At 45.6% G+C, this 51,422-nt stretch overlaps 4 protein-coding genes across 7 annotated transcripts; 2 read left to right on the forward strand and 2 right to left on the reverse strand.

The window, feature by feature from the left end:
- The first annotated feature begins 24,734 nt into the window (after positions 1-24,734).
- Positions 24,735-28,996, forward strand: LOC119295148 (eukaryotic translation initiation factor 3 subunit B-like). Its single transcript, XM_037573485.1, has 11 exons — positions 24,735-25,044; positions 25,167-25,407; positions 25,885-26,031; positions 26,134-26,262; positions 26,393-26,521; positions 26,593-26,676; positions 26,751-26,875; positions 26,975-27,173; positions 27,259-27,794; positions 28,256-28,364; positions 28,446-28,996. The coding sequence occupies exons 1-11, from the start codon at positions 24,923-24,925 to the stop codon at positions 28,788-28,790; spliced, it is 2,166 nt and encodes a 721-aa protein (XP_037429382.1). The 5' UTR covers positions 24,735-24,922; the 3' UTR covers positions 28,791-28,996.
- Positions 28,997-30,619: 1,623 nt separating this feature from the next.
- Positions 30,620-37,944, forward strand: LOC119295150 (endonuclease III homolog 1, chloroplastic-like). 4 transcript variants are annotated; one of them, XM_037573489.1, is made up of 13 exons: positions 30,620-30,877; positions 31,851-31,975; positions 32,250-32,358; positions 33,080-33,204; positions 33,459-33,534; positions 33,830-33,877; positions 34,792-34,904; positions 35,357-35,423; positions 36,443-36,534; positions 36,892-37,029; positions 37,107-37,211; positions 37,297-37,380; positions 37,555-37,944. In XM_037573489.1, the coding sequence occupies exons 1-13, from the start codon at positions 30,751-30,753 to the stop codon at positions 37,693-37,695; spliced, it is 1,350 nt and encodes a 449-aa protein (XP_037429386.1). In that variant the 5' UTR covers positions 30,620-30,750; the 3' UTR covers positions 37,696-37,944. The 4 variants fall into 4 exon arrangements, with proteins under 4 accessions (XP_037429386.1, XP_037429384.1, XP_037429387.1 ...); XM_037573487.1 differs by having other exon boundaries at positions 30,621-30,877; positions 34,786-34,904; XM_037573490.1 differs by lacking the exons at positions 33,080-33,204; positions 33,459-33,534 and having other exon boundaries at positions 30,621-30,877; positions 34,786-34,904.
- Positions 37,945-38,051: 107 nt separating this feature from the next.
- LOC119295149 (chaperone protein ClpC1, chloroplastic-like) lies at positions 38,052-42,511 on the reverse strand. The gene is made up of 9 exons (XM_037573486.1): positions 42,055-42,511; positions 41,053-41,168; positions 40,823-40,951; positions 40,542-40,727; positions 40,105-40,320; positions 39,799-40,016; positions 39,590-39,665; positions 39,403-39,492; positions 38,052-39,319 (listed from the first exon to the last, which is right to left on the reverse strand). Exons 1-9 carry the CDS (start codon positions 42,509-42,511, stop codon positions 38,138-38,140), a joined length of 2,670 nt encoding a protein of 889 aa, XP_037429383.1. The 3' UTR covers positions 38,052-38,137.
- Positions 42,512-44,415: 1,904 nt separating this feature from the next.
- Positions 44,416-47,442, reverse strand: LOC119292532 (chaperone protein ClpC3, chloroplastic-like). The gene is made up of 8 exons (XM_037571342.1): positions 47,140-47,442; positions 46,913-47,041; positions 46,638-46,823; positions 46,250-46,465; positions 45,938-46,155; positions 45,771-45,846; positions 45,571-45,660; positions 44,416-45,459 (listed from the first exon to the last, which is right to left on the reverse strand). Exons 1-8 carry the CDS (start codon positions 47,440-47,442, stop codon positions 44,416-44,418), a joined length of 2,262 nt encoding a protein of 753 aa, XP_037427239.1.
- Between the last annotated feature and the right edge of the window lie 3,980 nt (positions 47,443-51,422).

Consider the following 51,422-nt stretch of genomic DNA (forward strand, 5'->3'; position numbering starts at 1 on the left):
CCCTTCTCCTACTCCTACTAGGAAAGAAGGAGTCCTACTTCCGGTGGGAGTAGGACTCCCCCCTTGGCGCCCCCTCCTCCTAGCCGGCCGCCTCCCCCTAGCTCCTTTATATACGGGGGCAGGGGGCATCCCAAGACACACAAGTTGATCATTGATCTTTTAGCCGTGTGCGGTGCCCCCTCCACCATAATCCACCTCGGTCATATCGTAGTGGTGCTTAGGCGAAGCCCTGCGTCGGTCGCTTCATCAACACCATCATCACGCTGTCGTGCTGACGGAACTCTCCCTCGATGCTCTACTGGATCGTGAGTTCGTGGGGCGTCACCGAGCTGAACATGTGCAGATCGCGGAGGTGTCGTACGTTCAGTATTAGGATCGGTCGATCGTGAAGATGTAAGACTACATCAACCGTGTTGTCATAACGCTTTCGCTTACGGTCTACAAGGATACATGGACGACACTCTCCCCTCCCATTGCTATGCATCACCATGATCTTGCGTGTGCGTAGGATTTTTTTTGAAATTACTACGTTCCCCAACAGTGGTATCAGAGCCAGGTTTATGCGTAGATGTTATATGCACGAGTAGAACACAAGTGAGTTGTGGGCGATACAAGTCATACTGCTTACCAGCATGTAATACTTTGATTCGGCGGTATTGTTGGATGAAGCGGCCCGGACCAACATTACGGTACGCTTACGCGAGACTGGTTTTACCGACGTGCTTCGCACACAGGTGGCTGGCGGGTGTCAGTTTCTCCAACTTTAGTTGAATCGGGTGTGGCTACGCCCGGTCCTTGTTGAAGGTTAAAACAACACTAACTTGACGAAATATCGGTGTGGTTTTGATGCGTAGGTAAGAACGGTTCTTGCTCAGCTCGTAGCAGCCACATAAAACTTGCAACAACAAAGTAGAGGACGTCTAACTTGTTTTTGCAGGGCATGTTTTGATGTGATATGGTTAAGACATGATGCTAAATTTTATTGTATGAGATGATCATGTTTTGTAACAGAGTTATAGGCAAGTGGTAGGAGCCATATGGTTGTCGCTTTATTGTATGCAATGAAATCGCCCTGTAATTGTTTTTACTTTATCACTAAGCGGTAGCGATAGTCGTAGAAACAATAGTTGGCGAGACGGCAACGATGCTATGATGGAGATCAAGGTGTCGTGCCGGTGATGATGGTGATCATGACGGTGCTTTGGAGATGGAGATCAAAGGCACAAGATGATGATGGCCATATCATATCACTTATATTGATTGCATATGATATTTATCTTTTACGCATCTTATTTTTCTTTGATTGACGGTAGCATTATAAGATGATCTCTCACTAAATTTCAAGGTATAAGTGTTCTCACTGAGTATGCACCGTTGCCAAAGTTCGTCGTGCCGAGACACCATGTGATGATCGGGTGTGATAAGCTCAACGTTCACCTACAATGGGTGCAAGCCAGTTTTGCACACGTAGAAATACTCAGGTTAAACTTGACGAGCCTAGCATATGCAGATATGGCCTCGAAACACTGAGACCAAAAGGTCGAGCGTGAATCATATAGTAGATATGATCAACATAGTGATGTTCACCATTGAAAACTACTCCATTTCACGTGATGATCGAAATTGGTTTAGTTCATTTGGATCACATAATCACTTAGATGGTTAGAGGGATGTCTGTCTAAGCGAGAGTTCTTAAGTAATATGATTAATTGAACTTTAATTTATCATGAACTTAGTCCTGATAGTATTTTGCAAATAATGTTGTAGATCAATAGCTCGTGTTGTTGCTTCCCTATGTTTTTATATGTGTTCCTAGAGAAAACTAAGTTGAAAGATGATAGTAGCAATGATGCGGATTGTGTTCGTGGTCTGAGGTTTATCCTCATTGTTGCACAGAAGAATTATGTCCTTGATGCACTGCTAGGTGATAGACCTATTGCAAGAGCAGACGCAGACGTTATGAACGTTTGGCTAGCTCAAAATGATGACTACTTGATATTTTAGTGCACCATGCTTTACGGCTTAGAATCGGGACTTCAAAGACGTTTTGAACGCCATGGACCATATGAGATGTTCCAGGAATTGAAGTTCATATTTCAAGCAAATACCCGAGTTGAGAGATATGAAGTCTCCAACAAGTTCTATAGCTAAAAAGATGGAGGAGAATTGCTCAACTAGTGAGCATGTGCTCAGAATTTCTGGGTACTACAATCACTTGAATCAAGTGGGAGTTAATCTTCTAGATAAGATAGTGATTGACAGAGTTCTCTAGTCACCATCACTAAGTTACTGGAACTTCGTGATGAACTATAGTATGCAAGGGATGACAAAAACGATTCCCGAGCTCTTCGTGATGTTGAAACCGATGAAGGTAGAAATCAAGAAAGAACATCAAAGTGTTGATGATCGACAAGACCACTAGTTTCAAGAAAAGGGCAAAGGGAAAGAAAGGGAACTTCAAGTAGAATGACAAGCAAGTTGTCACTCCCATGAAGAAGCCCAAAGCTGTACCAAAGCCTAAAACTGAGTGCTTCTACTGCAGAGTAAATGGTCACTGGAAGCGGAAATACCCTGAATATTTGGTGGATAAGAAGGATGGCAAAGTGAACAAGGGTATATTTGATATACAGGTTATTGATGTGTACCTTACTAGTGTTTATAGTAGCCCCTGAGTATTTGATACTTGTTTGGTTGCTAAGATTAGTAACTCGAAACAAGAGTTACAGAATAAATAGAGACTAGTTGAGAGTGAAGTGACGATGTGTGTTGGAAGTGGTTCCAAGATTGATATGATCATCATCGCACACTCCCTATACTTTCGATATTAGTGTTGAACCTAAATAAATGTTATTTGGTGTTTGCGTTGAGCATAAATATGATTAGATCATGTTTATTGCGATACGATTATTCATCTAAGACAAAGAATAAATTGTTATTGTGTTTACATGAATAAAACCTTCTATGGTCATACACCCAAGGTGTATGGTTTATTGAATCTTGATCATAGTGATACACATATTCATAATATTGATGCCAAAAGATGCAAAGTTGATAATGATAGTGCAACATATTTGTGGCACTACCGTTTGGGTCATATCGATGTAAAGCGCATGAAGAAACTCCATAAAGATGGACTTTTGGAATCACTTGATTATGAATCATTTGATGCTTGTGAACCGTGCCTTATGGGCAAGATGACTAAAACTCCGTTCTCCCGAACAATGGAACGAGCTAGTGACTTATTGGAAATAATACATACCGATGAATGCGGTCCGATGAGTGTTGATGCTCGTGGCAGGTATCATTATTTTCTGACCCTCACATATGATTTGAGCAGATATGGGTATATCTACTTAATGAAACTCAAGTCTGAAACATTTGAAAAGTTCAAAGTATTTCAGAGTGAAGTGGAGAATCATCGTAACAAGAAAATAAAGTTTCTACGGTCTGATCGTGGAGGAGAATATTTGAGTTACGAGTTTGGCCTTCATTTAAAACAATGTGGAATAGTTTCACAGCTCACGCCACATGGAACACTACAGCGTAATGGTGTGTCCGAATGTCGTAACGACACTTTATTGGATATGGTGTGATCTATGATGTCTCTTACCGATTTTACCACTATTGTTTTGGGGTTATGCATTAGAGACAGCTGCATTCACTTCAAATAGGGCACCATCAAAATCCGTTGAGACGACGCCTTATGAACTGTGGTTTGGCAAGAAACCAAAGTTGTCATTTCTTAAAAGTTTGGGGTTGCGATGCTTATGTGAAAAAGCTTCAATCTGATAAGCTCGAACCCAAATCGGAAAAATGTGTCTTCATAGGATACCCAAAGGAAACTGTTGGGTACACCTTCTATCACAGATCCGAAGGCAAGATCGTTGCTAAGAATGGATCCTTTCTAGAGAAGGAGTTTCTCTTGAAAGAAGTGAGTGGGAGAAAAGTAGAACTTGATGAGGTAATTGTACCTTCTCCCTTATTGGAAAGTAGTTCATCATAGAAACCAGTTCCAGTGATTCCTACACCAATTAGTGAGGAAGTTGATGATGATGATCATGAAACTTCAGATCAAGTTACTACCAAACCTCGTAGGTCTTCCAGAGTAAGATCCGCACCAGAGTGGTACGGTAATCCTATTCCGGAAGTCATGTTACTAGACCATGATGAACCTACGAACGATGAGGAAGCGATGATGAGCCCAGATTCCGCGAAATGGCTTGAGGCCATAAAATCTGAGATAGGATCCATGTATCAGAACAAAGTATGGACTTTGGTTGACTTGCTCGATGCTCAGCAAGCCATGTTAAATAAATGGATCTTCAAGGGGAAGACAGACACTGATAGTAGTGTTACTATCTACAAAGCTCGACTTGTTGCGAAAGGTTTTCAACAAGTTCAAGGTGTTGAATACGATGAGATTTTCTCACTCGTAATGATGCTTAAGTATGTCCTAATCATGTTAGCAATTGCCACATTTTATGAAATCTGACAAATGGATGTCAAAACTGCATTCCTGAATGGATTTCTAGAAGAAGAGTTGTATATGATGCAACCAGAAGGTTTTGTTGATCCAAAGGGTGCTAACAAAGTGTGCAAGCTCTAGCGATCCATTTATGGACTGGTGCAAGCCTCTCGGAGTTGGAATAAACGCTTTGATAGTGTGATCAAAGCATATGGTTTTATACGGACTTTTGGAGAAGCCTATATTTACAAGAAAGTGAGTGGCAGCTCTGTAGCATTTCTAATACTATATGTGGATGACATATTGTTGATTGGAAATGATATAGAATTTCTGTATAGCATAAAGGGATACTTGAATAAGAGTTTTTCAAGGAAAGACCTCGGTGAAGCTGCTTACATATTGGGCATCAAGATCTACAGATAGATCAAGACGCCTAATAAGATTTTTTTAATGCATACATACCTTGATAAGATTTTGAAAGAGTTCAAAATAGATCAGTCAAAGAAGGAGTTCTTGCTAGTATTACAAGGTGTAAAGTTGAGTAAGACTCAAAGCCCGACCATGGCAGAAGATAGAAAGAGAATGAAAGTCATTCCCTATGCCTCAGGTCATATGTTCTATAAAGTATGCTATGCTGTGTACTAGACCTATTGTGTACCTTGCCATGATTTTGGCAAGCGGGTACAATAGTGATCTAGGAGTAGATCAATAGACAGCGGTCAAAATTATCCTTAGTGTAGGACTAAGGAAATGTTTCTCGGTGATGGGGGTGATAAAGAGTTCATCGTAAAAAGTTACATCGATGCAAGCTTTTACACCGATCCAGATGACTCTAAGTCTCAATCTGGATACATATTGAAAGTGGGATCAACTAGCTAGAGTAGCTCTGTGCAGAGCATTGTAGACATAGAATTTTTTGCAAAATACATACGGCTCTGAAAGTGACAGACCCGTTGACTAAACTTCTCTCATGAGCAAAACATGATCACACCTTAGTACTCTTTGGGTGTTAATCACATAGCAATATGAACTAGATCATTGACTCTAGTAAACCCTTTGGGTGTTGGTCACATGACGATGTGAGCTATGGGTGTTAATCACATACAGATGTGAATATTTGTGTTAAATCACATGGTGATGTGAACTAGATTATTGACTCTAGTGCAAGTAGGAGACTGAAGGAAATATGCCCTAGAGGCAATAATAAAGTTATTATTTATTTCCTTATTTCATGATAAGTGTTTATTATTCATGCTAGAATTGTATTAACCGAAAACTTAGTACATGTGTGAATACATAGACAAATAGTGTCACTAGTATGCCTCTACTTGACTAGCTCGTTGAATCAAAGATGGTTAAGTTTCCTAGCCATAGACATGAGTTGTCATTTGATTAACGGGATCACATCATTTGAGAATGATGTGATTGACTTGACCCATTCCGTTAGCTTAACACTTGATCGTTTAGTATGTTTCTATTGCTTTCTTCATGACTCATACATGTTCCTATGACTATGAGATTATGCAACTCCCGAATACCGGAGGAACACTTTGTGTGCTACCAAACATCACAACGTAACTCGGTGATTACAATGGTGCTCTACAGGTGTCTCTGATGGTACTTGTTGAGTTGGCATAGATCAAGATTAGGATTTGTCACTCCGATTGTCGGAGAGGTATCTCTGGGCCCTCTCGGTAATGCACATCACTATAAGCCTTGCAAGCAATGTGACTAATGAGTTAGTTATGGGATGATGCATTACGAAACAAGTAAAGAGACTTGCCGGTAACGAGATTGAACTAGGTATTGAGATACTGACAATCGAATCTCGGGCAAGTAACATACCGATGACAAAGGGAACAATGTATGTTGTTATGCGGTTTGACCGATAAAGATCTTCATAGAATATGTAGGATCCAATATGAGCATCCAGGTTCCGCTATTGGTTGTTGACCGGAAATGAGTCCTGGTCATGTCTACATAGTTCTCTATTGGAGATATGCCCTAGAGGCAATCATGTATGATGATATTTCCTATGTGTTTATGAATAAAGATAGTCCTTGGACATTATCAATGATGTGTATCAGCAAGTACGTGACTTGTTTGTGGGACTATGCATTGTATGATGTCTGTCCTAAAATGTCCCTAGTCGAAAGGGCTGTGTGTACGCGCAACTGACTAGACTAGCATATGACACGGTCGATGGCTTGGTCTCACTAGCCATGGAGCATTGGATGCTAACCGGATAATATGGACTTGGAAAGGTCTGGTCGGATTCGACGTAGTCGGATCCGAGTCGAGATAAGGTCCGAGTCGGACAGACCCAACTATGAGATGCAGCGATATGTCATCTGTGAGTCTCTAGTACAACATACGTTCTATGTCCTAAGACCTGAGCTGACGCATGTACTTGGGATGGTGACAGACTTGTTTTGGGCCGACCAAACGCTACTCCGTGACTGGGTAGTTACAAAGGTAGGTTTCGGTATGTCCAGTCCCATGCTGCGAGACATGGTCGAGCAAGATGGGATTTGCCCCTCCGATTAGGAGAGATATACTCTGGGCCCCTCGTGTGATCCGACCAGGATAAGCATGGCCATGCGACTAGGATTATGAGATAATCCGGATGGTGGTCGGAATCACTGGAACGATAAAGAGGTCGGGCTAGCACAAGGATGACAGACTCACCTTGAGCCCGACAACATATATCGTGCGGCAAAGGGAACAGAAGTGTGACACGTTGTACAGGTTCGCCTAACTAGCTTCATAGTCTGCTTAGTGGTCGGCATGCCTTGCTAGAGGCCGCTACCAACCGTGCAGTTCGGAGGTGATCCGAACTGTGACCAAGCCGACTAGAACCTAAGGGGTCGCGCGCTTAAGGGAAGGAACCTACGAGGTCGGTTCGTAGGACACTGGTCGGATGTGATCCGAACTAGACTAGGAACGTGACCGAGTAGACTTTGGGCTTTAGGGTCCGTACAAGGCCCAAGTGTTGAGCCTGCAACGGACGCCTATATAAAGTGGAGGTGCGGCACACTCATGCAGTTGATCGCTTCGGCGATGTGACTAGGGTTTGCATGTGTTGCGAATAGCCACCTCCACTTGCCGCCGACTGTGTGATCGGACCTAGCAGTCTGCCGCACGGTGTTCCTCCTGCACGCGCGGATACCGTTAGAGGCGGTGCACTTGCGCCGCTCCGGCGAACTTGTACGTGAGATCAGACGACCGGCTGTTTAAGGGAGATCGAACGAGGAGGAGACGATCCACGCGGACGCGCTGCCTCAACTCTACTCCCGTTGCACGGCACTGCGCGTCTAGTGGTAATGATCTTTGATCCATCTCACGTAGCATGTTCCTGGATGTTCTACGCATAGGAATTTAAATTTGCAGTCGATGCACCCTACCATAGATCCCAACATTCTCGAACCCGTAGGGTCCGCACGCTTAACATTCGATGACGATCAGTATTATGAGTTTATGTGTTTTGATATACCGAAGGTAGTTCGGAGTCCCGGATATGATCACGGACATGACGAGGAGTCTCAAAATGGTCGAGACATAAAGATCAATATATTGGATGACTATGTTTGGACTTCGGAAGTGTTCCGGGCAAGTTCGGGCATATACCGGAGTACCGAGGGGTTACCGGAACCCCCCGGGGAGTGTAATGGGCCTATTGGGCCCCAGTGGAGAAGAGGAGGGGTGGCCAAGGCAGAGTCGCGCACCCCCTTCCCCTCTAGTCCGAATTGGACAAGGAGGGGGGCCTTTCTTTCCCCCCTCTCTCCTCCTTCCCCTTCTCCTACTCCTACTAGGAAAGGAGGAGTCCTACTCCCGGTAGGAGTAGGACTCCTCCCTTGGCGCGCCCTCCTCCTGGCCGGCCGCCTCCCCCCTAGCTCCTTTATATACGGGGGCAGGGGGCACCCCAAGACACACAAGTTGATCACTGATCTTTTAGCCGTGTGCGGTGCCCCCTCCACCATAATCCACCTCGGTCACATCATAGCGGTGCTTAGGCGAATCCCTACGTCAGTTGCTTCATCAACACCATCATCACGCCGTCGTGCTGACGGAACTCTCCCTCAAAGCTCTACTGGATCGTGAGTTCGTGGGACGTCACCGAGCTGAATGTGTGCAGATCGCGGAGGTGCTGTACGTTCGGTACTAGGATCGGTCGGTCGTGAAGACGTATGACTACATCAACCGCGTTGTCATAACGCTTTCGCTTACGGTCTACGAGGGTACGTGGACGACACTCTCCCCTCTCGTTGCTATGCATCACCATGATCTTGTGTGTGTAGGATTTTTTTTGAAATTACTACGTTCCCCAACACCATTTTCGCCCGATCTCTCTCCCTAGCCAATCAAACTTGTTGATTCTCTAGGGATTGGTTGAGAAGGCCTCGATCTACACTTCTACCAAGAGAAATTTGATTCCCCCCACTAATCCCTTGCGGATCTTGTTACTCTTGGGTGTTTGAGCACCCTAGACGGTTGAGGTCACCACGGAGCCATAGTCCATTGTGGTGAAGCTTCGTGGTATCGTTGGGAGCCTCCAATTAAGTTGTGGAGATTGCCCCAACCTTATTTGTAAAGGTTCGGTCACCGCCTCCAAGGGCACCAATAGTGGAACCACGGCATCTCGCATTGTGTGAGGGCATGAGGAGAATACGGTGGCCCTAGTGGCTTCTTGGGGAGCATTGTGTGATGCCCCGAGACCGACGCTCCAGAAGACTTCCGACTACTCCGAGTTTCGTCGTGTGATTTGTTTTGTTTGTTGCATCTTTTGCATTGCATCATGCCATCATGTCATTAATTTTATAACTCTTCTAAATAAATTGTATGGATTTTTTGATCCATTTAAATCGAGGGAATTCACTTGTGATTTCTCTTTATAACATATTAAAGCCTCTCAATATTATTAGGGAGCTATAATAAAATTATTCCATTTATTTGGAATTAACCATAACCCACTTGCAATATATCCCATGCCGTTGTTATCTCAATTATTGGTCTCCAACCTTGTCCATAATTTCTTTCATCATTTTCCGGAGCTCCACCAAAAATCCGAACATTTTGGACCTTCCTTTTATCAAGTCCTAGTTCAAACCCATTTGAATTAAATTCAAATGAGTTTGAATTTAAATCTTTCAATCATGGCCTTTCTATTTTTCTTGGAACGAGCATATTTTTTGCGACTCCGGGAAAATTATCCCCATGCGCAAATCTTTCCCTAACCCTCTCTTTCTTTTCCTCTCTCTATTTCTTTTCTGCTAGAAAATTAGAGGGAGAGAGAAGAGAGCCAGCCCAGGCCGGCCCATCCATCCCCACAGCCCATCTAATCCCTTTAACCCTAGCCCGATCCCCTCTGTTCACTCTCTTCCTCCCCTCGCTCCCTTTGAGCGCCGCCTCGCACCCGCAGCGCCCGATCCCCATCTCCCCAAGCGCCTTCTCCCCTCGTGCTGCCGTTTGCCCGTTCACGGCCGGATCCCGCCAACAGAGCCCCGTTCCCACCTCCGGCGGCCCTTCGTCGCCTGCGCCCATGCCCCTCCTCCGCCTCGCCTCCTCCTCCCGCGCGCCGTGCCTGATTCCCATGGACGCCGCTGCCACGACCGTCGCTCGTCTCCAGCACGCGTGTGCCTCGCGCTGGGTCTCCTCCCTCCAGCGCCGCCCTCCATCTTCCTCCGTCTTCCTCGGCGCCCTATGCCTCATCTCTGCCTCCTACCTCTGCCAAGCGCCGCCGCAGCCAGATGCCCCACGGCGTCAACTGGTTGCCAGGGCCCTGCATCCTCTGCTTCATCCAGGATGAGGCGCCCTGCTCGCCCGCACCTCGCCTCCACGCCGTCCCGTCGCCCTCCTTGCCTTGCTTCGGCCCCTCTACTGGCAGGAACAGAACCCCGGAGACCTCCCGCGACCAGTGTCGGCAAGTGCGACGCCTGCGCCCATCTCTGTTGCATCTCCGTCGGCCTCCTCCTCGTGCTATGGAGCTCCTGCCTGAGCCGTCCCCTCCGGCCAAATCTGCTTCCACCACTGCATTGAGCCCCGTGACCGCTTCCTGCTGCTGTCCACCTCGCATCGCGGTCTTCATCCGCCAGGAATGCCAAGGCCATCTTCAAGATTTTCGCCAAGTACCAGGAGGTCGATGAATGGTTCATCTACGTGCGTGTGCGACCATCTTCGGCAAGGACCCGTGTACGACTACACAACGAACCGTGAAGTTCCTCTCCAAACGTGTACAACTACCGTCGCCATGTACAACTACTTCCACTACTTCCCTCGACGAACTCGTTCCACCCGAAACGCACGCTTCAAAGGTATAACCACCGAGATGACCGACCGTGATCGAATGCTTGAGTGTTGTATGAGATGAACCGTATGTTTGCATCGTGCCCGTTTGTTTTGTGCGCGTTCCTCCTCGTTTGCCATGCCGTCGACCCGTGGGAACCCGGTAACCGGGATCACCCCACCATCTTGCATGACTCGCTCATTGTCACACTTCCTTTTACACCGGTACCTCCATGAGTTATCGGGACCGGAATGTTGCCGTGGCACCATTTCCGTTTCACCGCCGTGGCACCTTTTTCCTTCCGCCATGGCGACAAATGCCTCGTATCATGCTCATGTTAATGTTTTCATAAAAATTGCATAAAACTTGTATATGTCATCCGCATCATGATAACAACATTTAAATGGTTAAAACTGTGTTTGCATTAAATTGCTAAATGACATATGGGGATTTTCCGGAATTGTTGTTTGTTATTTCCGGCCTCATTTAAACTTTCCTAAATAGTTAGCTTACTTATGCTTCACCCCTTGCCATGTTAATTAACATTTAATAATTGTTGAGTATCTTAACTGAGAGTAAACTAAATAATTTGATGTGGTGTTTCGTCAATATGCAACTCGTTGCATATTGAGCTCCACTTAACTTGTAGTATTGTTTGTTGCACTTTGCCATGCCATGCCTCTTTAAACCGGACATGCATCATACTTGATTGTGCATCATGCCATGATTATGTTTGTGTGTTTACCATGTTGTTTGCTTATTTCCGGTTTGCTTCTCTCGTTAGCTTCGGTTTCGCTCCGGAGTTGTGATGATTCGTTCGACTACGTTCGTTTGTCTTCTTCATGGACTCGTTCTTCTTCCTTGCGGGATCTAAGGCAAGATGACCATTACCCTCGATATCACTTCTATCTTTGCTTGCTAGTTGCTTCGTTCTATCGCTATGTTGCGCTACCTATCACTTGTTTACCATGCCTCCCAAGTTGCCATGTCAGCCTCTAACTTTTTCACCCTTCCTAGCAAACCGTTGCTTGGCTATGTTACCGCTTTTGCTCAGCCTCTCTTATAGCATTGTTAGTTGCAGGTGAAGTTGAAGATTGCTCCATGATGGACAGGATTATTTTGGGATATCACAATATCTCTTATTTAATTAATGCATCTATATACTTGGTAAAGGGTGGAAGACTCGGCCTTATGCCTGGTGTTTTGTTCCACTCTTGCCACCCTAGTTTCCGTCATATCGGTGTTATGTTCCCGGATTTTGCGTTCCTTACGCGGTTGGGTGATTTATAGGACCCCCTTGACAGTTCGCTTTGAATAAAACTCCTCCAGCAAGGCCCAACCTTGGTTTTAACATTTGCCACCTAAGCCTTTTTCCCTTGGGTTCTGCAGACTCAAGGGTCATCTGTATTTTAACCCCCCCCCCCCGGGCCAGTGCTCCTTCGAGTGTTGGTCCGAACTGAGTAGACTGCGGGGCCACCTCGGGGAAACTTGAGGGCTGGTTTTACTCGTAGGATGTCTCATCCGGTGTGCCCTGAGAACGAGATAGGTGCAGCTCCTATCGGGATTTGTCGGCACATCGGGCGGCTTTGCTGGTCTTGTTTTACCATTGTCGAAATGTCTTGCGAACCGGGATTCCGAGGCTGATCGGGTCTTCCCGGGAGAAGGTATATCCTTCATTGTCCGTGAGAGCTTGTGATGGGCTAAGTTGGGACACCCCTGCAGGGTATATTATCTTTCGAAAGCCGTGCCCGCGGTTATGAGGCAGATGGGAATTTGTTAATGTTCGGTTGTAGATAACTTGTCACTTGACCTCTTTAAAATACATCAACAACGTATGTAGCCGTGATGGTCTCTTTTCGACGGAGTCCGGGAAGTGAACACGGTTTTGGGTTATGTTTGACGTAAGTAGGAGTTCAGGATCACTTCTTGATCATTGCTAGCTTCACGACCGTTCCATTTGCTCTCTTCTCGCTCTTATTTGCGTATGTTAGCCACCATATATGCTAGTCGCTGCTGCAACCTCTCCACTTTACCCCTTCCTACCCATAAGCTTATATAGTCTTGATCTCGCGGGTTTTGAGATTGCTGAGTCCTCGTGACTCACCAGATTCTATCACAACAGTTGCAGGTGCCGATGATACCAGTGCAGATGATGCAACCGAGCTCAGATGGGAGCTAAATGAAGATCTGGATCGTTGCTATGTTTCGTTTCATGTTGATCAGTAGTGGAGCCCAGTTGGGACGATCGGGGATCTAGCAGTTGGGTTATCTTCTTTTCTTTTGGCTTCGTCCGTAGTCGGACTATATGTGTGTACTCTGAATGATGTATGCTTTATTATATGTTCATTGTGTGAAGTGGCGATTGTAAGCCAACTCTTTATCCCATTCTTGTTCATTACATGGGATTGTGTGAAGATGACCCTTCTTGCGATAAAACCACAATGCGGTTATGCCTCTAAGTCATGCTTCGACACGTGGGAGATATAGCCGCATCGTGGGTGTTACAAGTTGGTAATCAGAGCCATCCCCGACTTAGGAACCCCCTGCTTGATCGATTGCTTGCGTTGTTGAGTCTAGAAAAAAATGTTTTGAGTCTTAGGATTATATATATCGGAGAGTAGGATTCTTTTTACTCCTCAGTCCCTTCGTCGCTCTGGTGAAGTCTCCTGATGTAGATGTTTTGACTTTCCTCTCCTCAAATTTCACTAAAAAAAATTTAGGATCACGCGGGTATCTTGGAATCGTTCCGATGGTTTTGTGACGAGAACATTGTTCTTGGTGCCTCCTGTCTTTTATGTGGCATTGACCCGGGGAGTTGAGCTCCGAGGTGGAGTCGTCACAATTTTATCGTTGCAGTTCTGGAATACCTGAGTTTTGCCGACATCGAAAATCTCTTTTATGCAGTTGTTGGTGAGATAACCTCGACGTCACCCAGTACTGGGGCGGGAGTTCGGGAGTATTGCCGTAACTCGTATAACAGATGCTTTTCGAAGGTTGAGGTACACGATTTCCGAAGGTTTCTTGGTTATGTGTTGACGGATGGATACAGCTTGGATGTAGGGATTGTTAATTTTGGGTGAGATATATATTGCTTCCCTTGTATCCCCAACACCAGATTGCATAACCAGAAAGTTTCGGGAGTTTTATAGGTGGGAATTCAAGTAGCTCCTAGAATATCTTTTCGACAGATGCATGATATGAGTTTGGGGTTTGACGTCTAGTGGTCCGCCTTTCCACGGTCGTTTTTACAGTGGTCTCGTTGTGTCTTAAAGAACCCTTGGCTATGCTGGTTCGGGGACACTTCGTATGTCATGTGCACTGCCTTGTACATGATGGTGTTGTACACTCGAGCTCGTGTGGGCCCCACCACGAAAACTTCGGACGAAATCTCTATCATATGTTTGTTTCTGGCTTATTCTGCAAGCCAAATAATTTGTTTTGTTTTAGTTGTGGTATTCAAGTTGCTTCGAAGTCAAGTGTTGAATCCATACCTTCCCTAAATGGTGTTCTCATATTTCTATGGGAGTGCTAATCCTTCTTGATCATTGAGGTTCTCATGATTAATTCTCTTCCAACCGGCGTGCTTCTCTTCAAGTGGATCCGATCATCTCAACATCCGCAAGATCAATTCTAAGTTTTCTCAACGATATCCATTCCATCTGCCCCAAGTTGCCTTTGTTTTCCCGCCCTCCCACCCTTTTTCTTCAAGGACTCAGGTTTCTTAATCAAGTATCCTTTTATTGATGGGAAGTCTCTCCATTATTTTCCGTCAATGTTCTTATCTAGTGATTCTCAGGAAGATACTAACGGAGCTTTGAGTTCATCATTTTTCATTCTTTTCTTCTCTGGTGGATTCAATTCGAGCTTTGTCGATCATATCCTTTCCTCGTTTCAAATGTTTTATCATACCGATGCACCTCGTAATTGTTCACCTCTCTCTATTCTTATTCGGAGTGCTCAAGATATCTCGGAAGATTCGTGTTTCCATTCTCAATCAGTTCAAGCTATTTAGAGATTATTATCTCATTCAAGTCATTTAATTCAACCGGCGCAATCCCCCCTTTCAATCAATCGTTCAACGATGTTTTCCTTTTGAGTGGGCCCTAACCCACAGGTCTTTTCCAGGATCTTACCTGACTCTTCTAATTTTCCTGGAGCTATTCCCAAATTCATTTTGAAGTTTGATGTAAGAATGAATTCTCATCAGTCATATGTCCTTCTCCAAGATCTTTCAAATTCTTTTCATCATTGGTTCAACCTTTCTAATTTTCATCCCGGAATATCTCAACAATTCATGGTGGTGTTTCTCGTCGTCATTCTCGGATTTTGAAGACCAAAGAAGAATTCCTCTTAAATCCTTACCCGTTCTTCCAAAGATGCGTGGTTCTAGCTTTATACCATCCTCTCATAATTGCTTTCGATTGTGAGAATTCTTTTCACCCGTCCGGAGCATTTCATGAGTTGTTTCCATTTCTTTCCTCCGAAGGCCATCATGTCATAATTACTCATTCTCAGCCTTCAGCTCTTGTTCTCCAAATCTCACCGGTGGATAGTTCAAGTATACCCTCTAATCAGTTCATGATCTATTCGTTCTCATGTATCTAAATCCCCTCAAGTATCTTCATTCGTTTTCCAATTCTTTTCGTTGAATTGTGCCTTCGCTACTTTCATTTTCTATTCTTACGGTGGTTCGTTCAAGATTTCTCTTCCTTCGTTATCGTATCAATTCATTCGTTCTTTTGTTGTTTCAATCCTACCGGTGGTTGTTGAAGACCTTCCTCAAGTTGGCGCTATATCTCTCTTAATTCTTTCTACGAGAATAAGTAGTATGCCAAATCCGTTGCTTGTCATCAATTTAAATTGGTGAAGGATAGGCATGACATAATTCTTATTCTTGTTTCATCCAAGTGATTAATTCCTTCTTCCGGAGATTGTTCATGATGAAGTAATTCTCGGCTCTAGTGCTTCATCTTTTCTTTTCCGGAGTTCTAAGTTCTCTCGGTTATCTCATCGCGAAGCTTCATCTAAATCACCGCAAGGCTTCACCTTGTGTTTTCAACTTCCCTTTCTTTTATCATCCTTTTATTACCGGAGTTCTCCATGGAGGCTCTACATGGTGGTTCATCAAGGATTCTTTTCATTCTTCAATTGTTCTTCAAGATTTCTCTCGAAGTTATGACCCGCCAAGCTATACTCAAAATTAAACATGGTGCTCAACACATGTTTTGTTTTGGGGAGTTCAAGTATTCTTCATCTTGCATTTCGAAGTGCAATTCTTTCTACCTTATCTTTTGAGGTGGTGTTATATCATTCTTGACAATTTCCATTCATGTTTCACGATTCACATGTTGTCAAGAACGAGGTATTTTAAATCCATCAATCTCTTCGTTGGATTTATCTTGTGTCATGTTTCACCTAAAGCCTCCCCTAAGGAATGTTGCTATTATGGTGCTTATCAATGATCCAAGTTTTCTCCTATCCTCTTGGTGAAAGAAGTTTTTCATCGCCTTGGTGCTCTCACTCAAATCAATGGCTTCCTTTAGTGGCCGGTTGTCACCTCATCATTTTGAGATGTTTGCCATAAGCCCACAACAAGCTTATCCTTTCGTTGTTGATAATCCAACAACTCCGTTCTAGCAATTCCTGTTAGCATGCTCTTTCAAGATCAAGTTTTCCTCCGTTCATTCCATTCCATTTTTTCATTTCTTCCGGAGGCATTGTGATGTTGTGCTCTTCACCCATCACGTCATTTTGTCAAGTTTATGTTATTTTCTTGCTTATCCATTTAACCGGAGTGTTGCGTCACCTCTTCAAGTTCTTTTCATCTTATCAAGTCTTGCATCTCTTTTCAACCGGAGTGCTGTCCAAATCTGTTCTTTGTTCCTTGTTTATCTCGTTTCAACCAGAGTGGTTCCGATTCCTTTTTGTCCATTGTACTCGTCATTCATAGCTTTGCAGCCTCCAAGGTTCACATGGTGTTCCTTGTTTCTATTTTCTACCGTAGTGCTCTCAATTGTGTTCAACTCCGTTGTGTTCTTTCAACTTTTCAACCTCTCAAGGTTCGTGGTTTCACTCGTTCGTCAAAGAAGCAACTTAGTTTTACCCCCTCTCTTGCCCTTCCGCTTCCCTCCGGTGCCATCCTAGATCTCAGGACGAGATCCTCTTATAGTGGTGGAGTGTTGTGACGCCCCGAGACTGACGCTCCACAAGACTTCCAGCTACTCCGAGTTTCGTCATGTGATTTGTTTTGCTTGTTGCATCTTTTGCATTGCATCATGCCATCATGTCATTAATTTTATAACTCTTCTAAATAAATTGTATGGATTTTTTGATCCATTTAAATCAAGGGAATTCACTTGTGATTTCTCTGTATAACATATTAAAGCCTCTCAATATTATTAGGGAGCTATAATAAAATTATTCCATTTATTTGGAATTAACCATAACCCACTTGCAATATATCCCATGCCGTTGTTATCTCAATTCTTGGTCTCCAACCTTGTCCATAATTTCTTTCATCATTTTCCGGAGCTCCACCAAAAATCCGAACATTTTGGACCTTCCTTTTATCAAGTCCTAGTTCAAACCCATTTGAATTAAATTCAAATGAGTTTGAATTTAAATCTTTCAATCATGGCCTTTCTATTTTTCTTGGAACGAGCATATTTTTTGCGAGTCCAGGAAAATTATCCCCATGCGCAAATCTTTCCCTAACCCTCTCTTTCTTTTCCTCTCTCTATTTCTTTTCTGCTAGAAAATTAGAGGGAGAGAGAAGAGAGCCAGCCCAGGCCGGCCCATCCATCCCCACAGCCCATCTAATCCCTTTAACCCTAGCCCGATCCCCTCTGTTCACTCTCTTCCTCCCCTCGCTCCCTTTGAGCGCCGCCTCGCACCCGCAGCGCCCGATCCCCATCTCCCCAAGCGCCTTCTCCCCTCGCGCTGCCGTTTGCCCGTTCACGGCCGGATCCCGCCAACAGAGCCCCGTTCCCACCTCTGGCGGCCCTCCGTCGCCTGCGCCCATGCCCCTCCTCTGCCTCGCCTCCTCCTCCCGCACGCCGTGCCTGATTCCCATGGACGCCGCTGCCGCGACCGTCGCTCATCACGCGTGTGCCTCGCGCTGGGTCTCCTCCCTCCAACGCCGCCCTCCATCTTCCTCCGTCTTCCTCGGCGCCCTACGCCTCATCTCTGCCTCCTCCCTCTACCAAGCGCCGCCGAAGCCAGATTCCCCGCGGCGTCGACTGGTTGCTAGGGCCCTGCATCCTCTGCTTCATCCAGGACGAGGCGCCCTGCTCGCCCGCACCTCGCCTCCACGCCGTCCCCGTCGCCCTCCTTGCCTTGCTTCGGCCCCTCTACTGGCAGGAACGGAACCCCGGCGACCTCCCGCGACCAGTGTCGGCAAGTGCGACGCCTGCGCCCATCTCTGTTGCATCTCCGTCGGCCTCCTCCTCGAGCTATGGAGCTCCTGCCTGAGCCGTCCCCTCCGGCCAAATCTGCTTCCACCGCTGCATTGAGCCCCGTGACCGCTTCCTGCCGCTGTCCACCTCGCATCGCGGTCTTCATCCGCCAGGAACGCCAAGGCCATCTTCAAGATTTTCGCCAAGTACCAGGAGGTCCATGAATGGTTCATCTACGTGCGTGTGCGACCATCTTCGGCAAGGACCCGTGTACGACTACACAACGAACCGTGAAGTTCCTCTCCAAACGTGTACAACTACCGTCGCCGTGTACAACTACTTCCACTACTTCCCTCGACGAACTCGTTCCGCCCAAAACGCACGCTTCAAAGGTATAACCACCGAGATGACCGACCGTGATCGAATGCTTGAGTGTTGTATGAGATGAACCATATGTTTGCATCGTGCCCGTTTGTTTCGTGCATGTTCCTCCTCGTTTGCTATGCCGTCGACCCGTGGGAACCCGGTAACCGGGATCACCCCACCATCTTGCATGACTCGCTCACTGTCACACTTCCTTTTGCACCGGTACCTCCATGAGTTATCGGGACCAGAATGTTGCCGTGGCACCATTTCCGTTTCACCGCCGTGGCACCTTTTTCCTTCCGCCATGGCGACAAATGCCTCGTATCATGCTCATGTTAATGTTTTCATAAAAATTGCATAAAACTTGTATATGTCATCCGCATCATGATAACAACATTTAAATGGTTAAAACTGTGTTTGCATTAAATTGCTAAATGACATATGGGGATTTTCCAGAATTGTTGTTTGTTATTTCCGGCCTCATTTAAACTTGCCTAAATAGTTAGTTTAATTATGCTTCACCCCTTGCCATGTTAATTAACATTTAATAATTGTTGAGTATCTTAACCGAGAGTAAACTAAATAATTTGATGTGGTGTTTCGTCAATATGCAACTCGTTGCATATTGAGCTCCACTTAACTTATAGTATTGTTTGTTGCACTTTGCCATGCCATGCCTCTTTAAACCGGACATGCATCATACTTGATTGTGCATCATGCCATGATTATGTTTGTGTGTTTACCATGTTGTTTGCTTATTTCCAGTTTGCTTCTCTCGTTAGCTTCGGTTTCGCTCCGGAGTTGTGATGATTCGTTCGACTACGTTCGTTTGTCTTCTTCATGGACTCGTTCTTCTTCCTTGCGGGATCTAAGGCAAGATGACCATTACCCTCGATATCACTTCTATCTTTGCTTGCTAGTTGCTTCGTTCTATCACTATGCTGCGCTACCTATCACTTGTTTACCATGTCTCCCAAGTTGCCATGTCAGCCTCTAACTTTTTCACCCTTCCTAGCAAACCGTTGCATGGCTATGTTACCGCTTTTGCTCAGCCTCTCTTATAGCGTTGTTAGTTGCAGGTGAAGTTGAAGATTGCTCCATGATGGATAGGATTATTTTGGGATATCACAATATCTCTTATTTAATTAATGCATCTATATACTTGGTAAAGGGTGGAAGACTCGGCCTTATGCCTGGTGTTTTGTTCCACTCTTGCCGCCCTAGTTTCCGTCATACCGGTGTTATGTTCCCGGATTTTGCGTTCCTTACGCGGTTGGGTGATTTATGGGACCCCCTTGACAGTTCGCTTTGAATAAAACTCCTCCAGCAAGGCCCAACCTTGGTTTTAACATTTGCCACCTAAGCATTTTTCCCTTGGGTTCTGCAGACTCAAGGGTCATCTTTATTTTAACCCCTGCCGGGCCAGTGCTCCTTCGAGTGTTGGTCCGAACTGAGTAGACTGCGGGGCCACCTCGGGGAAACTTGAGGGTTGGTTTTACTCGTAGGATGTCTCATCCAGTGTGCCCTGAGAATGAGATGTGTGCAGCTCCTATCGAGATTTGTCGGCACATCGGGCGGCTTTGCTGGTCTTGTTTTAGCATTGTCGAAATGTCTTGCGAACCGGGATTCCGAGGCTGATCGGGTCTTCCCGGGAGAAGGTATATCCTTCGTTGACCGTGAGAGCTTGTGATGGGCTAAGTTGGGACACCCCTGCAGGGTATATTATCTTTTGAAAGCCATGCCCGCGGTTATGAGGCAGATGGGAATTTGTTAATGTCCGGTTGTAGATAACTTGACACTTGACCTCTTTAAAATACATCAACAGCGTGTGTAGCCGTGATGGTCTCTTTTCGGCGGAGTCCGGGAAGTGAACACGGTTTTGGGTTATGTTTGACGTAAGTAGGAGTTCAGGATCACTTCTTGATCATTGCTAGCTACACGACCGTTCCATTTGCTCTCTTCTCGCTCTTATTTGCGTATGTTAGCCACCATATATGCTAGTCGCTGCTGCAACCTCTCCACTTTACCCCTTCCTACCCATAAGCTTATATAGTCTTGATCTCGCGGGTTTTGAGATTGCTGAGTCCTCGTGACTCACCAGATGCTATCACAACAGTTGCAGGTGCCGATGATACCAGTGCAGATGATGCAACCGAGCTCAGATGGGAGCTAAATGAAGATCTGGATCGTTGCTATGTTTCGTTTCATGTTGATCAGTAGTGGAGCCCAGTTGGGATGATCGGGGATCTAGCAGTTGGGTTATCTTCTTTTCTTTTGGCTTCGTCCGTAGTCGGACTATATGTGTGTACTCTGAATGATGTATGCTTTATTATATGTTCATTGTGTGAAGTGGCGATTGTAAGCCAACTCTTTATCCCATTCTTGTTCATTACATGGGATTGTGTGAAGATGACCCTTCTTGCGATAAAACCACAATGCGGTTATGCCTCTAAGTCGTGCTTCGACACGTGGGAGATATAGCCGCATCGTGGGTGTTACACATTGTGCCTCCACACCGCTCTAACGGAGACGTACTTCCCCTTAAAAGGAAGGAACTTCGATAACACATCCTCGTCTCCATCAGTTCCACTTTTGGTTATGTCTCACCTTTACTTGTGCAAGCTATATTGTGTTATATCATTTGCTTGCTTCTGTGCATCTCGTTGTTGCATCATATAGGTTGCTCACCTAGTTGCATATCTAGACAACCTACTTTGATGCAAAGTTTAATTTGGTAAAGAAAAGCAAAAAATTGTTAGTTGCCTATTCACCCCCCTCTAGTCAGCTATATCGATCCTTTCACACTGGTTTAAAAATAATGGGGCGACAGAAAAGTGAAGGGAAAAAGTAAATCGATCTCAGTTTTTTTTAAAAAAGTGCAGAAATTCAAACATCCACTCAGATCTTTGTTTTAAATTTCTATGCACAAAGAACGAGGTTAAAATCCTTAGTGGCATAATAACATTCTAAAATTTTATGTCATATGAGTGTCTTGTAAGGTCTCCTTTGGTTAATGGAAAAGTGAAGGAAGCATATAGGAATAGAAAATTTTCTTATGCTATTATTCGAGCCTTTGGTTGAAGGGAATGTAACAACAGAAAAAATGAAAGAGAATTTCCTTTTATTTCAGTATCAAAGGAAAAGTGTAGGAATTTTACAATCCACTTGGACCTCTTTTTATTTTTTTATGAAAAATAAGACAAGGATCCTTGATGGCATAATAACATGCTAATTACACATTTTTCATGCGATTTGACGTTGTTCATGAGGAATTTATATTTTTCATATTAACATTAAGTCTATAAATTCGTGTGTGTGTTTCGCGCCATGCGGATTGGGTGGGCTCAGGGCCTATTCGTTAACTCTTTGTCTCTCGGCTCCTTCACCTCTATCTGATACGATGGTCACATTATATTATACTTCCTTCGTTTGAAAAAGTTTGTCCCTCAAATGGATGTATCTAGCACTAACTAGATACATCACTTTGAGGGACAAGTTTTTTCGGACGAAGGAAGTACCATGCTTCAAAAAATAAATGTTTCCTATTCTTTTGTATACTGGTACAGTAAAATAATTATTTTTAATTTAATTGATCACATGTTCACAAATACCTCATATTCTTTCTAGTGCTTTACACTGCGCCCTTAACACTGCGGGTTTACTGCTTTCCGTTTGCTTGAAAAAAACCCTACTCCTACAGTATTTGGTGTTACTATTGTGCAGAATTGGACATGTAATCCCTACTAAGAAAGCCAGTCGGGACTTGCAAACCTTGACAAGAACCGATTGTTATGCACTGCGATATTGTAATCCTGCTAACAGATAAGGACATGAATTTGCTATATAGGTGTTATTACGTCACATCATCTGGATGCATGTATGTTTCTCTCAGCTAATGGCATCAACTAATGAAAGCTAACTCGCTTTATTTCCATATATCATATTGTTTTATGAACATAGAAAGTACTTTTGTTGGCAAATTTAATAGAAGAGGAGGCAACTGCAAATCCTTTTCAATGAGGACACACCAACATCTGGATCTCGTGCACTTTTGAGCTGCCCTGATATCCATTTTCATTACAAATTCGATACACGCTGTCTACAAATGCATTGACAAAGAAGAACACTTTTCCCCGAATCACTTATATGTAGCAGTTTATGGAAGAATGAATCTCTTTCATGGTATTGCCTTTTGTCTCCGACATGATATTATTCACAATGAAATAGAACAACCAATACATCTTCACAACATGTCTGCCCTCACAATTTACCGGGCCCAACCATTTACACAGCATGCCATCCCTTTTCCTATGCCACAACCAAACGAGTCCAGCCATAATGGACGATTTTTTTAATGAAGATCCTGACTCTTTGGTTTGGCAGTTACTACTTTAGTGATCTAAAATGTTTTATACTTCCTCCGTTCCTAAATATAATTCTTTGTAGAGATTCCACTATGAATCACATACGGATGTATATAGATGCATTTTAAGTGTAAATTCATTCATTTTGCTCCGTATGTAGTCCACTTACTGAAATCCCTACAAAGACTTATATTTAGGAACGGAGGGAGTATTAGTTTATAGAGGGATCAAAAAACAAGGGGCATTACTCCACCAGCTCCTTGTCCCATGTGATTAGCTTCAGAGGAGTTCAACCAGTTTTTGTCCCTGTTGTGTAAAACCTTAAAGTTCCTTTAAAAAACCATGTCTTCCTTTGGTTGTTCCCCCATGATAAGCTAATGACTAGGGACAATCTTAGGAAGAGACACATAATAAAACCACTAGACTGTTTTTTTTTTGCATGGAAGATGGATCTTTCTCTCATATGTTTTTTGGTTGTGTGGTTGCTACGAATATTTGGTCTTTTATTGGATATTACTTTAAACTCCCTATTGGGAGTGATTTTGAATCTATAACTATATTTTGGACTACAAATAATAAGAAAGTAGCTTTGAATACTATTAGTTCTGGTATAATTTGGTGCTTGCGAAAATATAGGAACTCTATGATTTTTGACAACGCCAAGTGGACATCTGTTACTCATATTTGGAGATTGATCTTAAGAACCATTAGGTTCTGGGCGATCCTATCTCCAAAACAAAGCAGAGTGAGGTTGATGGACTTTTCAGAAACCCTGACAAATTTCATCTGGCAACCTCTGATGATCTCAGGTGGTTGAGTACGCCACCTCAATATTACACTGGATCCTCACCCCTGGTGACCCTTGTAGCAAGTTCAAGATCTCCGACGAGGCCGCCAACTTCATGTTGCCAATCAAGAAGAGAAGCGCTGGGAGCAAGTCCACCATAAACCAGTCCAGTGTCTACGTACCCAGTTGTGTACATACCCATGTTGTGTGTTGGTCTCCTCAGGCGGCATCTGCGCCACACCTTGAAGACCAGAAGATCATGTCATGAGATCATTTATGACGTCACATGAAAGTTGCTTGTAGGGCATGGTGTTGCTTGTCTATCTTTAACTCTCACGTTGCCGTTTATGCTTGTAGGTTTCATAACCGTCTTTTATAGCTGTAGTCGTTTTATCTCTTAAACTGTTCCTCTAAGTGAGTTGTTGTATAACATGTTGGGTTTCATTTGAGTAATGGAGTCGGGGGGAGAGGCCTCCCTATGATTATAAAAAAATATGGACGAAAAATGCGTGGAGGATGTTTTGGCTCCTGGGTGCATTTGCTCTTGTATGAACAGTATTTTTTTTAAATAATTTAAAAATCATGATTTTTTCGTAGATGTTTGTGTTAGTGTCACAGGCATATTTGATAATTTTTATGCGAAACGGAGCAGCATTTTCATCGGTGAAACAACAAAGTTGGGTGTAACATTTGATGTTCATTTTTTTTTTGCACAGGTCAAAATACTTAACATTTTTATCTAACAATTTGCAGGTAACATTTGAATGTGACTATGAACACATCGATTTTAGTTGAGATTGTTTTGAAATTTCAAAAATCATTTTTCGCACGTGGGAGGCGAATTGGATTTCCGAAAAAATGCTCAGTATCGAGCGAATCGATAGCCCCGGGGGTTAGCGGCCGTGGAGCACTCCCGAACGGACCTGGCCATCTGGGCCGGCACGGGCCGACCCACGCTTAAAACGTGGCTGGCACGACACGGCCCACGACGGCACGTGACGTGCCGGTCACGCGTGCTACTGGGCCGGCTCTCCTCACATAGCAGTGCCCCGAACCCCCGGCCGAATCCATCCCCCGAATCCTGAACCCTAGAGCTCTGCAGCGCCTCCGCCACCTCTCGCCTACGCTCCGCCGCTCCCTCGCCCTCGACCTTGCCTGCGCTCCGCCGCTCCCTCGCCCTCGACCTCGCCTGCGCTCCGCGCCCCCCGCGCCCTCGCCTGTGCTCCGCCGCTCACCTGCGGGTGCCCCCAAACTCCGTGGAAGATGGCGTTAGCAATCTCGATGGAAGCCATAGATGCGCGCGCGCGGGAGCTGGGGATCGACCTCGACTCCGTCGACGTCGACTCCATCACCCTCCCGCCCGGCGAGGACTTCAATATCCTCAGGTATCATCCATCATCTTCCCTTCCCAGCCCCGCCACCTCCTTCCTACAAGCGGTCAAAGTAGGTAGGAGTCGCGTATCTGTTGATTTTGTTATTCATGTCGCAATTCAATCATGATTTGCAGCGACGACGAGGATTTACTTCAGAATGAAGACATTCCAGAGCTCGAGATAGGTTTTGCAAACATTATTGTGGTGGACAATCTGCCGGTTGTCCCCCCGGAGAAGTACGAGAAGCTGGAGAATGTTTTGCGCAAGATATATGGTCAGCTTGGTGTGATCAAGGAAGGTGGGCTTTGGATGCCTACAGACCCAGAGACGAAGAAGACCCAGGGCTACTGCTTCATTGAGTTCAATACTCCACAGGTATGTTGCTTCTTGTAAGTTAGGTTTATTTATACATACATATCTGCATGATGGAATGAGGCAATGGCTTGATTCTGTTACCTTTGTAAGTCATGTGCATTCCTACGATGAAAAAGGTCATCCCTATTCCATTTGAACTCACTATCCTGCTTAACTTTTGTACGTGGATCTGAAGAAGATAATCAGCAGAGTGCAAACATGCATGGAAACACCTTTGTTTGGTAGAGTTTGTTCTACTGTGTAATTGTTGGGATTTTTCTTTAGAAAGACGATTGTTCGAAGCAAGACTTTGTACTTTTAGTTTTACTGGATTATTGCTAGTCTGTTATAGTGTTCTACTGTTATGACCAAATTTAATTAAGTGCCCATCCAAATTTAACTCCACTTTTGCTTTCATAAATTATTTTGCATTCTGTTACTGGAATTATTCATGACCCTCTTTGTTGATTGAAAGAGGATTATTTGACAATGTGCCAGGAAGCTGAGTTTGCTATGGAAAAAACATGTGGCTACAAACTGGACAAATCTCACATATTTTCTGTTAATATGTTTGATGACTTTGAGAAGTACATGAAAGTTCCTGATGAGTGGGCGCCTGCTGAAATCAAGCCATACACTCCTGGAGTGCGTATTCTCTACCCCCCACCACCATACACACACTTGTTTGTTTCTTTACATTACTAGAGGTTTTATGTAACTTGAATGTTATATGTGTATGTGTTGCAGGAAAATCTTCTGAAGTGGCTAAGTGATGATAAGGCCAGAGATCAGTTTGTGATCCGTGCTGGTACTTTCACGGAAGTGTACTGGAATGACGCTAGACGGGCAACGCCTGAGCTTGTGTACCAAAAGCAGGTACTTCATTTTCTTATTTACCTTTTGCTTTTAATTTTTTTGGAAAATGGAAACTAAAGGTCATGGAGGCCTATCATATATCCTATAAGAACTAATTTTCATAAATATCCTGTATCTTCTTCTTTGACAGTACTGGACGGATAGCTATATTCAATGGTCCCCTCTTGGAACACACTTGGCGACCGTGCATAGGCAGGGCGCGCAGGTGTGGGGTGGTGATGATAAGTTTGTTCGTCTAATGCGCTTTCTTCATCCACAGGTACTGGTTTGTGCTAACAGTAAATATATGCAATACACAATGTCCTTTTAGCTGACAGCTACCTGTCACAGTTGAAACTCATCGATTTCTCTCCCGGTGAGAAATATTTGATCACTTACAGCAGCCATGAGCCCAGCAACCCCATAGACACACATGTAAGTGAATGTTACAAGACTTCTTTCTGTTCATATCTTGTCTCCTATCTGACTTGCAAATGTTATACTTGTAGAGGGTTGTACTAAATATCTTTGATGTACGGACTGGAAAAGTAAGGCGGGAGTTCAAGGGAAGTGCTGATGATTTCACTACTGGTGGAAATATGGGTGTGTCTGGTATTTCATGGCCTATCTTCAGGTGAACCCACTACTTCTGTGCTTTGAAGTGAATGCACATCTTATTAGGTTGTCATGGCTTGATGCTTAGGATGTTTTTATTTATGTGTTTTTTTTGAAGGTGGGGTGGTGGAAGAGATGATAAGTATTTTGCTAGGCTAGGAAAGAATGTTATATCTGTCTATGATACTGAGACATTCGCTCTTATTGATAAGAAGTCCTTGAAGGTAGAAAATGTGGTTGACTTCAGTTGGTCTCCCACTGATCCTATCATATCACTCTTTGTGCCTGAATTGGGTGGTGGAAATCAGCCTGCCAGGGTAAGTACAAATTGCTACTGCTACCTCTTTTAAGATGTTTATTCAGTTAGCATCGAATGCTAAAATATGTGTTCTGTGTTGAAAGGTGAGTCTTGTGCAAATTCCGGGCAAAGAGGAGATTCGGCAGAAAAACCTTTTCAGTGTGAGCGACTGCAAAATGTACTGGCAAAACAATGGAGAATATCTGGCTGTCCAGGTAGACAGGTACACAAAAACAAAGAAGAGCATTTACACTGGGTTTGAGCTGTTCAGAATCAAGGAACGAGACATCCCAATTGAGGTCTTTGAATTGGACAACAAGAATGACAAGATAATTGCCTTTGCATGGGAGCCTAAAGGTCACCGCTTTGCTGTTATTCATGGTGATGGGCCTAAGCCCGATATAAGTTTCTACACCATGAAAGCAGTCAACAATAATGTTAGTCGTGTGTCCAAGCTCACCACACTCAAGGGCAAGCAAGCCAATGCATTGTTCTGGTCTCCTGCTGGGCGTTTCATTGTTCTGGCAGGGCTGAGGGGTTTCAATGGCCAGCTGGAGTTCTTCAACGTTGATGATCTTGAGACCCTGGCGACAGGAGAACATTTTATGGCGACTGACATCATGTGGGATCCTACTGGAAGGTGAGCCTATCACTTAATTGAAAAATTTCTTCTCGTCGCTATCTGGTGATATTTACAAAGCAAATGTTAAAGCAATATAATAAGCATATACTCCCTCCGTCCGAAAATACTTGTCATCAAAATGGACAAAAAGGGATGTATCTAGAACTAAAATACATCTAGATACATCCCCTTTTATTCATTTTGATGACAAGTATTTCCGGACGGAGGGAGTACTGAATAGGTTACAGGAATTATCACACCCTGAACACTCGAACGTAGATGCTCAGTTGAAATTTTTAATTGTCTTCACCTGTTAAAACAACACTCACCCTCAAATTGCATGGACTTAGTAGTTGAAATTAACCAATAGTAATAATAGTGTGTTTCATTTACTATGATTCCCTTGTAATTCAGTAGAGCCAAAATCTGTTTGGTTTACCACGGATGAACTAAGATGGTTTTGGAACTTGCTTGTTCAGATATCTCGCAACTGCAGTTACCTCGGTTCATGAGATGGAAAATGGTTTCCAAATCTGGTCCTTCAATGGCAAGCATATTTACAAGGTTTTAAAGGATCACTTCTATCAGGTAGAGCTTCCATCCATCCCTCGTTTGTTGTTTGAATCCCTCTGTAGTAATGCTTTGCCCTTTGCATGATGGATGGTACAGTTCCAATGGCGCCCAAGGCCTCCGTCGCTGCTTACTCCCGAGAAGGAGGAGGACATCTCAAAGAACCTCAAGCGGTACAGCAAGAAGTACGAACAAGAGGATCAGGACGTGCACCACCTTTTGGACGAGGAGGAGCGCAAGAGACGGATGCGGCTTCAAGAGGTGTGGGAAGCATGGGTCGCCAAGTGGAAGCAACTGCACGAGGATGAGCGAGCATTCAGGATGCAGCTTAGGGGCGGGGAGGACAGCGACAAGGAAGAAGAGGCGGAATACAAGGAGATTGAGGCGGAGGAGCTGGTTGATGTCACAGAAGAAACCGTTGCCTTTGACCTGGACCAGGAGTGAATGCTGCTGAGTGTTTGTTTTCTGCCTGTCGTGTGGATTGCTGTGGTTTTGCATGGTAGGCTCTCCTTAGATCAAGCGCATAGTTGATCTTTCTAGTAGTGCACTTTTAATAAATTCATTGATCATGTTTATGGGGATCGATTTGCAAATGTGGTTGGAATGCTGGTCATCATAATCCCTGTTTGCAGATGTGGTTACATTTTTTGTGGGCTAGCTGTACTGGAATCACTTCTCTTAGTTCTTTATTATCGTCGGATTTTGCACATCAGGCAGACAGGTAGAGATGAAATTAATCAGATGGTTAAGCAACCAAGCACCCCAATGTTGGAATCATAACAATCATACCACAACGTTGAAATGCATCATCATTTTATAGATATACAATATCTAGAGACAATGTATTATTGTGGTTGTCTAACTAAAAATATAATGTATTGTGGTTGGTTCTAAAAATCTTCCACTACTCCCAACGGACCCGGTCACTAATTTTAGGTCTTTGATTTGACTAGTGAAACCTGTGCAATTTCCAACCCATTGAAACAAGCACAAACAACTATATTTACAACCAAACAGAATTTAACAAGTTCAAACTAAAAGCTAACTAAACTAGGCCAGGTACCTGAAGGTGACTTCCTAAGCATGGCCACCGACATCCCCGTCGTTATTGGCGTTGAAGCATCCTTACCCGGCCACCGTCGTGCGCTCGTGGTGCAGATGCTCTGTCGCATCCTTCACTCCTTTGCATCACTTGTCTTCGGCGACTCGGATGAAGAGGCACGGGCGGACTCCGTCGGACCCACCTTTTACGAGCTGGTCATTGAGTCGGCGTCATTGACGGGCGTCCGTCTAATCGGTGGTCTTGGACCGGTCGATGGCCCAAGCCTCCGCAAGCACCGTGCCAACGCCACCTAGTTCTTCACGAACGCTTCATGCACGCCTTGGCCACGACTTTGGATGAGGAGGCGGACCCACGCCCTCGAGGTAGTAGTAGAGGTGCGGGGGTGTCTTAGACGACGACGGGGAGGGCCGACCACCACCATTGGTTGCCCCGCTGGCAACAACAGTGGCTCCTCCTTCATGTGGCGTTCGATCTGGACGTCGCGATTGAGCGGAGGGGACGACACCTCCTCCTTAACGCGGATGCATCCGTGGATGTCGCGGTTGCAAGGATGGGATGACTGCCATACCTCGGCCGGCCAGGGACCGCCACATCACCTTCTCCATTTGCGTGGTGAACTCATCGCCCGTCACAACGATGAGCAGGGGCGGCCTCTGTCCCTCCTCGTCCAAGGGGAGCACTCCACCTTCAAGGTGGACGAGGACGTGCCCGACGACTGTGGGCGCTGCCGGATCCTTCTTGAGTGTGTGGATACGCTTTGAGGGGACGAGGCCGTCCGACTTTAGACGGAATAGGCTACGCTCATCCCTATGAACGCACCCACGCACACCCTATCCTTATGAACACCTTGAAGAGACTGAGCCGACATATCCTCTTTAGATTTTACGAAGTCACGTCTCCTACCACTGAAAATGTATCGCCGGAAATTCTGAAATAAATTCAGAATAAATGCAAGCAATAGGACTTGAATCTTAGTGGGCTTGGGATACCACTGTCCACCTTTGATGTACTCCCTCCGTCCCAAAATTCTTGTCTTAGATTCGTCTAGATACATGGGAGTAACACTTTATTATTTGTAATTAGTTTAATCACTTAACACGATAGGATTCCAGTCGAAGGCCAACAAACAAGCGATTACGAGAGGCGATGCAGTATCCCACGAGACAAACCTGGCCGCCGCAAAAAGGAAGCCACGCATCGCCGTGGAGCGCCACTCGCCGCAGCCCGCAGGGGAAGACCCCACCCACCAAGACCAAGACAGGGGAAAAGTTGGAACACGACCCCTGTCCCTCCCTCCCGTTGCTCATAAAACCCTAACGCAGTGGCGCGCACCAGCCGCCCATGCGCTTCCAATTCCATCTCCTCCCGCACCGCATTGGCCTCTTCTCGTCGATCTCCTCCATGTCCAGCTCGCGCCCCGCCTCCAGGCTCATCCGCGCATCCCGCCCGGAGCTCAACCCAGTTCAAAGTTCGCCTCCTTTCCCCCCTTTTAAATTCAGTTTTGTGCCTGTGTATTTCCATACCCCATTTGCTGCTAGTATTATGGAAATACTTGTACATTCAGTTGGTTATTTCTTGAAATGCTAGTACTAAAGTTGGAAGCGACCCCACCCGCCCAAAACATTTTTTTTATCACTAAAAGCTTAGCGGCCGGAATTGTTTATTTCGCTTGACAAATTATGTGAAATCAGTGTGCTCTCTTGAAGATTCGGTGATATTCCCGTGGGTCATACACTTTTAGTAATCATGTGCTTGTTTGTTGAATGTAAGGTTCCTTAAAAAAGAATGTAAGGAAGACATTGCGTAGATGAGTTAATTCTGTATTTTCATGTTGCCTGAACCTTTTAATTTGAAGACATAAATACGATCCAAAATATGTTAAAAAGATGCCATACGCTTTTAATTTGTGTAAAATATGTTTGCAAAGTCGCAAAGTTTCAGTCCTTTCTCCCCTGGCATGGCTTTTTCTGGAAATGCTAGAAAAGATGGAAGCAACCCCACCCGGGTACCATTTTATTTTCTTATCACTAAAAGCTTGTTCTTATGCATCATAGTCTTTTAGCTATCATGTGCTTGTTTGTTGAATGTAAGGAAAACAATTTTTCCGATGTGTTGTCTCACTTGTTTATGTATGTCCATGTTGCCTCAAGGCTGAAGCTTTAATTTCAACGCATAAACGCGATCCAAAATTGATTATTTTTTCCTTCCATAAAATGCAAGAAGTTTGCTTGTCATTTATCTTCTTATTGATAAGAAGAAAAGCTCAAGTATGATCACTAACATTTTTTCAGCCTAACTACGCACCAATTCACTTCAACCACGACTCAGTGCTTTCCATTCTTAGTCATATCTACGACTGTTAAAATCTACATGTCTTAATTCCGAAGTTTCTTTGGTATCATTATTCGTTTTCTGTAAAGCATGAATTGATGCATTTTCAGCTGTAAGGGAAGTGAAGTTTGAACCCGGTGTTTCTTTTGACTACTCCAAGTCTGAAATGAATTCTGTCAAGAGGAAAAGGCTGAACCGGGTGCTTGAAGTAAAGGAGGAGCTTCCTAAGAAGCAGGTATCTGCTGACTAACTATAATAACGTTTTTCTTCATATTAAAAAGGAAGCATTGTGCATCTTTCGATTTCTTTCTGGATTTCTCAAATTCTTGGTTTAAATTACTGTCCGCTTGAGTGTTCAATTATTCTGAGATTGTAATTGCACAACTGCAGTTTAACCCTTTCAGTGCATTTGTGCGTTCGTGCTGTCAGTTTAGCAGTGCTTCCTTTTCTACTATTGGTTTTTGGTCCAATTCATGTCCCACTGAAGAAAAATATTTACACATATGCAGGTTAGTATTGTTCCTGACATTGAAGATTTTCGATATGTAAAGACTGAGGCAGAAACGTCAGTAACTGCAAAGAGGGTATCAGCATCATCAAATAAGAACAGTTCACCAGGTAAGTTTTGATGTTTCCTCTAAATGGTTTGATCGATAATCATAGTTCGTCAATCAATTGCTCTACATGTACCATGTGCTTTTATTTTGCATTGCTTAAGGACTATTATGAATGCTAAATTCTATCATAGTTCGTCAATAAATTGCTCTACATGTACCATGCGCTTATATTTTGGCATTGCTCAAGGACTATTATGAATGTTAAGAGTCAGTTGTTGCATGTTTGTGTTTGTTTCTTCAAGCGTGGCTTGTACATTATTCTGTGCAGTAACCCCCTTAAGGAAAACATTTTTTAGATGAGTTATCTCACTTATTTCTGTATGTTCATGTTGCCTGAACCTTCTAATTTCAAGACATAAATACGATCCAAAATATTTTCTTTTTTCCTTTCATAAATAAGATGACCAAAATTTTGTTACGCATCGGTTCACTTCAGCTACGACTCGATACTTTCCATTCAGTCATATCTATGACTGTTAAATTCCGCATTCTTGTTTTCATAGTGTGTTTACTATTACTCCCTCCGTTCCTAAATGTAAGTCTTTGACTCTTTGTAGAGATTTCACTAGGTGGACTACATACGGAGCAAAATGAACGGATCCACACTTAAAATGCATCTATATACATCCGTATGTAGTTTATAGTGAAATCTCTACAAAGACTTATATTTAGGAACGGAGGGAGTACTTGTTTTGTCTAAAGCATGACTGGTGCCTTTTCAGGTGTAAAGGAAGTGAAGTGTGAACCCAGTGTTTCTTTTGACTACTCCAAATCTGAAATGAATTCTGTGGAGAGGAAAAGGCTGAACCGGGTGCTTGAAGTAAAGGAGGAGCATCCTAAGAAGCAGGTATATGCTGACTAACTATAATAATGTTTCTCTTCCTATTAAAAATGAAGCATTGTGCATCACTAATTCTTCTTCCTGGACTTGGTTTAAATTACTGTGCGCTTGACTATTCGGTTATGCTGAGATGTAATTGTACAGCTGCACTTTAACCCTTTCAGTGCATTCGTGCTCTCAGTTTAGCAGTGCTTCCTTTTCTACTATTGGTTTTTTGGTCCAATTCAGGTCCCGCTGAAGAAAATATTACACATATGCAGGTTGGTGCTGTTCTTGACATCGATGATTTTCGATATGTAAAGACCGAGGCAAAAACATCAGTGTTAAATCTAAATGGTAAGTTTCGATGTTTCATCTAAATGGTTTGATCCATAATCATTGTTCGTCAATCAATTGCTCCACATGTACCATGTGCTTAAATTGAGGACTATTATGAATGTTAAGAGTCAATTGTTGCATGTTTGCATTTGTTTCGTCAAGCGTGGCTTGTTATCATTATTCTGTGCAGTAATCCCCCTTTTGGGTTTCCTGCATATGGTTAATCTTGTTGTAAATCTGCATGTGTCATTTTACTGTAGGTGTAAATTTTGCCCTTATGTCCTATGAAAAGCTTACCCTTTCACGTCTTCAGTCAGGTTGGAGAAAAAGATCAGAGTTTCATCTGTTGTGAAAGTGGAAGGTAATTAGACGTCAGAAGATTAACAGGAAAGATAAATTATGTCATATTTGTCCAAATTATATTGATGTTATTCTTTTTTTTGAGATGATGTCGCTGTTATTCTTACTATAGATGATTTCTGTTCTTGCAACCTGATTTTTTTTTGAGGAAGACAGTAGATTTCCTTCCTGCATGTATTTATATTTTAAGTTTAGAAGGATGTACAGGAAACATAAAATAAAATAAAACTAACACAAGGCAGAGCCCTTTACTAGAATGCACCAAGTCAGATGAATGCCTCAACCCAAGGTCGCAGCCCTGAGTATGCTTTCCTTTTAGCTGTGTGAATAAGCAATCTCATTTCCTCCTTAAATCTATTCCTGCATCTGCATAGATTTGGCTGAAGACCTTTAGAAATAAATCATTTCTAGTGTTCCAGATGGCCCATGTTACCAAAATGATGATCTTTAAAATAGACAGACGCAGCTTCTGCTTCAAACATAACCTGATATCAAGTCAAACCTATATAATCAGTATCCACAATATTTCCTCAATTTTTGATAGTGAATTACATAATTTTGTCCATGTAGTGCTTACATTCTTTTGTGGGATCAATTTAACCATACATGTTGCTCGTACATTCTGGCCTTTTGATTCCCGCAGACATCTTTATTGGGATGCCTAATTTTTCACGGAGTTCAAATTCTTTCAACTTAGGCTCTTGAATACATTCGGTCCACTTTTCCTGACTTCAGATCATTACATACGTACCAGTACCACTTGAATAGTTAAATGTTGCACCATGCGAAGCAATTGTGTCAAAACCAGATATTTTGACTACTCTATTAAGAGTTTTTGCTCCTACATGTAAATGTGTTGATCCTCATGTCCATTTGCTGATCAAGAAGCTAACATAGTAATGTGTGTAGTTGCAGCTCCAGAAAATTGGGAAGCAGTTCTTGCAGGTATTAAAAACATTAGGTTATCTGGCCAGGCCCCCGTAGATACAAAGGGCTGTGAAAAGGCTGGTTCTCTTCTTCCACCCAAGGTATTCGTCAGAGAGTTGTTCAGATTCAAAATTGTAGTTTACAAAGTCCATTTACTATGAACAGTACACGAGGATGTGATCCTCTTTGGCTTAATATGTCATACATAGGGAGAGTGTGGGTTTTATGTAATTTGCAAATTCCCCTAATTTTCTTGTGCTATGTTACCATTTGAAATGTTTACTAGCTAGGCAGAAAATGCAGTCTGTACATGGGTTCATGGCTAATGGATTGCAGATTGGCCATGGATTTGGGCCTATTGATCCACTAATTTTCGGTTGATACCGTATTACTGCATATTTGTTGTAAACAAAGTTTTGCACATTGATCTGCTATTTTTTTAGGTGGATCTAATATTTGTTTTCCACTGGCTCCAGTTGCATCGAATGATGCTATGCAACACTATTGATCCTCATTAGTTAACAAACCATAAGCTACATTTCTTCCTGTGCAGGAAAGAAGGTTTGCAGTTCTTATATCAACAATGATGTCAAGCCAGACAAAAGATGAAGTTACGCATGGTATGCCTTAGGATTTTTTTTTTGGCAATTGGTTATTACTATATGTATCTTCCAATTTTGTATGGAACTGAAAGTAACTGAATCAGTGGTTCACTTAGAATCGATTGTTGAAAACGCTCGACAGTTCAAATCACTCAGTTCAGTTTCCACGGCTGTGAAATTATGACCTCAGCATATGCATCTGAGACTTAATTCTCTTGCAATTACTGCTCGGAGTATAGTACATTGTGGAACTTGACTCAACTTATCATTTCATGCTTATTAGTGATGGCCTGTGAATGCTGAAGCTGGTACTAATCCATGTTCTGCTGAAAATCGTTCAAATGTGACGGCGTTCTTACATAGATGTTCAACAGCAAGTCCAAAGCATTGCTGGAATACACACTAGTCTCTTATCCTCTCCCCATCTTTCCAGAAACATGTAATTTCACCCTGTTTTGACAATTGTTAGAAACATGAGTTTGTAAGCAATTAACAGAAAACAATGATTGTATTGTTTGTCTGGTTTGCTCATCCCTTGTTGGTATAAAATACTTGCATGGATCTAACCATTATGGTCCATTAATAAATGTGCTATACTGTTGGATGAAGAGGGGCCCTGTGGAAGATTTGAGCATGCTTAGTTGCTTACACCTGTGAGCTCTTTTATTATTCTATACAAATTTGTTTTTTTTACTGCAATATGAATTTGAATTTAGTAGGAATCTTTTATATGGTGTTAATATAGATTAGTGAATGGCGGTTCAGATTTCCGAACTTGAGGTGGATTTTCAAGTTGTTTGTCCACTGAATTGATTTTTTAACCACTGAACAGTAGGGGAGCCCCCTACGGTATATTTTCTATTAAAGAACCAAAATAAATTACAATATTTACATGACTACATATTCCACTGAATTGAGGTAATCTTGTCATGAAAAAGTCTGACTCTACTTAATTATTTTCCCTAGCTGTAACTGTACTTAGTAGCGTTTCTCTTTCAGACGAATGCTGATTGTATTTTGGACTGAATTGTTATCAGCTGCTGTGGAGCGTCTCGGTGAGAACGGTTTACTTGACCCTGATGCTATCGTCAGAACAGATGAGGCCACACTGGCAAATCTTATCAAACCTGTAAGTTGCCAGCCTTTTGCTTAATTAGGATCAAAAGTAATGGCACCTTCCTGATTTAGTTTAAACGGTAACTGTTACTTTATTAGTATCTGAAGCTATGAACATGAAAATAGAATTTGATCATCTACTTTTATTGTCACATCATTGGCATAATGCCAATAGATAACAGACTAGACCCGTATAACCCTGCTTTAGACTTTGTTACCATCTCGTGTGGGTAATTGCAATTGTTGCTAAATTAGCTAGTCGGAGGCAAGCGCCTTAACGGTTTTGTTAGCTTCTACTGTCATCTTTGCACCGCTTACGTTAAGCTATTGAGGTCAACTATTTATACAGTACTGTGCATAATTTAATCAGGTTGGATTCTATCAGAGGAAGGCCCAATTCATAAAAGAAGCTTCCAGAATTTGCCTTGAGCGATTTGGAGGAGATATTCCAGATACTTTGACTGATCTGCTTGCTCTGAAAGGAGTTGGCCCTAAAATGGCTCATCTGGTAATTTATCTACTAATCATATAATCCATAGTTGGAATTTAAACTTAAGTTTCTTCATAGCTATTTTCACGAAACAGGTGATGAGCATCGCATGGAAGAATACTCAAGGAATCTGTGTGGACACTCATGTGCATCGCATTTCCAACCGTCTTGGATGGGTTTTCCGAGAAGGAACAAAGCAGGTTGTTTGTTAAGTTCGTATTGTCTACTCTTTCTGCTTGGAAACAAGTTATATTTACCATTGGTTTTTTATTTATTTTTTCACAGAAAACTACTACACCAGAACAGACAAGGATGTCTCTTGAGAAGTGGCTGCCCAAGGATGAGTGGGAGCCGATAAACCCGCTACTGGTAATGCTCCACTGAATTGGTTCAACTTTGGTTACAGGGAATGTTTTCTTTCCTATTTCCAAGTAACTACAGGCTCTTCTTTTTTTGGTGGGGATCGAGCAGAACAAGTTTGGATTATACCTTCGTAGTTCCCAGAAATGCTTGTCTTACGTTGGAACTGAAAATCTCATGTAGGTCGGATTTGGTCAGACAATCTGTACTCCGCTGAGGCCCAAATGCGGCAGCTGTGGCATAAACACCATTTGCCCATCAGCTTTTAAGGAAGCGTCAAGTCCCAATCCGAAGCAAAAGAGGCGAGGTCTAGGTCCAACCTAATCGGCGGGTTGCCCTCTGTACCTTCTTAACATGCGTGAGCTACTGATGTGGTGGTATGGAAGGTATATAGTACAGGTACTTTCCTGGGTTCTTTTGGTTGGCCTATATTGTTTGGATAGCCTCCTTTGGCAGTGCCATTGGAGAACTATAGTAGTATCATCATTTTGTATAGAAGTAATATATTATCGACCCTGTCAAGTTGCAATATGATTTTCCGGTGATCGAAGGAAAATCATCGAAGTTTGATCCCATTGTCTTGTATTGCTTGCCAAATGGCCAGTGTTTGCCGAGCATCAGTAATCAGGAGATCTCTCTTTCATTCACCGCTTACCAAAATGGTAAACATGGCCGGCATCTGAAACTTAACTATGCATCTGCTTTATCCCCTATAGTACAAAATATATAAAAACAAAAAATGAACTGCTTGATTAAACTGTACTAGCTAGGCAGGAAACGCCAGCGGCTGGTCCTCCGGCGAGTCGCTGTGCCTGCTAAGGACGGCGATGTTACCCATCGGGTCGGCATCGATGATCACATAGTCTCCCTCCTTGACATCCTCGGCGAGCATCTTGTCCGCGAGCTTGTCCTCGAGCAGCCTCATGATGGCCCTTCTCAGCGGTCGGGCGCCGTAGCTGGGGTCGTAGCCTTCCTCCACGACCAGATCCTTGAAGTTCTCTGTCACCATCAGCTCGATCCCCTTGGCCTTCATCCGGCCGGTCACCTCCGCAAGCATGATGACGGCGATCTCCTTGACCTCCATCTTGGTGAGCTGCCGGAACACGATCATCTCGTCGAGCCGGTTCAGGAACTCTGGCCGGAAGTACTGCTTCATCTCCTCGTCCACCAGGCTCTTGATCCTGCCGTAGCTGCTGCGGGCCTCACCGTCGTTGTGGTCGAAGCCCAGCTGCTTCCCGCCCTTCTCGATCACGCTGCTGCCGACGTTGGAGGTCATGATGATGAGCGTGTTCTTGAAGTCCACCGTCCGCCCCCTGCTGTCTGTGAGCCGGCCGTCCTCCATGATCTGCAGCATCAGGTTGAACACGTCCGGGTGCGCCTTCTCGATCTCGTCTAGGAGGACCACGGTGTAGGGCCGCCGCCGGACAGCCTCCGTCAGCTGCCCGCCCTCCGTATACCCAACGTAGCCGGGAGGGGAGCCAATGAGCTTGGCCACCGTGTGCCGCTCCATGAACTCGCTCATGTCCAGCCGGACCATGGCCTCCTCCGAGCCGTAATAGCTGGTTGCCAGCGCCTTGGCCAGCTCCGACTTGCCCACGCCCGTCGGGCCGGCGAATATGAAGCTGGCCACGGGCCGGTTGGGGTTCCTGAGCCCGACGCGCGCGCGGCGGATGGCGCGGCCTATGGCCCTGACGGCCTCGTCCTGGCCGATGACGCGCCCGTGCAGGGTCTCCTCCATCTTGAGGAGCCGGCTGGACTCGTCCACGGAGACCTTCTCCACGGGGACGCTGGTCCACGACGCGACGATGCGCTGGATGTCCGCCTCCGTCACCATCGGGCCAGCCGATGCTCCCGACTCCATCTCCGCCTTGCTCACCTCCTTGCTCTTGTCCACCAGCGACATGATCTGGGTCTTGAGCTCAAGCTCTTCCCTGCGAAGCTCTCCGGCCTACATCATTCAGAGAATTAACGTTCTCCTATAAGATGTGCATTTCAGGTTGACTCTTGTTGAATCATAGTCGAAAAGATTACCATCTCGAATTCCTGGGAGCGGATGGCGTCGTTCTTCTGTCTGGTGATTTCCTTGAGCTTCTTGTCGAGATCTTTAGCTTCGTCAGGTAGCTGTCATCATAGCCCAAAATTCAGATTCAGATCTTGTAGACGCAACAACTTGGAAAAATGTTTAGGCGCATCATCATTCAAGAACATCTTGTTTTACCTTGGCATGGCGTAGCCTGACAAGAGATCCTGCCTCATCAACCAGGTCGATTGCTTTGTCTGGGAGGAAACGATCACTGCAAACAAAATAGTCTGTCAGGAAACTTCGTTGTATGCTGGGAACTACTCCTATCCAACACTGAAGTTTGCAAGCAGATCTGACCAACTACTCAGTATGTGATGGTACAAGCGCTCTTGGAATTCACAAACCTGATGTATTGGTATGAGAGCTGGGCAGCGGCGATCAGCGCTTCGTCGCTATATCGGAGTTTGTGGTGGATCTCGTATCGCTCCCGGAGCCCCTTGAGGATTCCTATGGTCTCATCAACTGTGGGCTCCGGAACTTTCACTGGTTGGAAGCGCCTCTCCAGCGCAGGGTCTTTCTCAATGTGCTTCCTGTATTCGTCGATTGTAGTGGCCCCAAGACACTAACAAAAATGTTTGATTTATGAGTTATCACATTTTCCTTGAATCAGACTATACTAGTCACTGCATGAAAAGTGTACATATCTGTACCTGAAGTTCGCCTCTCGCCAGTGCTGGCTTCAGAATGTTAGCAGCGTCAATAGCACCTTCTGCTGCTCCTGCTCCCACCAGAGTGTGGACTTCATCAAGGAAAAGTATTATGTCTCCATTCTGCTTGATCTCTTCCATCAGTTTCTTCAACCTTTCTTCGAACTCTCCACGGTATTTGGTCCCGGCAACAAGAAGTCCCATGTCAAGGGTGATAACCTACCATGACAGGTTACAAGAAGAAGATCCATTATTCATCTCACCTAGTGATGTCAAACAAAATCCAGGACGGCTCAAACAAAAGAAAACATGGCCAATGATGATCATGCCTCATATCTGACTTCGCTTTGTGTACCAGACATATATAGAGCTAAAAGGAAAGGTACACAGAGCCAATATCATATAGCATATTTAACACAAGAGATGTGATGAACACAAACCGTTTTCCCTTCAACTGTTTCAGGCACATCCCCGGTGGCAATGCGCTGCGCAAGGCCTTCCGCGATAGCCGTCTTTCCAACACCGGGTTCTCCAATTAGGCAGGGATTGTTCTTTGTTCGTCTCCCCAAAATCTGCAGCACGCGCTCGATCTGCTTGTTCCTTCCGACGACGGGATCGAGCTTCCCCTACAGAAAATATCAAGATTCACAAGTTATTTACTCTATTTCCTTGCATTCTGAACTACTGCTATTATTATGACATGATGGGCCTAGTTCAGTACCTCCTGTGCTAATTTTGTTAGATTAGTCCCATACTCCTCGAGTGTAGGCATCTTGGCCCCACTGCTTCCTCCCCCAACGCCGGCACCGACAGTTTGATCTTCAGACATGTCAGTGATCATTTTGATAACCTAAAAGAAGCAACACATAACTCATAGCTGTGAGTTTGCCAACTGAGAATGGAAGTAAAAAAAACTGACCGTTTGGTTAACAGTTCTCAGTGTAAATCTACCTCATTGCGAATGTCGCCGAGATCAGCCTGAAAGTTCTTAAGTACAATGGCTGCCGCACCATCTTCCTCACGGATCAACCCAAGAAGCAAGTGTTCCGTTCCAATGTAGTTATGCCCTGGACAGTTTTAAGGCGATTTAGTGCGAGAAAAATAACCGGTTGTCTAAGTTCTTAAAGAAAATATATAATGTGCAGTAGCAACAATAGCAACAAAGAACAATGATAATAAGAGAACTAAATAAGTATTCCTGATTCTTAATAATGCGCCAATGATATTCTATCATGAGAGAATACGGTTAACCATACTGTACTTTGCATCTATGGAATGTCTGGCCATGATTCATATTCTCGATGTCGATCATCGCTGAAATCACCAACATTGTTATTTTGGTTCAGTTTGGCTGAATGACAAAAATTCTCCCTTGACTTTGACTGAAATACAACCAAATTTGGATGAAATTTTGAGTTCTGTTTAAATTCTGCTGAAATTAACGTTCACTGAAATATTTCCACGGCGATGCAAATTTGGAACGCAATACAAATATTCTTATGTCTACCGAAACATATCTGCAATTTTGTTGAAATTACACTGAAAATGAGAACCATATGTGTGGACAAAACAAAACAGCCCCGAATAAAATTGTTTGTGCTGATAAATTGCTGTGCATCAGCATTAGATCAAGAGAAGAACTTTACTAAATAACAAAAGGATAACCGAAGACGACCGCAAGCAAGAGCCATCTTCTTACGCCTACAATTTTTGACCCAAATACAAATATTCTTACGCCTACTGAAACATATCTGCAATTTTGGTGGAATTTACTGCAGATGAAAAACCATGTGTGGACGAAACAAATAAGTTCGTAACAAAATTGTTTGTGCTGATAAATTGCTGTGCATCATCATTAAATCAAGAGAAGAACTTCACTAATAAAAAAAAGATAACCTAAGACGACCGCAAGAACATCTTCTTTGGATGAACTTGCAACGGGGCATAACATACCTAGCTGGCGCGATTCCTCAGTTGAGGACTCGATCACCTTCTTGGCGGACGCGGTGAAGGGGATCTCGATGGGGATGAGGCCAGGGCCCCTCCCGAGGACCTTCTCCACCTCGGCGCGGGCGTCCTTGAGGTTCAGCCCCGCGGACCTGAGCACCTTGGCGGCGATGCCGGTGCCCTCGCCGACGAGGCCCAGGAGGATCTGCTCGCTGCCGACCGTGTGATGCCCGAGGCGCCGCGACTCCTCCTGCGCCAGCATGATCACCCTGATGGCCTTCTCGGTGAAGCTCTCGAACATGGCCCTGGCGACGAGGCGACGCCGGCCCCTCGACGACGATCCGCGCGACGACAACGACGATGGTCCGAAGCCGCCGCCGCCGACGAACACCGACGCGGGCGTGAGCGTGACCGGATGGGTGTGTAAATCTCGTTCTCGCCGGTGGCCGGCGATCGCTGACATCTTGACGGGGCGCCAGCGTGCCGGCTTCGGAAGCGCCGGGACGACGGAGGGAGGCCTCGTGGCGCTCCGGGACCTCCAGCTGGCCGTGCCGCCTCCAAGCCCGGCGGGCGATCCCAGTCCCAGAGCGGGTGGCCTCAGCAAGGCACTCTCCATGGCGGCGGCAGATTTCTAGATAGATAGGTAGCTTCCGGCGACCTGCGGAAGAAGAAGACCAAGGTTAACAGACAGAAAATTGACGATCATCGGCATTGTTTCGCAGCCAAGAACAGGATTTGGAATCTTGGTAAGAAAATTAACGGCGTGATCCGCGGGATCGATCTTCATCACGGACAGGAAGAAGAACGTAACGGGGCCATGCATGGAATCATGGATTGATGGGATTAAATCGATCTGTTGTTCACGTACCAGAGGGACTCCGATCCTGGAACAATGGCCAGGGGGATCGATTAGGGCTGGGCTGATTAGAAACACACAAGTACAGAAAGAGATCACGTCCACCGCACCACAATCAGAATCAGGTACCCAGTTGCCTACGAGAGGGAGAGTTCCGCCGAGGGTGGCGCGCTTCCATGGAAGGGGACCCGCGGCCAGTTGTGGGCCAGAGACTTTGAGACGGACACCACTGCACCGCGGACATCAGTTTTTTTTAATCGGTTATATGCTATTCAGCGAACGTTCGTTAGGGGGCAATGGCAAATGCAAACGTTTTTTTTATGGAAGTCCTTCGGAGCACACATATAGCAATTCCTAAAAACCAACACGATAATGTATGCTGGTTAAGACAGTCCTTTATCGTGAGTACCCATGAGGTTCACCAGTGACGCGAGGCCTTTCCGATGGCCGGTAGGCGATGCATAGGTGATTGAGGCCCATGAGAGGAGAAAATCCTCGTCATCAGGCGGCGCCCAATGAGGTGTTGCATGGTCTCCGACGCTTGGTCGCAGAGGGCGCAATAATCATTGTGCGGCAGACCGTGTCGTGCCAATATCGCCAAGGTCCAGCATGTAATGAAGAACCACCCGGGAAGGGTGCCCAAGTTTTCATGTCAAGGTCAATGCAGGAAAGTGGTGGAGCCGCTGAACAACACTCGGTAGCAGGAACTGATCGAGCAGCATCCATCACACGTCAATCTCCAAGAGAGGCGGTCGAGAGTAGTGGATAGTTTCACACGGTGGAGGGGGCACCAAAGCTATACGTATTTCACAAGCACAGCTAAACCGAGGGCTCCATGAACATCACCTAACCAGGCATGGCCAGCGAGCCCCTCAACAACCGAAGGCGAAGTTTTTGTTGATAGTGAGGTGTCATTCTCACCTCTGCGGAGCTTCAGCAAGGCCGAATGGGCCGTGACCTGTCCAACCCATGAAGTTTTACACATTATCCGTCTACTCCCGGGCCTTAAAACAACAGCCCATGAGCTTTTTTGCATGTTGGCCCACCCTCCTTTGAGCTGCAAGCTACCTCGCAAGCTTGAACCTTTGTAACTCTTGGTCTTTAGTATATATGTGCGCGACGTGTAGTTGGTGTTTCAAAAAAGACCCGGATCAACTTGTTCGAATCTACCCATGAAATCATAAGCGAAATCAGATCTAGATCAACTTTTTTTCATGTAACTTCACTTTTGAAGGGTGAGCTGTGAATTGCGAAGCTCATAGTTTAGCAAAGTTTGCTAATACTTTAGTTTAGAGGCGTCATGTATGGCTTGGCCAGCCGCATGATCCAGTTTGTATCCCACTGTCTGTGGAATTTGATCAATAAAAATGGCTTTTCCCCTAAAAAACCCGTGACTATGGAAGCATCACAAAATATTCAGCCACACAGGCATCCCCGCATCATTCAACCAAAGGCCGGTCACAAAAGAAAGACATTGACAATTGTTGATAGCAATAGTGGAAACACACTGGTCAGCCAGCCCGTCGGTTGTGGACGACCACGTTCCCTTCGGCGTCAGCATCTAGAGTCAGCGAATCCCCTTCCTTGGCCTCCCCGGCGAGCATCATGTCCACGAGCTTGTCCTCCAGCAGCCTGGTGATGGCCCTCCGCAGCGGCCGCGCGCCGTAGCTGCGGTCGTAGCCTTCCTCGGCCACCAGCTCCTTGAACCTCTCCGTCACCCGCAGCTCCATCCCCTTCTCCCTCATCCGGCGGACGACCTCCTCCAGCATCTTGGAGGCGATCTCCTTCATCTCCGGCTTGGTGAGCTCCCGGAACACGATCACCTCGTCGAGCCGGTTCAGGAACTCCGGCGGGAACCCGTGCTTCTCCTTCATCCCCTTCTCGACCATCACGCCCGTCATCTCCCCGTCGCCGCCGCTGCCGGCGTTAGACGTCATGATGATGATGGTGTTCCGGAAGTCCACCGTCCTCCCCTTGCCGTCCGTCAGCCTGCCGTCCTCCAGCACCTGCAGCAGCATGTTGTACACGTCCCTGTGCGCCTTCTCGACCTCGTCGAACAGCACCACCGCGTACGGCCGCCGGCGCACCGCCTCCGTCAGCTGCCCGCCCTCCTCGTACCCGACGTAGCCCGGGGACGCCCCGACCAGCTTCGCCACCGCGTGCCGCTCGCTGAACTCGCTCATGTCCAGCCGGACCATGGCCTCCTCCGAGCCGTAGTTGCACGCGGCGAGCGCCTTGACGACCTCCGTCTTGCCCACGCCCGTCGGGCCGGCGAACACGAAGCTGGCGATCGGCCGGCTGGGGTCGCGAAGGCCGGCGCGCGAGCGGCGCATGGCGCGGCTCACGGCCTTCACGGCCTCGTCCTGGCCGACGACGCGCCGGTGCAGGGTCTCCTCCATCGTTAGCAGCCCGGCCGACTCGTCCGCGGAGACCCTCTCCACGGGGATGCCGGTCGACGAGGAGACGACGCGCTGGATGTCCGCCTCGGTGACCATCGGCACGGCAGACGTGATCTGGGACGTGAGCTCCAGCTCTTCCATGTGAAGCTCTTTTGCCTGTAATCATATATCATCATAATGGAAATTGTAAACGAAATGTGGAATCATATAACAAGAAATAAGCTCTTTTGGCTGATTGATTGATTGATCGGAAGAGAAGGCGATTACCAGCTCGAAATTCTGGCAACGGACGGCGTCGTCCCTCCGTTTGATGATTTCCTCGCGCTTCTTGCAGAGATCCTTGACTTCCTCAGGTACCTGTCAGTGTCAGTATAGTTTGAAATTCAGATTCTCGGATCATGAAAACTAAACTGCGTGCAGGATTACATTTAGGTGCATCATATATTCATATGAGAGAAAATGTTTACCTTGCCATGACGTATCCTGACTTGAGATCCCGCTTCATCAATCAAGTCGATGGCTTTATCCGGGAGGAAACGGTTACTGCAAACAGAAGGCAGTGTTCAAAAAAGACCAAACGGAACGGAAATATACTGAAACCATCAGAGAGAGCAACACAGGTAGAGTCAGAAACCTGATGTATCTCTGCGAGAGCCGAGCAGCGGCGATCAGCGCCTCGTCGGTATATCGGAGTTTGTGGTGGTCCTCGTACCCCTCCTGGAGCCCTCTGAGAATTCCTATGGCTTCATCAACCGTGGGCTCTAGAACTTTCACAGGCTGGAACCGCCTCTCCAGCGCAGGGTCTTTCTCAATGTGCTTGGCGTATTCGTCGAATGTGGTGGCTCCGATACACTGACAACCAAAGTTACAGCGAGCAATTTTTCATCAGCGACGATGTCGGCATGACCAATTGACCAACTATGGAGTAGAACATTTTTGGGTGTACCTGAATTTCACCTCTTGCCAGTGCTGGCTTCAGAATGTTGGCCGCGTCGATAGCACCTTCTGCTGCTCCTGCTCCTACCAGGGTGTGAACTTCATCGAGGAACAGTATTACCTCGCCATTCTGTTTGAGTTCTTCCATCAAGTTCTTCAGCCTTTCTTCGAACTCTCCACGGTATTTGGTACCGGCAACTAGGAGCCCCATGTCAAGGCTGATAACCTGCCATGATAGTTCATATTTATGACAAGAGCAGCTAACTAAGTCTTCATCTCACACAAAACGTGCAGGACTGCTAAAACTACAGAAATTCAAGTTCAGAACATTTTAAGTACGAGACAGGTCAAAATTTTAGCCAAAAGAGAAGAGATGTCATCGGAGCGAGCACACGAACCGTTTTCCCTTGAATTGTTTCAGGAACATCCCCGGCAGTGATACGTAGCGCAAGCCCTTCGACTATCACCGTTTTCCCAACACCGGGCTCTCCAATCAGACAGGGATTCTTCTTCTTCATTTTGCCCAAGATTTGTGTGACGCTCTCGATCTCCTTTTCCCTTCCGACAACAGGTGCTAGCTTCCCCTGTATTAAAATGGCATGCCTTCTCTTTCAACATTCTTATTTTCTGTTGAAATTAATTTGCAATGCATATTCAATCTAGTTTATAGTACCTCCTGTGCTAATTTTGTAAGATTCGTCCCATACTGCTCGAGTGTCGGCATCTTAGCTTCACTGCTTCCTGCCACAACACGAGCACCAACGGCTTGACCACGCGTGGCTTGAAAAATCCTGCGGAAGATCTATGATGCAAGACAAATTTTTACGACACAAATGAAGCATGAACTCACAGCTAGACATACATAAGTATGACTCTAAAATCTAAATGCACTTTATTTACCTCATCAAGCGCATAGCCCACAGCAACTATAACAATGGTGTGTGCGACGATACGTGCTACATTTGCAAGGTTGTGCTGGCCTAAAAAAAGCCGTGTCTCCTCTTGTGCGACGGCCATGACATCTAACGCGTGCTCAGTGAAACCCTCAAGCATTGCTCTGGTGACGAAACGATCATCCTTTTTCCCTCTCGACGATGACATCCTCAAACCTTGCTCTGTTGAGCTGAAGCCGAGGCCAGGAGTAACCGCGGGAGCGTGTGCTACTCGTAGGCCTGGCATCTTAGCATTGTGGCGGTGAGCCATCGAAACCACGGAGGGACGCCTCCTGGTTATGTGGGGTGATCGAAGAGAAGGTGGCCCGAGCAAGGTCGTTCCTGCCACCACTGCGAGTGCAGCTCCATAACCTGTGGGTTGCAGATAATTAGATCAGGATAAGCAACATTCAGATGTGTCCTTGGAAGAGTTCAGTACAGTTCATGCATTCCGATGATCAGATCACATCTAGACACCAAAATAATTTGTGCAGAATCCTGGAATTTTTTCTTCCTTTTGAGGAAGAAAGACTGCCGGGACAACGTAGTAAACCATATAGTATTCTGAAACATGGCAAATTTATAGCTCAACTTTGTTCACCTAAGCGTACACATAGTTTCAAGTAAACAACAGTTACCATTATTAAGAGGTTTAAATTTCCATTTGAAACAATGACACGAAAAAAAAAACGATCCCTAAAATTCGCTACTACTCAAACATACATTGATTTGAAATGGTGGCACAAAAAAAAAAGTTAAACCTGCAATCTGTATCGCGCTTAGGGAAGGGCTGGCCGAGACTTGGGCCAGTTTAGGCTTGAGCAGAGGGGCGTAGCACTGACTCTGTAAGGCCATTATTTCGTGTATATTCAGAGAACCTGTCAATGCAAGATAATTAGATCAACTAGTCATAAACCGGTGCATCCACAGTTGCTTTCACACGTGCTATATGATGATATTACAAGAAGTTCTAACACTTAAAATCCCTAAATTATGCTACTCCTCGAACGTACACTAAAATTTGGACAGAGCTGGCATGAAAGGAGCTAGCAACATCCAGTGTGTCGAACTCTCGATCAATCAGAAAATGACCATCGGTTACTCATGGAAGGAGCATATTCGTGCGAGGCAAACCTGGAATCTGTATCGTGTTAAGGGAAGGGGTGATGTAGACTTGGGCCAGTTGGGGCTTCACCAGAGGGGTGTAGCACTGTAAGGCCATGGTTGCGACTTGAGATTACGTTCAGAAAATCTGTCAATGCAAGATGATGATTAGTTCAACTGGTCAAAAACCAGCGCATCCACAGATACTATATGCTGACGAGATGATATCACAAGTGTGTGTACGTATTCAAGTGTAAAACACCAGAAGCAACAGGATGATACAGCGTGCATGCAAGGATCAAAACGACCTAGCTAAACAGGACCCAAGCAACAAATTCCGGCCGATCGATGGAGCTGTCTCTCACCTTCCTAAACCGGCCAGGCGATCCTCAACAAATTCCGGCCGGCCGTCCTGCCCGCCGACACCAGCCGCGCCTGCGACCCTATCCTCTCCCTCCCTTTCTGTCTTCTGTATCGCACGTGTCCGGCAAACAAGGCGCTGAAAGATTGTGCAATGTACGGTAAGGAAACATAATCCTGCAGGCCAAGGCTTCCATTCATATTTTTTTTTTGCGGGAATAGGCTTTCCTTTCATCAACAACTACTAGACCGACTCTGAAAGATGAATCTCAACAAAAGAAAAAGAAGACAGGCTCTGAAAGATCCACGCGTGCGCATATACGAATCTCAAAGCACATACGCCTGTCCCCCGCGCGCGCGTCAAGACCGGATCCATGAACGGACGCCCATAAATAAACCTGGTCAAACTCCAATCAGATCAGATACTCCTACATAATTGGAGCACCAATCGGCCTCGTCGGAATCTCTGCCGATTGATCAACTCGTACATCTTAAAAAACTCGATCCCAAGCATGGCGCCCAACAAGAACTCACGGCCGGCGCCGGTGGCTCCGACGACGACGACCGTGCACCACGTCCCCGACAAGCTCCTCAGGCTCATCTTCGAGCGCCTCGGCTGGCCCCTCTGGTTCGTCCGCGCCGCCGCCACGTGCAGGCGGTGGCGCCGAATCGTCGTTCAGGTCATCATCCCCCGTCGACGACTACTACACCCCCTTGTCCTAGGCAGCTACCGCAACAACCGCGACGCGCCGGCCCGCGGCCCCATCTTCACTCCTTCGCCGCTGGCGGTGGCCGCCGTGGACCGCCGCCACTTCTCCCTCGACTTTCTCCCCGGCGGTGGCGGGCAGTGGGAGCTCCTGGACAGCTCCCGATCCGTCCTGCTCCTCGCCAAGAGGAAGACGGGGTGGATGCGGCGCTGCTTCCCCGACCTGGTGCTCTGCGAGCCGGCCACGCGCCGCTACCAGCTCATCCCGCGCATGGAGGAGATGAAGCACGAGCGCTACTTCGGCGCCTTCCTCTACGGGCACGGAGCGATCAACGTGGGCTCGTGGGAGGAGAAGAGCTATAACCGGTCCACGTTCGAGGTGGTCTGCCTGCTTTACCAAAGGCATGACCGCGTGTGCGAGGAGATTGGCAGGGCGAGGGTCTGCGTGTTCTACTACTACACTCATTGTGGCAGATTGGTCTTGAACCGTCCGCCAGGGTGGTACCTTAAGAAGGAGTACCATGGACAGTCGTCTCCTGATCTTCGTGGCCCAGAGTCTCTCTATTTTTTGGGACGCACGACGCATTTTCCGTATTGGGGTATCAGACATGATGATCGAGCCTTGCTGCTTTTTGATGGATACACCGAAGTCTACAGTGTGCCCGACGTCGCTCGAGGGTCGGTCTTCCGTCTTGTTGATCATAGCAGTCAGTACGACAAGATTCGTGTTGTTTGCTTGCATGGCAGCACTCTACGTATCTTTGTGGCGCTGTTTTATAATATGGAGAACTCGGTGCTTGAAAAGAGCATCCAGTTGACAGAGGCTACAAGTGGGCTAGTAGGATACAAAGAGGAGTACTTTGGAGGTGGTAGCGATGCCCTGGAGATTGTTGCGGCCGACAAGGGGTCTGTAGTCGTCGCCGCGGCAACAAAGGCGTGGATGTTCTCGGTCGACCTTGAGACCATGGAGGTGGCGGAGTACAAGTGCAAGAAGAATGCCGACATAAGTGTCGTGGCCTATCCTTGTGAGCTTCCATGGCCACTGACTTTGAATGCTTGTAAGGTTCGGTGTAAGTGAGTGGAAGCAATGACGATGTTCTCATATTTGTACTTGCTTCTGAATGCGTAGGTTTCAGTCATATCATCAATGTCGGAAATAATGCTAAGCGATCCCAACAAACTCCAAGCAAACATCAGGTGTGGGATGTGTTTGTATCGCCTTGTTCGGTGATGGTTGCTTTATATATAAAGCTGGGGAAATCCTTTTTTTAATAATGCTAATTAAGCGATGTTAATATTTTAAGTGTTGTCAAGACTTCGTTTAATATTTTGATATATGTGACATGCGGAATGCTTCTTTTTCCGCTTTGGGAATATTTTTGTGCTGAGTACTATACAATATCAACACTTTTGTTGCCGATGTGTTGTGTGTATCAGTTTGCAAAACCCATTCAGGAGAAGCCTAGTCTGGTTTTAGCTTACCAACAGACTATATACAACAGTGATTAGCAATCGATTTGGTTGTGGAGTTTGTTCTGCATTCGCTGACTATCAAATCGTCATTGAGTGTGTGTTTGTCGTTGAATATATCAAAGGAGAAGGGTGTGATTTGGGCAAGAGGTGCCCCCTCGAGCTCTCTCGACCGCGTCGCCTCCGCGGGCGATCGGTCGTGCATCGCCGCCTCCCTCCTCCAGTCCCCACCTCTCCTCTTCCTCCTGCCGCCGTCGCTGGCGCCCGCGGTCGCCCTGGCCCCGGGGTTGCTGGTGGCGGCGGCCCCCTGACCTTCCCCTCCCGGTGGCTCTCCTGCGCGGGGCGGAGCTGCACCGGGGGGTGCTCCTAGGCAGCGATGGACCGGGTGGCGACGGGGTTCCCTGGCGCGGCGCGGGCGGGCGGCTGGACGGCGGCGGCATCGTTGGCGGCGGGGTGGTGCAGCGGTGGGTCCTGGCGGCGGCGCTCGGCCCAGACCTGGGCCCTACGGGCCCCATCTGGGCCTGGGCGGGCCGCCGGCGGGGCGGATCCGTGGCGAGACTTCCGGGAGGCGGGGGAACAGCGCTAAGCGGCGTGGTGCTGGCGGCGCCGGC

Source organism: Triticum dicoccoides, chromosome 4B (genome assembly GCF_002162155.2).
Source record: "Triticum dicoccoides isolate Atlit2015 ecotype Zavitan chromosome 4B, WEW_v2.0, whole genome shotgun sequence".
Taxonomy (NCBI): domain Eukaryota; kingdom Viridiplantae; phylum Streptophyta; class Magnoliopsida; order Poales; family Poaceae; genus Triticum; species Triticum dicoccoides.

What these genes read in the sequence shown, in the direction of transcription:
- LOC119295150 (XM_037573487.1), top strand. Translation starts at nt 30,751, where the DNA reads ATGCGCTTCCAATTCCATCTCCTCCCGCACCGCATTGGCCTCTTCTCG. An exon ending in GTTCTCTTCTTCCACCCAAG is followed by an intron (nt 34,905 to 35,356) that starts GTATTCGTCAGA and finishes CTTCCTGTGCAG; the next exon opens with GAAAGAAGGTTTGCAGTTCT. An exon ending in AGCCGATAAACCCGCTACTG is followed by an intron (nt 37,381 to 37,554) that starts GTAATGCTCCAC and finishes AATCTCATGTAG; the next exon opens with GTCGGATTTGGTCAGACAAT.
- LOC119292532 (XM_037571342.1), bottom strand. Translation starts at nt 47,442, where the DNA reads ATGGCTCACCGCCACAATGCTAAGATGCCAGGCCTACGAGTAGCACAC. An exon ending in TTACAAAATTAGCACAGGAG is followed by an intron (nt 46,824 to 46,912) that starts GTACTATAAACT and finishes ATTTTAATACAG; the next exon opens with GGGAAGCTAGCACCTGTTGT. An exon ending in CTCTCGCAGAGATACATCAG is followed by an intron (nt 45,847 to 45,937) that starts GTTTCTGACTCT and finishes TTCTGTTTGCAG; the next exon opens with TAACCGTTTCCTCCCGGATA.
- LOC119295148 (XM_037573485.1), top strand. Translation starts at nt 24,923, where the DNA reads ATGGCGTTAGCAATCTCGATGGAAGCCATAGATGCGCGCGCGCGGGAG. An exon ending in TGCGCTTTCTTCATCCACAG is followed by an intron (nt 26,522 to 26,592) that starts GTACTGGTTTGT and finishes TACCTGTCACAG; the next exon opens with TTGAAACTCATCGATTTCTC. An exon ending in TAAAGGATCACTTCTATCAG is followed by an intron (nt 28,365 to 28,445) that starts GTAGAGCTTCCA and finishes TGGATGGTACAG; the next exon opens with TTCCAATGGCGCCCAAGGCC.
- LOC119295149 (XM_037573486.1), bottom strand. Translation starts at nt 42,511, where the DNA reads ATGTCAGCGATCGCCGGCCACCGGCGAGAACGAGATTTACACACCCAT. An exon ending in CTCTCATACCAATACATCAG is followed by an intron (nt 39,666 to 39,798) that starts GTTTGTGAATTC and finishes TTTTGTTTGCAG; the next exon opens with TGATCGTTTCCTCCCAGACA. An exon ending in GCTCCCAGGAATTCGAGATG is followed by an intron (nt 39,320 to 39,402) that starts GTAATCTTTTCG and finishes TGAATGATGTAG; the next exon opens with GCCGGAGAGCTTCGCAGGGA.